The sequence below is a fragment of the Canis lupus genome, chromosome 19 (assembly GCF_011100685.1).
Source record: "Canis lupus familiaris isolate Mischka breed German Shepherd chromosome 19, alternate assembly UU_Cfam_GSD_1.0, whole genome shotgun sequence".
NCBI lineage: Eukaryota > Metazoa > Chordata > Mammalia > Carnivora > Canidae > Canis > Canis lupus.
In genome coordinates, this window is record NC_049240.1 from 28,585,432 (window position 1) to 28,657,520 (window position 72,089).

The 72,089-nt window shown below is 35.4% G+C and overlaps 1 pseudogene; it reads left to right on the top strand.

Annotated features, from left to right (window-relative positions):
- Window positions 1-5,740: 5,740 nt before the first annotated feature.
- LOC119877295 lies at window positions 5,741-45,806 on the top strand (annotated as a pseudogene).
- Window positions 45,807-72,089: the final 26,283 nt, after the last annotated feature.

Here is a 72,089-nt window from a genome sequence, read left to right on the forward strand (position 1 = left end):
GCCCCCTTCCTCAATTAGCTATGAATTACCCGAGGTATTCAACTGTGTCATATTTGTCCCTACCTGTTAAGCACCATGCACACTTCCTGCCATATTTTAGGCTCTTAGTTTGGACTTTCTTTTTGGAATGATAGGTTGAAAAGTATATAATACGTATTGCAATGGCAAGAGATATGTTGTCAATGTCACTGAAATTCTGAAAAGTCAGGTATCTGCAGGGAGGCCTCTCATCAACTGAGAAATGAGTTAAATTTTATCTATCTACCCCTCCATTCATTTATAGATGAAGGAATCCAGACATCTAGGTCCGTGGGCTCCTGAGAGGTAGTTATAGGACAGCTCATCTGACTTATGAGAAAAAATTCTTTCCCCTTCAGTAATGGAACTTCTAAACTTAACTTCATTAGTACACACTCCAGTCAACTAAGCTAGTTTGACTGCCCTTAGATTATCAAGAGTCCATGTTCTTTGGCTTAAAAAACAAACAAACAAACTACAGCAAACAAACAAACAAAAAAACCCTCTTTCTTAATCAAAAGATAATGCAATGAGACGTGGTGAATGAATAAAATATTTGGTTGAAATTGGAGCTCTCTGGTATGTGAGAATGAATATCATTGTCTGGAAATCAAAATCATTAAAAAAACAGTTAAGGACATTGGTGTGAAAGTAAAAGGAATAATTTAAAAATAGCTTCCTAAATAAAACCATTATCCCTCAAAGCAGAGCTATTTAAAGGAAACTGTGAAACACTGCTTGGTTCAAAGATCTGTGTGCACACTGTGCATGACAAACCAAGAATACAAAATAATGTGCATAAAAGCCAATGTTTCCATAAATGGTCATAAAGGATTCATGTTTTTCTCTCTATAAAATTTACAAAAGCAGCCAGCAATGTAACACTAATTATACATAAATAGTCTTATTTTAATCATTATTATTGTGGGAGTATAATTGTAGATTGGAAACCCATTCCAGATACAGAAGACCTATAGTAACAGAAATAACTTGATAGAGTTTTTCTAATGCAGTCGATGGTAAATGTGTATTTTGTTCAATAGGAAAACTATTGAAGTGAAATGTAAAAAGAGTTCATATTATAAATCTGAATAAACATTAGTTTCAAACTGACTGCTAGCTATCTATTGCAATTAACAGGAAGCTAAAAACTCCAGTTCTACTAGTCACTGCAGAGCTAGTCACAGAAAACATAAACCAGACCACTCCGGATTGCCCATTCATAAGCTTTTTAAAAGATCTGGTTAAAACAAAATTTGTACAATTCTTCTCTCAAACATAGAATTATGCAATCAGGAGTTCTGGTCGAGTTATCTTTATTAGGTGTTCAGTTAATACAGTAATACACACAAATCTAAAATTCACTGCTTTGTGAATTCTTACAAATATATGCAGTACAGAGATCAATAAAAGGGGCATTTCTGGCAGCCCAGACATTTCCTCTTTACCTCTATCAGGTAATATTTCCAAAGCCTCCTCCAAAATACTTTCTAATTTCTAACATTATGGGTAAAAATTGTTCTTAAACTTTATATAAATGAAATAATATATATGTTCTCTCTTGTTTTTTGACTTGTTTTTACAATATCATGTCTGTGAGATCCATCTTTATTTTCTCACTCTACTGTTAAAGGGCATTTGGATTGTTTTTATCATTTAGTTATGAAAATTGTTTTAACATGCATTTTTGTACACATTTTTGAGGGTATATATATTCTTTTTTATAGATATGCACCCATACATTTTGAGAAGAAATACTGGATTATAAAATAACATGTTCAGCTTTACTAGGTGATGTATATAATGCCCATCAAGACTGATTTACAGGGCAGCCTGGGTGGCTCAGTGGTTTAGCGCCACCTTAAGCCCAGGGCCTGATCTTGGAGACCCAGGATTGAGTCCCACATCAGCCTCCTTGCATGGAGCCTGCTTCTGCCTCTCTCTGTTTCTTATGGATGGATGAATAAAATCTTAAAAAAAAAAAAAAAGACTCTGAACTACACAATCCTTTGTTCTATAATGCTGATACTTTATTTTTTTTAATATTTTATTTATTTATTCATGAGAGACTGAGACACGGGCAAGAGGGAGAAGCAGGCTCCATGCAAGGAGCCCGGGTCTCCAGGATCATGCCCTGGAGTGAAGGCAAGAGCTAAACCGCTGAGCCACCTGGGCTGCCCCTAATGCTGATAGTTTATGATCACAATTTCACATGTAATTTATTTTGTAGTATTTGATGTATTTAAATTATATATATTTATAAAACATAAAATATGCACATATAAAAAATCTAGTATTCAACATGTATCTACCTTTAAAACTTTAAGTGGAAGAGGATTTTCTTAATCTGCAATCACCTAGAAACACCAGAGAGCTAGTGTTCATATTTTGGCAGGGTGTTTCATCAGTGACCTACACAAAAAATGGAGCTGAAATAATTTCACTTGAAGTCACTGTTTTCGACCTTTTCAAAGAATGATTTGGCTTTTAATCAGAAATTTGTGTTTCATTTTGAACACGGAACACATCATCCAAATGCAGCTATTTCCATACAAATGAACTACTTTCCATATCATAAGATTAATAATGAACAGACTTGCATTTCTACAAATGTATGGAGGAGTTCATGCAGAAGACAACTCTGATCTACTTGAACATGCAATGTATCTGGTGTGCTTGAAAGTTTTGATCTCTCATTACTCTTGAGGGATAAAAGAATAAATACGTGTTGGTGGTTATGAACCTCCATTGAGTCAATCACTCTTGATTTTTAGCAAGGGATAGGTTGAAGTAAGTTCTATGTCCAGTCTCTACCTTATTGTAAATGGAAGAAATAGACAGCTATTTGGGACAAATCTAACATAAGTGGAAAGAGTGAATAAAAAGAAAGATGATGCTATCACTAAGTTTGCATATATATATGAAATTGTGGATTGGAAATGGTTCTCCCATTGAGTAGCTATGCACATTTATACAAATAAGAATTTGTCTAAGCCTCAATTTTCTTATCCGAAATGATGTGCATAATATCTTCTTACAGAAATGTAAGTTTCAATGCCATGAACTAAGTATTTCATAAATGGAATATACTTCTTGCTATAACCATGTTATTATGATGGTGATGATTTATTTTATGCTTCTCTAAGCTCTTTCACATTCATTATTTTATTTTAACAACAAGAATACTTTGAGAATGACTAGAACATGCATTATTATCCCCTTGTTCAGAGAGGAGGCTCTGTCCTCCTTGTACTACGATTGCATGAAAGAAACAGGACAAGTGTTGATCACTCCTTCCTCCTAGTTTGGTTCTTTTTCTCACCCCATCTTTCTGTCTTCCTACATATTGATTCATAAGTGAGTTGTGTTTCATCTCATTGAGTGTGCTTTTGTGTGTCCCTCAAGGATTCTCAAGTCTCCATGTCAATAAGCATAAATTCTATGTAAAAGAAGCTCGCTTCGTCTGGATCTTTCTTCTACTCCATTGATGCTCAACCACTGGCTAACTTTTTCTTTCTGCTTCTTTATTTGAATTATCTCTCTTTCTCACTGTTAGAAAGTATATTTTGGGTTGGATGAGCTGCCGCAGTATATTCACATTCCTTGCCCTACCATTTATCTGCCACTAAAAGGATGGAAGGAAGGAAGGAAGGAAGGACGGGAAGAAAGAAAAGAAAGAAAGAAAGAAAGAAAGAAAGAAAGAAAGAAAGAAAGAAAGAAAGAAAGAAAGAAAGAAGAAAGAAAGAAAGAAAGAAAGAAAGAAAGAAAGAAAGAAAGAAAGAAAGAAAGAAAGAAAGAAAGAAAAAGGGGAAAAGAAAAAAATAGCTAATTTTCCCATTAGCTTTATTTACGAAAGCATGTGTCACAGACCCAATACTCAAAGTAGTTTTTCCTCAGTTTGGAGGTCAGTGATTTCCAGGGTACTTAATTCATAAACCTTCAAGTGTACTACCATATTTTCACCCCACCTACTTAGCTTGTTGGCATGATGTCCAAGTTTGTGTTCTTATGGTTGCATGATTGCTATTACTGTCCCAGTAATCATATCCTCATAAAACCAAGTGCAGGAGCAAGATCAGGAAGAGAAAGTGTCTCCCTCAACTGGCTTTTAAGAGGGACAGGCTACAGTTTTTGTCTTATTGGCCAGAATTTTACCCCAAATCAATTCCAAATCCTTTCACTGCCATGGGGGGTGAGGGGTAGAATTACTATAGTTGTAGTATAGATTAATCAAAGTCTACTTCCTGGGGTCATGCATGGATACAGCCTTACCTGAAGCATATGCATTCTCTCCCCAATACTTGTAAACAATTAAGGTTCTATTTCAAAGGAAGAAGAACTGTTACCCAGGTACCCAACAGTGTCTGCCATGGTCCTGTCATGTCTGGAGTGGTATATGTCACAAAAAAATGATCAATTGACCCCAAGTTCTTCATTCTTCATTGACCTAATTAACTTTCTTGTTTTTTCTTCATCATGAATTGCTGAGGGCATGGTCATGGAGTACTTCACCTTGGCACTCTTGCTGGGAAGAGAGTCTTAGTGTTTCTGTGTATATATAGTAGAGGTATCTTGGACAAATTTTTTACTCTCTATGATCTTTTGTGTCAGCCCCAGAGCTGCTATGAACTCTTGTTATTTGTAGCAATATTTCTCTTCTATTTTCTCTTTCCCTCCCCCATCCATGTTCTGTTGCTCAGTGATGCACATTTTCCATTTTGACTGATTCCTTCTGGGGCACAAAAGCTTCAATTAGCAGCTTTTCATAAACTGTTGCTTCAAGTACTTATTTTTTCTTGGTCTTATTATTAAATTATAAGTCTATTACTATTGGTGTTTTTGAAATCCATCTGCCAGATAATCTATTATAATACTTTGCAAGTTTGTGCTGTGTCCCAGCAGAGATGCTAAAGAGAAATGAGTTTTGATTGTCACAAATTCAGTTTCAGCTTGAGGAAAAACTGACTAGAAAAGTTATTAGCCTCTGAATTAGCTACTAAAAAAGCTTTGAAGTCATCTTCCCCTGAGATCTTACATAAAGGGCTAAGTACGCCTGTGACGATTTGGAAATTTTTAACGGTCTGGAGGGGAGAGTAGAGATAACTCTGAACTTATATGCTACATTATATCCAGATTTTTGCAGACCTCTAGATTTGCCATGTAGCATGCAGATCAACCAGTTTGTAAGTGTGGCCCAAAATCAGGAAACTTAGGGCGCTGGGAAGGGTGATATCAGGATACCCTACCCAACTGCTAGACAATAGCTTACACATGTAAGGCTGTATAAAATGGCCTCTACTGCCCTCTGGCCCCCTGGAAAAGAATGTAATCCAGGAGGCCTGCCTCACTGAGAGAATATGAGTGTTCTGTGCCCTGAAAATGCCATCCGTGGTGATGTGAGTAATGAGAGAGTTTTATCTTCTGCATCGTGGAAATAGTGTTTGCAATGAAGTGTGTCAGAGACTAGTGAGACTTGGATTCAAATTATGGTGTTTGAGGAAATCCCTTTACCTCTCTTAGACTTTTTTTCTCATATACAAAAGGCAATAACACCATAGAGAGTACTGCCAACATTAAATTCTGTCAATGTATGGAACAATCCGTATGCTGTCAATTCTCTATTAAAGTTACTTATTTTAGTTTTTCCATTTCATGTCCCAGTAATGCTGGTAATAGACTAGAAAGTCATAGAGCAGGAGCTGTAGAAAATAGAGCTCGAGGCATGTCCTTCATGCCAAGGCTTCATGAGTCCAGCAATCTCAGGATAGCAGCAGGAGGGAAAATGGGACATGAAGTCGGGGAAGTAAAAAGAACAAATACAAATGCAAAGTGGTTCACAAGCAATTTGGGTACAGCCTTGAGACAACACACACCTTTGCTTGTTTCCATGGCAAGTCCTTCAGACAGGCCCTGTGAATCCACTGAGAGATATAACTGTTTAAAGAGAGGACAGGATCAGGATGCATCTTCAGGCTCCCTCACACCTCCTATCTTTCCTCTGACAACACTCCTTCCCAAGAGACGGATGCCCCACACTGTGAGGGTGGGTCACCCAGACTCTTCAGATACCTTCCAGAAAGTCCACTCCCAAGGCTGTAGTTTTATCGGAGCCACCTGCTTTATCTGATTTCAGGAGTAGAGAGAAGCCAGAACTTCCCTATTTCTGCAATTGCTGAGGTTCTTGCCTCAAATGTAACTTTGGGGAATCTTATTGGGGAAACTGGAGAGGTGTTCTTGTGGGGGCTTGTGAAAAGTCTTCAGACAGCTTCCATTTTGAGATAGGAACAAGGTTGTCAGCTGAGGATGAGAAGGGGGGTGTTTGTGCTAGTTGATTGAAGAAGGGGGAGGCATCAACTCATGGTCTAGAAGAAAGGGCGATGAGCTGACTCTGATGATGTAGTGGGATAACAGCATAATGAAAGTGAGGAATAACAGCAGCCGCCAAGGCTTCTCACTGGGAATCTGGAGTAGTGCATAGACTAGGTTCCTACATAACTTTTTTTTTTCCTGTCACATGCATCAATTTTCCAAATCATGTCAGTAAATATTGATGGATCACTAATACATATCAGTAGATATTAAGAGATGTATAATATAAGGAAGGTTTAATATGACAAAAATACAAATAGCTAATTTCTACTCAAATACCCAAATATCTTAGCTTTGCAGATGAAAATAAAGAGATGGATAATTCAAAGCATAGCATTGGTGGAAATTTACCTGTCCATGTAACAAGTGTGGGAAAAATCTCAGCAGGAGGCAACACTGTGATTTGAATGGTCAAGTAAATGTTGGATCCAACCCAGTCCAGGGACAATAGATAACAGTTCATAAGGAGTGTTGAAGGAAGCAGGGCCACAGAGCCAAAGGTGACATGACATAGGCAAAGGTGAGGCTGTGATGAAGGACACTATGTATTTCTGTTTTCTTATAAACAAATACAGCTGATGAGATGAACTCTTATAATTAATCTATGAGAAATAATTTGGAAAAACAGAACAGTGTTAGATATGAGAATGTTTTGAATGACAGATGCAGGCATTGGGTCCATTTTCTTGCTGAATGTGAAGCCCTGGATAATTCATGAGTTAATATTAAATAACTAAGATTTCTTAAGTTTATATTTTATGCTATTACCATTCTTTATGTTTCACATGTTTTAATTCATTGAATGATGTTAATAACCTCTGCTCTCACACAAGGTGCTATAACTTAAAAGGTCTCAAGATTTTCTGATAAACTTAATCTGTGGGGATAAGTGAGGGATATAGAAAGCACATCTCTCCCAAGACACGTGGGTAAAGCAATAAAAGCAGGGATAGCTTAAACAGACATCCTTCCTGAGTAGACACATTTCAAAATAGAGCCAGAGGCTTAGTTCCCTTTAGATGGTCCCTGACCTACTGACACTATGTGCAATGGTAAAGCAGCCCTCTAATTCCTATGCATCTCATTTTGTCTTCCCCAGCCTTGATTTGATATTGCACTTGATTCTCTCATCCCAGATGTTCTCTTGGTAGTTCTCATCCCTGCTATATTATACATAGACAAAAATATTTGATCTCTAAATACTGAAGTGTTGGTTGGTGTAATGAGTTTCTACCCAGAGAGGGATTCATATGATCTTTATGGATATTCTTTTTCCTATTTCAATACACAAAGAAAGATCATTTGTTAATTGAGATAAGTTTTATATCCTTTTTAAGAAAATATAAAATGTTTGACATTTCTAAGTCCTGAATTGTTTCCCCATTCACCCAGAAATTTCTGTTTAATTACATGAAATCAAATATAACAAAAGCATCAAGTTTTCCAAGCTTTTATCTGATTCTTTTTTTTTTTTTTTACCATTTCATTTATTGGTGTTTAATTTGCCAACATACAGAATAACACCCAGTGCTCATCCCATCAAGTGCCCCCCTCAATGCCCATCACCCATTCATCCCCACCCCCCGCCCTCCTCCCTTTCCACCACCCCTAGTTCGTTTCCCAGAGTTAGGAGTCTTTATGTTCTGTCTCCCTTTCTGATATTTCCCACACATTTCTTCTCCCTTCCCTTATATTCCCTTTCACTGTTATTTATATTCCCCAAATGAATGAGAACATATAATGTTTGTCCTTCTCCGATTGACTTATTTTACTCAGCATAATACCCTCCGGTTCCATCCATGTTGAAGCAAATGGTGGGTATTTGTCATTTCTAATGGCTGAGTAATATTCCATTGTATATGTAGACCACATCTTCTTTATCCATTCATCTTTCGATGGACACCGAGGCTCCTTCCACAGTTTGGCTATTGTGGACATTGCTGCTGATTCTGATATATATCCAATTGTTGAGGTTGGATGTATGGAATACCAAATATCCAGAAGAATATTATCTAAGAGGAAGTGCACTTGGTAAGAAGTCTAAATCCTATGCTCTTGATCACATCTACCATTGGAACAAGGAGAGTCTACCTCCAGCTTTGAACATCCCTTCCCATAGTTACAAATAAAGCTACCTGTGAGTCCTTGCCCACTACAAATATTTGTTGTCAGACTAAAAGCAAAGAGACAACACTTACCCATTAAACCTGTTGAAGGAATCAAGTCAATCATGAGGGATATGCTGAAGTTTCTTCCTCTAGACTAAACCTCTTTTTTAAGCTATTTAATATTCATCAATAATCAGCATGAATTCACATGTATAAGCTCTTGAACTAAAACAAACATATACATCTCCATTGATTAGTTATGTTACTTTAGATTGTGTTAAATAACTTGATATATTTCAGAAAACTTTCACCTGAAAACATAGAATGATCATTTATCACAGTCTTTGAGGATACCCAATGTCAGGCTGTGAATCCATGCTATTTTGGAATCCGATGGATTCCACCAAAGAGTAGAATATAAGTTTACAGGTGATGTCTGTCTCTAGATATTGATTGAAACTTAAAGACCATTTATAATATATTCTAGTATTCATATATTTTAAAAAGAGGAATGCTTTTAGATACATCCAAATTAAATATAGAAAATATATATCATGTGGGGGGAATCAAGACAGAACTCACGTATGTACCTGGTAACTCACCTACCAAACAACTCTTGTCTGCAATTTGCTTATTCCTCTTTAACTCCTTATAGTTGCAATGTAAAACCAACACCTTGACTTTTATTGACGTGACATTCACATAACATAAAAACAATCATTTTAAAGTGAACAACAATTCACTAGTATTTACTACCTTCATATCATTGTGCAAATACCATCTCTCTCTATTTCAAAATATTGCATCACTCATATAAAACTGTGTACCCATTAAGTGGTTACTTTTCATTGCTCTTGTCCCCTAGCCATTGGCAATCACTAAACTGGTTTTTGTCCCTATAGATTTACTTTCTGTGGATATTTCATATAAATAGAACCATGTGATTGATGACCTGTGATATCTGGTTTCTTTCACTTAGCACAATGTTTTGGGGCTCATCCACACTGAAGCATTTATCAGTAATCCCTTCCGTTGTACAGTTTAATAATATGTCATGGTATATATTAGTGTCCTAGGGCTGCCATAACAAAATAACACAAACTAGTTTAAAACAACAGATGTTTGTTCTCTTCTGGAAGCTCAAAGCTCCATATCAAAGTTTCAGAAAGACAATACTCTTTCAGAGAACCCTCAGGGAAGCATCCTATTTTGCCTCTTTCTAGTTTCTGGTGATTGCTGGCCATCCTTAGCATTCTTGGGATTATAGCTGCATCACTACAATTTCTGCATCTACCCTCACCATGCCTGTGTTGTATGTCCTCCCTATATCTACATCTTCATACGGCCTTTTCATAAGAACCAAAGTCATTGGATTTAGGGCTCAACTCTAATATATTATGACCTCACCTTCACTTACCTAATCACACTTTCAAAGACCTCATTTCCAAATAAGTTCACATTCATAGTTACCTGGGGTTAGGACATTTTTTTCCTAGATTTCTGAGTGTTGGATTTTGTCAAGCACCTTTCCTATGCCAATTAAGATGATCATGTAATTGTTTTTTCACTTTCCATTTTATGGATATGGTATATTTCATTGATTGATTTCCTTATTTTGAGTCTTCCTACTTGTTATTCTGCAGAGCCTAATTTTCTCTACTAATCCTTTCTTCACGTCCTAGATTTAGTGCTTTCTCCATGTCCCCAAACACACTCTGTGTATCTTTATCACTACATTTACTGCATTGACTTATAATTGTCTCTACTCTGTGAACCAAGAGGTCACAGAGGCCACATTTGATCCAGCTTATATTCCCCAAACCTGGCACAGTGCCCAGAACATAGTAAGTGTTGATAAATTAAGGTTGAATATCTGAGTGGGGGATGTTAAACACAAATTGCATAACAGTAAATCTCTGTTTTCTGAGACTTAGCCAAACTTCAAGTCACAAATTTAAGAGCCTCCTTATGTGTCAAACATTCCTTTATGACCCTCAATTCTCTCATCTTAATTTCCCTAATACTCTTAGAGTCTAAAACACTTAATCATCACTTAGAGGTGTACATGGAGGCTATGTTCTCACTCATCTTCCCAATCCACTGATTTTAACAAGAAATCTGTACTTGGAACTTGAAATGTTAAAATATACACTGAAAGAAAGACAGAAAATGTAATTGCTTAGAATTCTTTAAGACAGGGATCCCTGGGTGGTGCAGCAGTTTAGCGCCTGCCTTTGGCCCAGGGCGCGATCCTGGAGATCTGGGATCGAATCCCACATCGGGCTCCCGGTGCATGGAGCCTGCTTTTCCCTCTGCCTGTGTCTCTGCCACTCTCTCTCTCACTGTGTGCCTATCATAAATAAATAAAAATTTAAAAAAAAAAGAATTCTTTAAGACATTGAATGGTTTCATCTCTTGGATTGATTAAACATTAATTAATATAGTAATAATATAAAATAGATCAATAGTAGAGGATTGTTTAACCATAGGAACTGTGAAAAAGAGCCACATATGTGAATATTGACCAAATCTATCCAATAAGCTTATAGAAAAATAGTGTCATTGGAAAAATCTCTTTACTAGGTAAATAGATTAATCAGACTATTTTATCTGTGTATCAATAAACATTCTATTTTCTTTATAATTTATATAATTCTAATTCCATGGTCAACATCACTTTTCTTATTACTATTTGGCTGTGTATCTTCAAGGTCACGTAACACAATATTTTTTTCATTGTAAACGAATGTATTGGCACTCTGAATTTATATATTAATCACAGAATCTAAGATATTATTAGCATAATAGAGAAAGGTGCATCTGCACCAGGTGAATGAGCAAAATCAGATTTCTGGGGCTGCATAAATCGTTTTAGGTGAGTGTATTATCTATTTACCATAAAGTATCCCAAGAGAGGCAACATCTTGGTAATTTTAGCCTAAAACTAATTTGCTATGCATGGTGTGAATCATATATAGCATTTAAGTGGTATGACTCTTAAATAGATTCTTTAATCAAAAAGAATGAGTCCAAACCCAGCTCCACCACAGTCTATATGAACTTGACTATTAATTTTTCAAAGCCTCGGGTTCCCCATATAGAAAATGAACATAGTTATAATACTCAAATTCCAGGACTACTATAAGGACTAATAAGATGTCTCCTATAAGTTCTCAAAAGAGGAACTAATATTTGGTTGGTCTTCCCTAGTGCATTTCTAAGATGAGCACAGGACCCAGCTGAGTTGCAGGGACTTACTAAAATGATAATGCAGAGCTTTAGTATGGATTTCTGTACCTTCCTATGTGTTAGCACAGGGACCCATCTTTATTCAATAAGACAGATATCATCATTTATATATTTTCCCCATACATGATGTGATCACTTCTCTCTTTATGGTTTTGCTAAAAGCAAATATTACTGTTCCATAAAAAAGAGAGTCTATTATTACCCCTCATAATAACACTGGTGTCTAGCCATTAGATATGGGAATCCCTGAGGTGTTGTTTTGGCAGATTCTCAGGTCTCATCAAATACCTACCAATGGCCACTTTTGTTACACTAGTCAGAAGTATATGACTGTGCAAGTATAAGTAAGGATGGAATCTCCATTTGTGCTCTCCAGGTGAGAACAGAATCCATCAACAGTCGCTTATTGGTTTGTATTTCCCGTACTTGCAATATACTATAATTCATAATGGCCTCTAGCCATCTATTCATTGGCTAATTTAGATATTAGCTTCTCTGATAACTGTAAAGAAAAAATAAAGGAAGAGTAAAGTCACCTATTGGCTGTACTTTAGCCACATAGAGAACTTTGATATCGATCATTTCCACTGTATCTTTGGCATTATAAATATATATAGTAGTGGAAAGATAAGTTTTATTTATTTATTTGTTTGTTTGTTTGTTTATTTCTTGGCCCAAGAACAAAAGGCCCTGCAACTTGGAGCATGATACACCTTTCCCTGTAAACTTTTTCCTGTTAGTAAAGCTTATTTATTACGTTTGACTTCTTCCCCAAATAGGAGAAAAATATGTACCCTTGATATAATGGTTGTCTTTTGTTTTATATGCTATTTTCATTTTGTGAAAAACATCTACTTTCTTTTGAGTATTGCTTTTGCCACTACTCCAGTCGTTAGGTCTGGGAAGAGTCCTATTTGGATCTATCTGGAGCCATGTCAAATTTGATTCATCAAGAAAGATAGAGAGGTCACCTCACACTCTGTCACTCAGTATTTTTCAAAATGGAGCTCAGAAATAGAGCCACTCACACTAGTAAAGGAAGCTGCAAGACTTTGGGACCCCAGTATTAACATTGGTGTTTCTTTTTTCTCCTTCTTGGGAAAGCCCAGCTTTATCTTTTTTTCCAGTGAAATATAATGAAGCCTGCACCACAAAGAGAAATAACAATTCAAACAATTTTTGGTAACTTTTGGTCTCTGGCTGTAGATATTCCAAAGCACAACTATATCCTTGACTTTTAATTGTTCGAGTTGTTTGATTCTTACTTGAAGGTAATACCAGTTAAGATACAAACAGGTAAAATATCCTTCCTTCAAGGTAGGTAATTGAGGAAATCTTTATCAAGGGGCTATTTACAAAGGGACTAGGGAAAGCACAAGGCATGGAATAGTAAGCAAGGAAAACCATTGCTTCTCTTATTCAGTCCTGAAGGAGCAAAAGGAGGGAAAGATCACCAGAAAGCAGAAAGAAAATTTTATAGAGAAAGCTTTATGGCAGTAGCTATAACCTTTGCACAGGGGAATATAGCCAAAACCAGGTGATGCAAGGAGTACTCTGACCTCACTCTCCTTATCTTTATAATATCCTGCCAGTGTCGAAACAAGAGGCCAAAGAACACGGAGTATCATTGATACAATTCACATGGGTCAGCATCCTAAAGACAGAGCAGATAGAAAAAGGCAGGAATGAACCAAGTGTGGCACATATAAGATGTCCAGCACAGACCCAATGAGCCAGTAAATTCCCCCTTTTGCTTATATTAGTTCAAGTTGGGTTTCTATCACTTGCAAACTAGAACAGCCCTGACTAATGCACTTGGAATTCTCCTTTCTAGTTTTTGTCAAGTGCCTGCCTGGTCCACTTCAATTATCTCTAACCAGGGATTTATGCAAAAAGGGTGATGATAAAAGAAGTAGGATTAGCAGCTGATAGATTACCCAGTCAATTAACCCATGGGACCTACTTTCCTCTTTCCAGAAAACAGGCAGTAAAGATAGCATGTCTTAAAGCATTCTCTAAGCCAGTGAAACACCTGCTCATTTCTGTTCTTTCACTCAATCCTGACAGCAATTAAATCTCTTCAAACTAGTTTTCTCTCTTGACAGGTCTGCCTACCTAAATCACACATGTTTTATTTGACCACATCACAGCAAATCAACCTACTGCTCCACCGTATGAATTGCTAGTGGAAGTCAATCATGTAGCTTCTCCACTCTGAGCTTGAATATACACAGGTATATGCTTGCCAGAAAGTTCTGCATTCAGTTCACCCACTCCTCATCAGTCTTATAGGCAGGCATAGTAGGAGGGTAAAGTTATTCAATATAATTTTTCTCAATGGTTTAAATGAAAAATTTGACCCAACAACTTCTAGATTTGGAACGCTGAAAATCAACCAAGGCAAAAACTGAAAACAGAGGAACATGGACCCATCTGTTCCTATTGTTTCTTCCCTACCCTTTCCTGCCCATGTTGTATTGTTGTTTTGGAAGACTAAGAGAGAACATGTAAGTGGAGAGAAACCTTTTATCCTAAAAGTAACTGGGTGCTGGTGGGCCCTCAGAATAATCCAGCTATGCTATTGAGCACAGCGCTTTCCTGACCTCTGTCTCCTTTCTTAAATAAACTGGGTAGATATCAGTATCCGCCACTGGGCATGGTCAAAAATGAATAATAGAAAAATGGAACGACATTCAGTGGTGAGGCTGTGCCAGTCTAAAGAGAAAATGTGGAAAGCAAGCAAGAAAGAGGGGATTGATGAAATTGGTTTTCTGTTCTTTCTTTTTTTTTTTAAAGTATATAATCCTGATGCATAAAGCACTATTTTATGTGCTTCAAATAATGTTTTCATTAGATCTTGAGAGCACACAAATAAAGCATGTATTCTTTATTTTTGATGACGATAACTTGCACCTAGACCAAAGCAAGTCAAATCAGGGCAAAGTAAAGGCTATGAGGACTGTGGATTTCCAAAATGCATTTGTGGATCATTCTAAAACATTTGCAGAAAGACCACAAAATGAGGGGTCATTAGAAAGTAATGAGAATTTACTATGTGTCAGGTACTCTTTTAAGTACTCTGTATTTTATTCTAACAGCATACTATGATTTAGCTACTTACTGTCATTACCTCAATTGACAGAGAGGGAAACTGAGGCACAAAGAGAGTAAATGTCTTGTTCAGCATCACAGAACTAGGATTAACAGAGCCATGACTCAGACTTGGTCAGACTAGGATATATATATGGAAAATATATATATATACACACAATTGCTTCCGTTTTTCATGAAGAAGTTAACTCAGGTACTAGGATATATAGGTAGTCATATTTAATTAAATGTGTTTTCTAATGGTCAGTGAAATCAGCAATTATGGCCATTGTGTATCTCAAAGGCATATAAGGAACTGATCTTATAGTATTTCATAAAAAAACAAAGTGAAGCAAGAAATTGAGCTCCTAAACAGCTATTTCATGACTTATTCCACAGCATGACTTAAATATAATGCTAATATTATTTTATCTTTTTAGATATTTTTGTCATTTAGCTATATAAAATGATATAAATATCATTTTAGAATTTCAAGGCAGCTCATAGTTATTTCTATCAATCAATCACAGCCTTAAGAATAACGTGGCATGTCAGATATTAATGCACAAGTTTATATTTTCTGTGAAGTCTTAGCTTGACTAAAACTTAAAGCCAAGAACTACCTCCAGCCTACTTCAATGATGAAACATTATTCACATTTTTTACATAAACAGAAACTCATCGGTTGGGTTGAATCATATGTTCAAGATCACAAAGCCAAGATCTGAATCATAATTTATACCCAAATCTACTTGACTCTAAATTCTAATGTCTACAGAGTATATCAGAAAACATGTTTGGGAAACTCTAAAGTCTACTAATCCAGAAATCTTTTAAAATCACATTGACCTCTAATTATTTCTGTCAAAAATAGGGAATGTTCTGAAAATCTATTGGGCAAAATCCAGTTTAGTTTAGGTCACTGATGGTCAACAAAGTATTTATTGGACTCATAAGTGAAGATTTTAATACAGTTGCAGTCAATTGTACAAGACAGAACCAAACCTCTCTTCCCCCCACCCCCCATCCTTGCCATACGTAAAGAACTCATTATTCTCCCACTGGTTGAAATGTCTGAGGACTGGCTTAGCACAGCAAGATATAAGGGTGGATTTCATCAGATAAAGAAGTTCTGCTATGAAACAGTTTAAATATGAAACTCTGTGACAGGAGAATGCATGAGGTGCTGTGGGCACTCAAAAGTGAGATATTTACAACAAACTTGAATAATTAGAGTTCAGTGAAGCTCAGGCAGTACTGTAATATTTGGCTTTTTATGGTGCCCAGCAATCAAACGAGATGCATAAATACTGATCTCAAATGTTCTCTGCTTTGTCATTGGCTCTCCCATGCACTTAGAAAAAGTGTCTGTCCCAGAATTAGTGCTGAAGAAACATTTCTGAATTTAAGGTACAAAGTACATGCATCCCTAAATGCATCTGCTTTTTCTCTGGAGTCTCTCTTAATAGATAGATGAGAAAGAGAGAGAGAGAGACAGACAGAGAGAGAGAGAGAGAGAGAGAGATAACTACAAGGATAAACACCTCATGCCTGTAGAGTCTAAGACACCCAGCACACTATGAAGGACTGGGTTGGCCAAAAATGTCTCCATTTACTGGGTTATTCTACACATATTTAGTGAAAGTCAACTAAATGCCAGGAAGTAAAGCAGATCAGGATAAATTCATTTTGATGTCTCAGCCCGAGAGAGGTCTGTGGATGCTGGTCCTTCTGTGGAACGGCCACATCCAGAGGCCGTTCTTTGTTGTGCAGGACAGTACAATGCATTTAGCAGCTCTGCTCCATGCTTACTAAATGGCAATGGCATTCCCCAATCATTGGGCCAACAAATAATGTATCCTTGAATTTTCACATGCTCCATTAAGGATGCTGACCTGTTTCTGGGTGAGAATCACATTGGACAAAAATAAAACCTAGACCTTAGTCGAATTGAAAGATGAGAGCAGCAGTTACTCAAGTGAAGCAGAGGGAGTGGAGAGGTGTATCAATAAACTCTGCTGCTGCTTCTGCTGCTCCTGCTGCTCCTACTAAAAGCAGTTCATGCCAAAGACAGAACACATAGAACATTTTGCACTTTCAAAAAGTACATGCTATTCAGCTCCTCTGAAGCCTAGATTTTGGAGGGCAGCAGGATCCAGAGGAATAATAGAGGGTGAGGATACATACACACACACACACACACACACACACACACCTCACACAGGTGAGGAGGTGTGTATATATATATATACATACATACTGCTTAATACATATTTAATATAGATAATACATATATCTACACATATGTATTTTTATATATTATTTTTCATGATTGTGGCAAGCACCATTTCTATACTTAACAGATGCTGTGCATATGTAGGGAGGGATAGAGCAATGGAAGATATATGATTCCTTCCTAAGTTCACCATTTCTCTATAAATGTGAAGTGCATCAGTCCTGTGTTGTAACCTTTCCTTGTACCAGAATTTGCATGGTCCAGGCACATGGTAGGTATTACTAACAATACACTGAATTGAATATGTTAGTGTGTTTTGTGAAGGGTCACTAGGATCTTTTAAATTCAGAAGGCTTTATTTGCAATTCAGCCCAGCTAGTGCTATAACTGGGGCTGTATCAATGATGATGTTTGCACATGTTATCACCTACTTTATCCATGATTCAGGGGCCATCAGCTCAGCCACTAAATAAATACCTTTTATTTATTAGGTAAGTATAGGGTCAGCATTAAATTTAAGGGCAGTTGAAAGAACAGTATCCATATCCTTACCTTAAAAAAATCATTGGCTTTTAAAATAGAGAAATAATATTTTCTCTGCTCAGGAATAATAATTTTCAAATTTAGATCTTTCAGCTAACTTAAGTGTGAAAAATGCAGGTGTTTAGAGGATTAGTATCCTCAGCCCAGAGTAGCTGGCTGAGGGGACTGTCAGCCATCCACTGAAATGGGAACGGCAACAGAAATTCATTGGCACTAGTTCTATAAAATTTAATTTTCTTTCCTTTTCCTATGAATGCTCAAATTAGCAGATGGATGAAAGTGTCATTTATTTACATTCATTCAGGGTATTACTTGTAGGAAAATGAATGTGTATTCAGAGGAAAGCTACAGAACGATATTATTCTTTTACATTTCACACATGTAATTTAATATGTTTGTATATACATAGCAGTGTGTGAATTTCTAGGAAGCATTTTTAATTAAGCCATTATTTCTAAGTATTCATATTTATAAATGAATAAATTTGAAATATGTTTTTATATCTTAATTTATGGAATATTCTCTGATTTCCCTTCATTTCTTAATAGCTATTTTAGTTGTAACGGGAGGGTTCTAGTCCAACTCAAATTACATCTTGTCCATAGGGCTTATATTACATCATCTGGTAAAGAATGCACACTCATTTCTGCTCTCCCAATTCATTTTTCCCCCTCATTTGACAATATTTTATATAGCTTGTGAAATATGCCTCCCGACCACACAGCCGAAGTCTTAATGGTAAAGACAGTTAATATATATTAACATTCAAGAAATATGCACTGATTGCCTACTATGAAGGATTTAAGGAAAACATGTCTATTAATGAATTGGCCTCCTTAATGCATATTTATTAATTACACTATTTTATGATTCTCTAATAACATAAAATTTTAAGATAATCCAGGACTTGTTTCTTAAAATTAATTTTTCTTCTGTAAAATATTGGTTTAATAATGGCAATCCTTAGGAAAATATCACACTTGCTTCTCTTTAGGTCTATCATATTTAACCTTAAAGATTTCAGTTAATAGGATAATTTAATGAAGTCTCAGTTTGAAAAAATATTCAGATGAGCTCTTTGATCATTTTCTCCTGTTAACACAATAGTTTCTGAAAGTCCCCTTTCAGATGTAGCGTGCCCTTGTATTTGTCTCTTGTACCCAGTGTAGAGAGGGGTTAGAATTGGCACTTAGTAGCACTGGATTTTATTAATGTCTTTGCTGTCTAGACCTATAGTAAATACGTAACGAAAAGATGAAATATGTATTCTTTTAGAATAAATCATGGGGTTTCATTAACAAACAGTAAGTTAGTGGTTGTATTTCATCACCTTTTTTCCCAAATAGACCTTAGATGATAAAATCAGATTAAATTTTAACTTGGAACAGATGAGTTTTGTCATCTGTAGATTTGGCATCAATTGCTACAAATTGGTATGCATCTTTGCCATGTGGTAACAGTATTTTTAAATCTCCCCAAATTATGATCTTCACAGTTCAAAAGATCCACTTGTCAGGTCTAGCACAGCTTCAGTTAGGTCTGGTTGGAGTGTATTATACCCACAATGCAGGTGTTGATGATCAAAATAAAACATCTTTCTGCTTAAATCTTTACCTCCATCCTGTGAAAGAAAATTGATATTCACCAAACACAGAGCTTTGATGTGGGAACCACATAACAAGATCCCTTCCCATTACCATCTGTGATGCCTGGGGACTGCAGGGGATATTGTCAAGTCATCCCCCCAAAAAACATAAGCAGATATGAAGGAACGACATGAAATTAATACATTTAGTTGTGTGGTAATATTTGTCTTCTTGTAAATTTACATTCTTAAGACATTATTTTTTTAAATCTTTGCACTTTTTTCCCCCTGTGGACAGTTTTTAGATTTATCAGCCAGAAAAGAGATATGGATATTTTTCATGTCTGGCATTCATCACGGATTCCGTCTAGTTCAGTTTCTTTAGCTGCCTTGCTCACTCTGGGGAGCAGTCTCTATAGCTAATCAATCACTCATCTCCGTATTTTGTGGGTGGCTGTCACCTCAGTATGTAAGAGATCAGACTGAGGGCTATGTCTGGAAAACAAAACAGTGAGATAAATTCTTCACTCCTTTTTCAAAGAACTAGCAATTCTTAAAGAGCAAGACTGTCCAAAATGCTGAAATAGACTTTGATCACCACGGTTCCTGTGTGTACATGGGGTGGGTGACTACGTATTAGAACCTGAAGGACATTAAAATGGCAATTTGCCTAAATACCTGTGAACAGTTAATTTGCCACAAAGCTTATCATTCAATTAACTGTACTTTAAAGGTCTCTTAATTGCCAGAGATTAACTTGTGTTTTTTTAAATCACTGAAAGTGAATCCTTTGAGAATTTTTTTGATATAAGATGCTTTATTTCTACTCATTGTTATGAAACATCACACGGAAGCATGAAGGTTCATGATGGTTGTAATGGGGTGGGGGGTGCAGCCTAAAATGTTCCCACTATTCGATGTAAGATAATTATCCTTTTATAGAAGAATAAAATACACTTAAAAGAAAAGCAAACAAGCATAGCTGACATTTTGATAGGTTAGGACACTGGAATTTCCTATTATATATCAACTATACCTCAGCAAGTCAGAAATTTTAGAAAAAAGTAAATTTTTCTTGGAAAGATAATCACTTTAGTTCTACTGGTTTTTCCACTTATTAGGTAGGTAATTTCCACTAATTAGCTAGGTAATTTCCAGTCAGGGAACACTTCTGAGCCTCCTTTTTATTTATTTTTATTTTTTTAAAGATTTTATTTACTTATTCAAGAGAGGCACAGAGAGAAAGAGGCAGAGACATAGGCAGAGGGAGAAGCAGGCTCCATGCAAAGAGCCTGATGTGGGACTTGATCCTGGGACTCCAGGATCACACCCTGGGCTGAAGGCAAGCGTTAAACCACTGAGCCACCCAGGGATCCCCTGAGCTTCCTTTTTAAATGAAGGAGTCAGTTTTAATGATATTTAGTGACCTTTAAAATACTACAATTTAAGGATTTTATACATCCTGCTCAAGAAGACTGAATGACAATGCTTGTATTGGGAATTGTGGTATGGAATGGAAGTGAGGCAGTGTTAGAACTTTAACACTTAATGATATATTTGTTTGCCTTTGTTTTAAGATAAACTCTGATGATGTAAAATGAATGATTCTGTATAACTGAATAAGAGGTAAGGAAATCCTTGTAGGGACAAAAGCTCGGAATTTCCTTTAATCTGTGTTCTACCTATAGTGGACATTCCTGGGGGGAATCTAGCCCCTGGTGCTTCCAGAAGGTAATGGGTTTTGGAAGATGCTGAGAAGAAGCAATAAGGCTAAGAAAGATTTCCCCAATTTACTAGTAATTTCAGGAGAAGCTCTTAGAAGAGGAATCTTACATGTGGATATATCTAAGGTGTTAAGATATTAAGAAAGCCCTGGAAGAATAAGCCTCAAAAAGTATTTGAAAAGCCAATCTCATAGTTAAGAAGATACATCTATAGGTATAAACTCTTTTTTAACCTTCATGAACTTCCCGCAGACAACCAGACCCAGGGCTGCTGATTTCTGATTTTCTAGAATTCTTCAAAATATTTAAAATACAAAACAAGCATTCTCTACAGAAGGTCAGATTTCATTGTAGGGAGAAAATATTGTTTGTGTTGCCCATTAATAAATTATTTCCTACTGAAAAGAATCCATGAGGCATCACTAATTTCAAAGTTACTGAACAGTTATATGCTCTGTAATAGGGCCCTTCAAGATAAAGAAATCTAAAATCCAGAGTTCAAAATCTACAAAGCAGTTTGGCATTTTGTAAGAGTTTGGAAGAACCAATGTTATAGGTCAAATCCAAAAGCAGGCTACTGCCAGAATTTTTTCTTGCTTTAGGAGGGTCAGTCTTTGTTCTATCTAGGGTTTCAACTGATTGGATGAGGCCCACCCACATTGGAGACAGCAATATGCTTGACACAAAATGCCTCAATTTAAACCTTAATCTCGCCTAAAATGCCCTCATGGAAACATTCATAATAGCATTCAACCATATATCTGGATACTGTGGTGCAGCCAAGTTGACACATAAAGATTATCATCACAGGTCCTGTCTGCTGCCAGTTCCATAGATGATGTGACACTAGTGTGGCTAGCACATGGAGTGTGATCTTGGATGTGGTTAGGAGATCCCCTGTATAGAACAGTAGAGGCTACAAGGAGAGAAACTGAGCAATGTCACCTCTGTCTTAGGTTCAGATACCTAGAAGGAGATGCTCAGAAGGACAATCCTTGTGCAAGAGATTTGCTAGTGGAATTTTTGAAGGAGAAACTCTTGGGGGACCAGGAGAGCAGAACAGGGAAGAGAAAGAAGTCAAGCCAGGGTAGATGTTGGTTGATGTGTACAGAGGTAGCTCCAGCTCTTCTATGTGTGACCTGATGTAAGGCATGATCAGTGGGCTTTTTTCTTGCTGCTGATCAGTCATTGGCTAAGGATTGCTCCCCGGGGACATATACTCTTGGTCAGTTTCCAATCTCTGCACACATTGGCAGAGGCCTCCTGAGACAAAAGGCTTCCTTCAAGGAAGAGTTCCAGGTATAAGGACTTTGGAAGTGTTGAAATAAATTTCTAGACTCTAGATGGAAGCCCTCCTGCCCAGGATGCTACATCAGTAAACTGCAACTTATATAATTTTCATGCCCCTATAAATGCTATGCTTGACCTGACACATGGTATATCCCATCAGCCAATCCCTGAAGGCCAAGCTGACTCTCAGCTTCATACTTATTCCCTTGTCCCTTATTTCTTTTCCATTTTTCTCTTCCATGTGTCTTATTCACTTTCTGTTTTTCTTTTCCTTATTCCTTATTCATTTTTTCTAGAAAAGCTTGCCACACAGTTCTATGAGACTGACATTTCATGAAGCATCCATGTTTGTAGTATCTAAATTGTCTTCTTTAATCATTTTGACAAAAGCAAAACATGCAAACTACAGGGAAACATAGATATGGTTCTTTGCGATTCCAGGGCTCTGAAATGTCCTGTCCACCTCCTAAACCCCCTTGCCCTGCACATATATATCTCAGATTTTGAGATGCATCTTTTCTTTAACATTGACAGATTATGTTTTCTATATCTTATCTAACATTCTAATAAAAACTGTTTCAACTCCTACCACCAAAGCCCTACCTCACAACTCCATTCCCCAACACCCAAACCCACACTCCTGCAGAAATTCTGCTTCCACCACTGACCACTGCCACAGTCAGCTCACTAAGTACTTTTGCTAAGATCTGATACAGTTGTATTTTTCTGAACCTTTTAAGGCCAAGAATAAGTCAGTATAGGATAATTTTTCTGCCATTTAAAAAAATTTTTTTTATTTATGTTTTTTGAGAAAGAGAGAAAGAGAGAGAGCAGAGTAAATGAGAACAGGAATACAGAGAGAGAGAGAGAGAGAGAGAGAGCAGAGTGAATGAGAACAGGAGTAGGAGGCAGGGGCAGAGGGAGAAGGAGAAGCAGACTCTCTGTTGAGTAGGTAGCCAGACATGGGGCTCCATCCCAGGACCCTGGGATCCTGACCTGAGCCAAAGGCAAATGCTTAACCGACTGAGCCACCAGGTCCCCATTTTTTCTGTCTTTTGAGTCATGACTTCTACTCTATGAAACCTTGCTGATATCGAAGTGAAGGAGCCATGCAATTCTTCACTAGGTACCATCAGCTTTTCAGCTTGTCTTATTCTCTGACTTTTCTGCCTTCTGTACAGTTATTCCAATTCTGCCTTTTCCCATCTGATTGGTTAAAGAAACTTCTCCCTTTCTGCCTTCTAAATACCAACTTTCTCTACAGAGCAAGATAGGAGACAAGTTAATGGGTTGGTGAGAGTGGGAAGCTATTGTGTATGTTATTGTGTGTGTTGTGTGTGTTGTGTGTTTGCATTTGTGCAAACAATGGAAAGGCATTCACTAAAATCAAATAATGAAAAATGATGGCTGTTATTGCTATGAAACCACTGGAAAACTTAAACACTTAAGAGATATATTAATTAGCAAAATAATTACAATGATAATCTTCATGTGATACTGTGTACGTTCAGAGTGTTTTTCTTTGATTACTAACTCCCTGCTATGGAATGGCTAAGGGAGTGGTATTATTCATTCATGACACATCATACAAAGACTGAATAGAAAGAAATTTGGAGATATTTCCAGGGAACTGTTACTACAGACTTAATAGTGGAGCCAGAACTAATCATGTCTCCAAACAGGTGACCTTTGCAAAACCCATCGCACTTTTTCCTCTTCTTTCTCTCGTGTTTTTGTTCCTAATTTTCTTTCTTCCTAGACCTTTAAGAGATAATTTATAGTGCCTCATTCAGACTTTGAAGATAAATCTTGATAATGTGAGCTTACAATGGCTAAATTGGTTTAAAATAAATTAGATTAAAAACAAATCTCTGGCACATGAGCATATGACCCTTTTCAGACCAGGGCTGATTTTGAAGTAACCACTAGGAAGAGGAGATTTATAGGGGCACCTGCGAAAGCATCTTCATTAGGGAAGCGCTGGAGGGGACTGCAAATTATTTTACAACTCACCATGCATTTTCCGCCTCCAAGATGTCCTCATGGCTCCAGAGCAATTAATTTGCTGTGCTAGATAATAATTAAAGTATTTTAAATGTGTGCTGTTCAACCCATATGCAAGCACATCTGTGAAGAAGCCTCTTTATGACTGCCTTCTGTTTATTCTTGACAAGTCTTTTGTTGTGCCAAAGAAAATGAGTCAACACGCTGCCCAATTGACCCAAGTTGAGTACCTTGTCTGCTATCATTAGTATGCCCAGACAATTAGGACCCATCCCTAGTTTGTCACATTAAGCCAGTCGGGACGGAAATTGCAGGCATGATGTGACACTATCCATGAATGGACACACATATTTGAATGATATTTTGCCTTCTTCGATATCTCCCCGTTCTAGATTAAATCAAATGCAACTGGGATTTATCACAAAATGAGACACCAATGTTGGGCTTTATAAAACTTCTCAAATAAAATGTCCTGGATAGTTTCTATTTTTCAAATAAATTTAATATAAACTTGATAGTATCTAGTCATATAGGAAACTAACCACTGGTTTATCAAGTTTTTATATTCACATGTCCAAGGACCAATAAATTCTAGACCTGTAAAATTTTGTGTTGCCCTTTTTTTTTAAATAATGAAACACTGGATTTATTACTTTGAAAGAACAAGAACAACAAAAAGAGGGGGGCTCCTACTGTTATGTTAAGAAAACAAGCTTGAAACATTGAGACTTTTGATTTAGAGAGTTTCTAATATTTAGGCACATTTCTCCATGCATCCCACTCCTGCCTACTGGGTTCAATTCACTTCTGATTGAAATATATATCTTTTAGTAATTCTTTCAGGAAGAGTCTATCTGAGGTAAACCTACATACAGTCTTTTCCAGAATATGTCTTTATTTACACTTGCTCTTGAATTCTATTTTAATGAAACAGGTGGTATAGGACAAGAGAAATTTATTATTACACAATTCTGGGAGCTCCAAGTCTGAAATCATGGTGGGTCAGGGATGCACTCTCTCTGAAACCTTCAGGGGAAAGATCCTTTGTTGGCTTTTCTGAATTTCTGGTAGTTTGTCTGCAGTCTTTGATGCTCCATGGTTTGTAAAAGAGCCACTCCGACCCTCCAGCTCCACTGTCCTCTTAATGTGTTCTGTCTGTTAGTCAAACTCCCTTTTATAAAGAAACTACTCATATTGGGTTAGATCCTAATACAGTGACCTCCTTTTAACTTTATTATCTCTATAAACACTGTATTTCACAATAAGGCCACATTTTGAGGTACTGAGGTTTCAGATTTCAACGTAATTTGGGGGGAAGTGTGCAATTCAATGTATAACAGGTATTTAGATTGTTTAGCTTTGTAAAAAAACTACCAAACTCCCTTCCAAAGTGGCTGTACCTTTTGCAGTCCCATCAGCAATGATGGGAGTTCCTGTGGCTCCACATCCTCTCAAGCTTTGGTTAGTTCAATGTTTTGGATTTAGGCATCTTAATAGATGAGTAGTCATATCAAGTTTTGTTATAATTTGCGATTTTCTAATGGCATGGACAATTTAGCCTCTTTTTATATTTACTTACAATCTATCCCTCCCCTTTGGTGAAATGGGTGGGTAGATCTTTTGTCCATTTTTTAGTCAGTTTTTCCTATCAGTGTATATTCTAAGAGGTTTTGTGACTGTTTGTTTTGCTATTATAGATAAAGTCTTTATCAGAGGGGAGCCTGGGTGGTTCAGTCAATTAAGCATCTGTCTTCAGCTCAGGTCATGATCTCATGGTCCTGTGGGATTCTCCACTGAGCAGAGTCAGCTTCTCTCTCTCTCTCTCTGCCCCTCTGCCCAGTTCTTTCTCTCTCTCTCAAATAAATAAATATAATCTTTTTAAAAAACCTTTATCAGATATGTATTTTGCATATATTTTACCATGTCTATAACTTGTCTTTTCATTCCATTAGCAGTGACATTTGCAGAGCAGAAGATTTTAACTATAATTAACTCTTACTATTCTTTTCCTTCTGTGGAGAATGTTTTGGTTGCTGTATCTAAAAGTTATACCCAAGTTTTCTTATATGTTGTCTCCAGTATTTTTCTTAGTTTTACATTTTACATTTAGGTTTATGACCCATTTAAATTAATTTTTTGAGAGATTTTAGGTCAGTGCTTAGATCAATTTTTTTTTGTAGAAAAATATCCTAGTATTCTAGAATATCTAAAATATTATACTATTGTTACTTAAAAGTGTTATTTGGGGGGCACCTGGGTGGCCCAATGGTTGAGCACCTGCCTTTGGTTCAGGTCATGATCCCAGGGTCCTGGGATCAAGTCCCACATCAGGCTCCCCACAAGGAGCCTACTTCTCCCTATGCCTAGTCTCTGACTCTTTCTTTGTCTATCATGAGTAAGGAAAAATAAAATCTTTTTTTTTTTTTTAAGGAAGACTATTATTTCTCTATTGAAATTCCTTTGCTCCTTTGTCAAAGATTCATTGAGTATATTTGTGTGGGTCTACTTCTGAGCTTTCCATTCTGTTCTATTGATCGATTTGTTGATTCTTTCACTAGTAACACACTATAATAAGTCTTTAGATTAATTACATCCTTCATTTTTGTTCTGCTTCAATATTATGTTGATTATTCAGGGTTTTTGCATTTATGTATAATGTTTAGATTTAGCTTGTCAATATTCACAAAACTTTCTGGCATTTTGACTAGGATTGTGTTGAATTTATAGCTCAAGCTGGGAGGCCAGACAACTAAACAATTTTGAGCCCCCCTATCACTGAATATGGACTATCTATTTATTTGGTTCTTTGGTTTCTTTTTTCAGATTTTCAGAGTTGTATAGTGTTCATCATATAGTTTTTACACATATTTCATTGGATTTGTACCTAATATTTTACTTTTTGGTGCTAATGTAAATGGTGTATATTTCAATTTCAAATTCCAATTGCATATTGCTAGTAAATATAGGATAACAATAGATTTTTATATATTAACCTTTCATTTTTTAACCTTACTATGATTGGTATTAGTTCCAAGAGTTGTGGTTATTATCATTGATAATTCTTTCAGATTTTCTACATAGACAACCATGTGATCTGTGAACAAAGACCATTTTATTTTTTCCTTCTAAATCTGTATAAATTATATTTTCTTTCTCCTCTTATTACGTTAGCTAACATTCCAGTATGATACAGAATACGGGTTGTGAGAGGGAATAGCTTGCCTTGTTCTTGACCTTTTGAAGAAAAAAAATCTAGTTTTTCACCATTAGATAATATGCTAGCTATACAGATTTTGTAGATTTTTTTTTATCAAGTTGCTGAATTTACACCTTATTTCTAGTTTACTGAGAGCGTTTTTTTGACATGAATCAATGCTTTTGACTTTGTCAAATGCATTTTCCACATTTATTGATATGCTTATATGAATTTTCTTCTTTTTTCTGTTTATTTGATAGATTACATGAATTGATTTTCAAATGTTGAATTTTCATTGTCATTTTAATGTCAATGACATCAGTAGTGGTACCCCTCTATCAATGGCAGTATTGGTAATTTTTGTCTTCTCTCTTTTTCTGTTGGTTAGGCTGATTAGAGATTCACCACTTCTACTGATTTTTTGAGAACTAGTTTTTATTTTGATTCTTTTCTCTATTGTTTATTATTTTAATTTTATTGATTTCATGCCTACTGTGTATTATTTCCTTTCTTCTGCTTACTTTGGATTAAAATATTACTAGCTATTTTGTCTAGCTTCCCAAGGTGAGAGCCGGGATTATTGATTTTAGATCTTCTTCTTTTCTAATATATGTAATTATGCTATAAATTTCCCTCCAAGCCTTATTTCAGTGCATCTCACAGATTTTAGTTCAATCTATTTTCATTTTTATTAAGTTCTATGCATTTTGAAATGATCTTTGAGACTTCTTTCTTGCCCCATTTGTTATCATTTATAAATGTGTTATTTAATTTCTAAATATTTTGGGAATTTCCTGTTATCTTTCTGTTATTAATTTCTAGTTTCATTCCACTGTAGTCTAAGAGTACTTTCATGAATTATTTTCTTTTAGATTTGTTAAGGTCTTGTTGTTGTTATTTTTAATGGCCAGATTATGGTCTATTTTGGTGAGTATGAGAGTGTCAACTGTAGTTAGATAAAATATAATGAATATAAAATAAATTCAATTGATTGAGGATGTCATTCATTTCAGCTATATCTCTTCTGATTTTCTCCTTACTGACTGCTGAATCCCTCTATTAGTGATAGAAGGGTGTTGAAGTCTCTAATCATATTAGATTTGTATACATCATCTTGAAATTCTATCAGTTTTTGTCCCATATGTTTTGATACTGTTGTTTAACACATAGACATCAAAGATGTGTATCTTCATGGAAAATTGACCTTACTATCACGATAATGTCCCTCCTTATCCTTGATATTTTTCCTTGCTCAGAAGTCAGTTTCATCTGAAATAGTAATTCCAATTTTCCTTTAATTAACAGTGTAGTATATCTTTCTACATCAATTTATTTTTAATTTTTCTGTGTCTCTCTCTTTAAAAAAAATATTTTATTTATTTAATCATGAGACACCAAGAGAGAGAGAGGCAGAGACATAGGCAGAGGGAGCCCAATGCAGGACTGGATCCTGCACCGGATGCTGCACCTGGGATCAGACTGTGAGCCAAAGACAGAAGCTCAACCACTGAGACACCCAGATGTCCCTGTGTCTCTATCTTTAAAGTGGAAAAAGTTAAACTTGTATTTTTTTTATATTCACTTTGACTGTTTCTGTCTTTTAATTAATGCATTTAGGCTAGCTACATTCAAGTGATTATTCATAAATAGTGTCTATCATATTTACAACTATTTTTTGTTTGTTGTCCCTGTTCTTCATCTTCCTTTTCCACTTTTTTATGCCATCTATAGTATTAATTGGCCATTTAATATAATTTAATATTCTTCCCTTTCCTGTCATAAAAATTTTTCTCATGTAAGAAAACTATTTGGGACACCTGCGTTGCTCAGTGGTTGAGCATCTGCCTTTGGCTTAGGTTGTAATCCCCGTGTCCTGGGATCAAATCCCACATCAGGCTCCCTGGAGGGAGCCTCCTTCTCCCTCTGCCTATGTCTCTGCCTCTTTCTCCGTGTCTCTCATGAATAAGTGAATAAAACATTTACTCTGCCTCTTTCTCCGTGTCTCTCATGAATAAGTGAATAAAATATTTTTAAAAAGAAAGAAAGAAAAATATTTAGTGGTTGGCATGGATTTTACAATATCTATTTATAACTAACCTAAAACCACTTTCAAATAACACTACACAAATTCGCAGGTAGTGTATACATGTCATGTTATTCCCAATTTCTTTCTCCCATCCTTTATAACACTGCTGTCAAACATTTCACTTGCCCACAAGCTGTAATCACCAAATACATTGTTATAATTGTTATTTGAAAAAACTTTATTTTCATATTAATGAAGAATAAGAAAAATAAGATTTTATTTTACCTTTATTTATTCCTTCTCTAACGCTCCTCCTTTCTGTATGTATATACAAATTTCTCACCTGTATACAATTTCCTTTTCTAAGAAGAACTTCTTTTAATATTTCTTATAAAAGAATTACACTAGTAACAAATTTCCTCAGTTTTTTGGTTAATTTTTAAAGCTATCTTTATGTTTTTTTTAATTTTTTTTTAAAATTTATTTATGATAGTCCAGAGAGAGACAGAGGCAGAGACATAGGTAGAGGGAGAAGCAGGCTCCATGCAGGGAGCCTGACGTGGGATTCGATCCCGGGTCTCCAGGATTGCACTCTGGCCAAAGGCAGGCGCTAAACCGCTGCGCCACCCTATCTTTATGTTTCTTTCACATATGAGGATAACTGCTAAATGTGAAATTCTAGGTTGGTTTTTGTTTCTCAGGTCTCCTTGCTTAAGTAAGTCTTTGGTCTATTTCAAGTTAAATTTTGTGAGTGGTGTGAGAAAGGGATCCAATTTAATTTTTCTGCTTGCATTTCTTCAGTTTTTCTGTGTGTGTCCTGACACTTTACTAAAATATTTTAATTAAATCCAACAGATTTTTGACTGGTTCTTTGGGATTTTTCTATACATTGGATCCAATTATAAGCAAATAGTGATATTTTTATTTCTTCCTTTGCAATTTGGATGCATTTTATTTCTTTGTCTTGCCTAATTGTGCTGACTGGGACTTCCACTATTTGTTGAGTAGGAGTGGTGAGAGTGGGCACCCTTGTCTTGTTCTTGATTGTAAAAAAAATAATAATAATAAAAAAAATAAAAAACAAAAAACGCTTCCTATTTTTCTTCATTAAGTATGTTAGCTGTGTGTTTGTCATATATGACCTTTCTTATGTTGAAATATGTTCCTTCTAAACCAAATCTGTTAAGGGTATTTGGAGACCTGAGGATTCATGCATAATAAAATCATTGTAAATTGGGATTACAAACTTTAATGTAAAATTGCTCGAGATTTCGGTTTCTTATTGATAGCATTTTGTTTTTCTACACAAAGCTCTAGAACAGGGTTAAGATTCCTTGCCAATTCCCTAACTTTAAGATGAGGATTTTGTGGTCCATGAGAACTGAATATTGTTTGAGGTTCCAGCTGCTGAGAAGGCACCTGAGCTTCCTCATGTTAAGTAGTCCATCTGAGATTCTTCTCCCAGGGGTAGGATCCCAGTCTCTCTCCCTGGCCTCATTATGTATTCTGACAACATCCTGAACCTGGGCAGTGTCAGGTATCACTTACTTGCATAGCTGCTAGTTCTTCTGTTCTCTAGTATAGAAAGATTTTGTCTGTCTATATTTCAAGCTCAGAAGCGTAATCATTTCTGACCTTTTAATGTATTCAATATTTCAGTTTTGTGGGGCAGAAAGACATCTATGTTTATTCAGCCTGTCATATGACCCAAAATCATGACTCCATTTTATATATTATTTTGATTTGGCTAATGTTTCCAAAAGGCCATTTATTAAAATTCTATAAGATCTTTATTCTTAGAGCAGCTTCATAGTGAAGTGGAAAGAGCAAGGCCTCTGGAATAAAGCACTCTGGCTTGAATTATCACTTAAGATTTTGCGACTGTAGAAAAACTATTTAAACTTTTTGGATTTGATTTAAAATGGTAAGGCAGAATTACCAGCTTTTTTTTAAATTTATTTTTTATTGCTGTTCAATTTACCAACATACAGAATAACCCCCAGTGCCCGTCACCCATTCACTCCCACCCCTGTCCTCCTCCCCTTCTACCACCCCTAGTTCGTTTCCCAGAGTTAGGAGTCTTTATGTTCTGTCTCCCTTTCTGATATTTCCCACACATTTCTCCTCCCTTCCCTATGTTCCCTTTCACTATTATTTATATTCCCCAAATGAATGAGAACATATAATGTTTGTCCTTCTCCGATTGACTTACTTCACTCAGGATAACACCCTCTAGTTCCATCCACGTTGAAGCAAATGGTGGGTATTTGTCATTTCTAATGGCTGAGTAATATTCCATTGTATACATAAACCACATCTTCTTTATCCATTCATCTTTCGTTGGACACCGAGGCTCCTTCCACAGTTTGGCTATTGTGGCCATTGCTGCTAGAAACATCGGGGTGAAAGTGCCCCAGCGTTTCATTGCATCTGTATCTTTGGGGTAAATCCCCAACAGTGCAATTGCTGGGTCATAGGGCAGGTCTATTTTTAGCTCTTTGAGGAACCTCCACACAGTTTTCCAGAGTGGCTGCACCAGTTCACATTCCCTCTAACAGTGTAAGAGGGTTGGTTCCCTTTTCTCCGCATCCTCTCCAACATTTGTGGTTTCCTGCCTTGTTAATTTTCCCCATTCTCACTGGTGTGAGGTGGGATCTCATTGTGGTTTTGATTTGTATTTCCCTGATGGCAAGTGATGCAGAGCATTTTCTCATGTGCATGTTGGCCATGTCTATGTCTTCCTCTGTGAGATTTCTCTTCATGTCTTTTGCCCATTTCATGATTGGATTGTTTATTTCTTTGGTGTTGAGTTTAATAAGTTCTTTATAGATCTTGGAAACTAGCCCTTTATCTGATACATCATTTGCAAATATCTTCTCCCATTCTGTAGGTTGTCTTTGAGTTTTGTTGACTGTATCCTTTGCTGTGCAAAAGCTTCTTATCTTGATGAAGTCCCAATAGTTCATTTCTGCTTTTGTTTCTTTTGCCTTCGTGGATGTATCTTGCAAGAAGTTACTGTGGCCGAGTTCAAAAAGGGTGTTGCCTGTGTTCTCCTCTAGGATTTTGATGGAATCTTGTCTCACATTTAGATCTTTCATCCATTTTGAGTTTATCTTTGTGTATGGTGCAAGAGAGTGGTCTAGTTTCATTCTTCTGCATGTGGATGTCCAATTTTCCCAGTCTCCCATTATTGAAGAGACTGTCTTTCTTCCAATGGATAGTCTTTCCTCCTTTATTGAATATTAGTTGACCATAAAGTTGAGGGTCCACTTCTGGGTTCTCTATTCTGTTCCATTAATCTATGTGTCTGTTTTTGTGCCAGTACCACACTGTCTTGATGACCACAGCTTTGTAGTACAACCTGAAATCTGGCATTGTGATGCCCCCAGATATGGTTTTCTTTTTTAAAATTCCCCTGGCTATTCGGGGTCTTTTCTGATTCCACACAAATCTTAAAATAATTTGTTCTAACTCTCTGAAGAAAGTCCATGGTATTTTGATAGGGATTGCATTAAACGTGTACATTGCCCTAGGTAACATTGACATTTTCACAATATTAATTCTGCCAATCCATGAGCATGGAATATTTTTCCATCTCTTCCTCAATTTCTTTCAGAGGTGTTCTATAGTTTTTAGGGTATAGATCCTTTACCTATTTGGTTAGGTTTATTCCTAGGTATCTTATGCTTTTGGGTGCAATTGTAAATGGGATTGACTCCTTAATTTCTCTTTCTTCAGTCTCATTGTTAGTGTATAGAAATGCCACTAATTTCTGGGCATTGATTTTGTTTTATCTCCATAATTATCTATAAGAAACAAGAAAGTGGAAAACCAGATTCCTAGCATTCACAAAACGAAGACCTGGGAGTACCCATGAGACATAATATGCAAGTCCAGTTAAATAATTTGTGAGGTCCAGGGCAAGATGAAAATGTGAGACCCTTTTTGAAAATGATTATCCCTGTGATGACAGAATAGCACTAAACCAAACACCAACCCTTTTAAGCTCAGGGACCTGTGCTCTCCGACAGGCACAGTGCCCATGACATCAGCCCTGATGAAATGTTCGGAAGAGTTCTAAATAAAGCAGTATTCAAAGAGGGTTAAGAAAAATCCTGTGGGAGGATCCTACAACTACAAATCACAGAGAAAGTCTATATAATACAGCTTTCCAAACTAAGTGGCACATTAGCAAATTTATAGGGAAATTCTTTCGGTGATTACCTTGTAGCAAAAAGCCTACCTAGAGATTTTAGGCTGGAAGTGCCTGAGTTTCCATCCTAGCACCATCCCTACTGATTGGATGAACGTGGACACATTGTTAATCACTCTGTGCCTTACTTTCCTCATCTGTGAAACAAGGATAATAACAGAGCTTATCATGATGGGTGTTTAGATGAGAGGTCTTAGAAGAGTCTACGGCACATAGTAAGTGATATATAAAAGCTATTACTCTTTTTCTGAACACAATATTATAACACTGTTTAAATTACTGGAGGATATATAGAGAAAAGGAAATGTTTATAAATCAAAAATTTCCCAAGTAGAAATATTTGAATTATTTATTTATTTATTTTTAATAAACTTGGCATGTAGAAAACAGTTCCCATTATGTCATAAAACCCAGGCATAAAATGACAAAATGTATTACACAATAAAAAAGTTTTGCACATCACAAAATAACCACAAAAAAGTTTTAAAAAGTTAAACTGATAATACTTTGTAAAGGGCAAAAAAGTATTTAATAAATATAGTGCTTCCTCAAATAAATAAGCATTATTTTAATGAAGATCATTGACTATGCTTTTTTGGTATTTGCTCCATGTCAATTTCTTTTATTGTAAACTGTTCACATTCTTTGCACATTTTCTATTAAATTAAAAGAGAAATTACAACAAAATACTATATTTTTTATCTATCACTTAATCAAAGGTAAAAGAAAAAAAACTGTAGGAGTGCATAAGTGTCTCAGTTGGTTAAGTGTCCAGCTTTTAATTTCAGCTCAGGTAAATATCTCAGGGTCCTGGGACCCAGCTCTGCATGGGGCTCTGCACTCAGTGGGGAGTCTACTTGAGATTCTCTCCCTCTCCCTCTGCCTCTCCCCTCCACTCACTCTCTCTCTCTCTCTCTCACTCTCTCTCTCTCATTCTTCCTCTCTAAAATCAATAAATAAAAAAAAGAAAAAAGCAGCACTGGATAATACAACATGTAGGCAAGTGTGAGAAAACAGAGAATCTCATACATTGCTTGAAAAAATCAAAATTATATTGAGACCAATTTGGAAACTTTAGCCAAAATTTACAAGACATTGCTTGTTCCAGCACTTCAGCTATATCTTCTATATACATATTCATATAATATGCAATGGCTTATGAGAAAATATTTCCTTTTAGCAATTTCCACAATAACTAGGAATAAAAATTCCTCAGGCTTCCAAGGATATGGTTGATTAAAAAATTATATCTATATATCATGAAATATTAAGCAATCATTAAAAATATGTGGCATTTATCTTACCTAATGTGGAATCCCCAAAACCATCCCCAATAAGTCAAGAAAATGATAAGGATGCACATATTGCCATTACTATTTGACTTTTTCTTGGATGAATTAGAGCAATTAAACCAGAGAAAACAACTGGTGACATTAAAATGTGGAAAGGAGAAGTAAAATGATCTCCACTTGTGAATGATATCAATAATGAAACAATTCAGTTGGATAACAGAACATAAAACTGGGATGCCTGGGTGGCTCAGCAGAGGCACAGGGAGTGACCCTGGAGTCCAAGATGGAGTCCCACATCGGGCTCCCTGTGGGGAGCTTGCTTCTCTCTCAATCTGTATCTCTGCCTCTCCCTCTGTGTGTCTCTCATGAATAAATGAATAAAATCTTAAGAAAAAAAGGAACATAAAATTAACAAAAATCAATACCATTCATATATACAACCAATTAAAGAACATAATGAAACATTAAGTGTCATTTAAGATAGCTACATGAAAAGAAAAAATATATAGTATTGTAGAATAAACTGAACAAGAAGTTTGCTAAATTTATATGAGGAAAACTTTAGAACATTCTCTACTGAAAGACACAAAAGGAGACTTAAATGGAAGGACACTATTTTAATCTTGAATATGATGAGCAAACATTACAGAGATGCCATTTTGTCTAAATTAGGAATAAAATATTTTTTTAATGAGGATTTTTTGTTTGTTTCTAGAGACAAAATGATTCTCCTATTCATTCAGAGGAATAGACTTTTAAAAATAGCTGCAAAAATTCTGAACTTAGAACAAACCAGAGCTCATTAGTCAATGAGAAAAATGAATCTTAAAAATATAAAACATTGCTGAACTTTATTGATAATAGGAGAATTATAAACTGAAACTACAATTTGGCACCCTTTCTCACCAATCAAAACCTTGACCACACATTCTTTTGGCGATTCTGAGTAAAAACCTCTTCCACATTATTGGTGAAGGTACAAAGTGATATAATACATTTGAGAGGATTTGGCAAAACCTAACAACACTTACAAAGGACACTTTGGCCCACCATATCCACTTTTGGGAATTTATCATGATATATCCCCATAAAAATAAAAATAAAAAATCCAAAATATTGGAAACAACCTAAATAGCTATGTAGAGAGACTGGCTGCGTGAACAATGGTGCATTCGTGTGGCTGTAACTGAACCCAAGTTTGTATGCCCAACACAAAGCAAAGCCAGTCACCTCAAATCTGCCTCATCCAAATGAGGTTACAAGTTTTTATGATCATAGGGGTTGAAATTACATACATACTGAATAAAAGGGTGGGGAAGCTTATGACTATTCATGAGGAAAGATGAAGCATGCACATTGAGCAAACATATAGTAACATACATCCCATGCTCACTTTGGGGTGGAGACTTATTATTTTGGGCTCCGACATGAGGAGGTATCTGTAGGACAAGAAAGAAGGCTATGGTATGTTCTGAGAGCTGGTACAAACTGGATGGGGCCTGGGGGTTATCTCAGATAAGGAATGCAGGACCTTGTGTGTTCATAGGCTGGAACCATTATCAGTGACCTTCATCTGTGTTGGTCTAATTTTCTGTGGAGATCACTGATGGATTTGTTAGTGGGATCTGAAGAGAAATAAGAGCTGATTGGGTGCAATAGGTCTCTGAAAATTAAGCTTGCAATGTCTTGTTAGTCTCAACCTCATTAAGCCTATGGGGTGGGAAGCTGGATTAAATTTTGAACTTCCAATAAACTAGCTGTAAAGGACAAGATTGGGAAATTAAAAGTGCTTGAATATGAATTATATATATATGTAATATTTTATCTACATATAAATATCTATTTAAATACAGATAATATTTTACCTAAAATTAAATTTTACTGTGATAGTGTAACTGCAGTTATGTAGATAGCCTTATATTTAGTAGACATACACTGATGTGTTTCATTTTTAAGCATCCTAATGCCTACAACTTACTTCTAATGGTTCAGCAAAGATGAATGGATGAATGAAGTGTGAGCATGTGTATATTTGTGTGTCTGCCTGTGTGTGTATGACAGAGAATATGAGAAAAATGAGCAAATGTTAACAATAAGTCTAATTTTTAAAAATATTTTACATTTTTTAGATAATAGAAGTTGAGAGAACAATTTATTTAAAGTGTGTGTCTTTAATAAAAATAAAAAAGTTTTGGTTTATCCTAGTTTTCAAAGTATCATATTTATATTTCATCAGTTTTCTCTATTTTTTAAATTTCATTACTTTCTGTTATTTTAATATTTTCTTTTCTTTTCTTTTTATGTTCCTTGTATTTAGTTTTTTCTTAGTTTCTTAAGGTGGGAGCTTAAATCATTGATTTAACCTCATTTTTCTTTTCTAAGTAAAGCATTTAATGCTATAAATTTCCTTTTGATCTCTTGTTATGTTCTATGTATTTGAAATAGGAAATTTTCATTTTTGTTCATTCTAAAAAGCTTTATAATTTCTCTTGTGACCTCCATTTCAACCTTGCAGTGATTTAGAAGTGAATTGTTTAATTCCCAAATATTTTGGTACATAGCAGATACCATTTTTTATTGATTTTTACATGAATGTCTTCGTGATTTTATAAAATAATTTACACAGTTTCTAGTTTTTCTAATTTATTAGTCTTTGTTTTATGGTACAGAATATGACTTATATTAGTAAATGTCCCATGTACATTAGATTTTTTTCTTGTATTTTTAGTTCAACTGGTTGACAGTATTAATTTGAAGCTACTGTGTCTCATATTAATATAACCATTCTAGCTTTCTTTTGATTATTATTTATATATCTTTACAATTTTTTTGCTCCTAACCCAGTAAGCCTTTAATTGTAATGGAGTTTCTTTCATACAGCATGTAGTCAAATTATTTTTATTTTTTTAAACATTTTATTTATCAGAGAGAGAGAGAGAGAGAGTGCACACAAGGAAAGGAGCAGAGGGAGAGAAACAAGTAGGCTCCATGCTGAGCAGGGAGCCCAAGGTAGGGCTGGCTCCATCTCACAATGCTGAGATCATGACCAAAGCCAAAACCAAGAGTTGGATGCTTAACCAACTGAGCCACCCTGGTGCCCTAAACTGTTTTTATTCTTTATCAAACCAGATATCTCTCTTTAGACTGCTCTTTAGGTCATTTATATATCATGCAATTATTTATGTAATTGTAGTTAGGTCTATCATTTTATTATTCAATTTCTATTTGTGCTGTCTAGTTTTTATCCCTCTGTTCCCTCTTCTTTTGGATTATATGAATAAGCTTTAGAATTTCATTTCAATTTATATGTTGGCTTTTTGGCTATTTTCTTTGTGTTATCATTTTAGTGGTTGCTCTAGGAATTGCAATTGTATATGCCTTGTCTATTACAGCCTATTTGGTTTAATGTTTATGTACTTCACATTGAACCTAGCTGTCTTTAAAACACCTAAGATTTTACCATCCCCATGCTCCTTTATTTTGTAGTTGTCATATATTAAATTTATATACAACAAAAACCCTCTGACAATGTGGCGATTTTTGTTGTTAATATTCATGTACATGTTAAGGAACCTACAAAAACAATACTCAATTTATATTTATTATATTTATATAATTATTATATGTATATTTATTTATATATTCAATATTATGTAAATTTATATTTACTCAAACCTGTGCCACTCAAGTCATAGAGTTCTATGTCTGAGTCTTACCCTTGGAAATGCCCTGGAGAAGACAGAGAAAACATACATGGATACTTCCTGCCCCTGGGAGTATGCAGCCTTCTTTTTCTGATTCCTATTGCTAGAGAAAACATACATGGATACTTCCTGCCCCTGGGAGTATGCAGCCTTCTTTTTCTGATTCCTATTGCTAGGGGTTTCAGTTGGAGATTAGCTGGGAGCACAACTACAGCTAACATAGGCTCATGACTTGAGGGTTTTTTGTTTTTTTTTTTTCAAGATAAAGCTGCAAGAGAAACAAACAAATGAACAAAATATGAGAATTGTATCCACATCCAGGTTGACTCTCTGAGTTTTCACTCTTCCCTAGAACTTGCTTTGAGGCTCTCAGGTAGTTTATTTTTTGCATTCTGTCTATTTAGCTAATCTTGTCAATTTTGCAAGAGAGATGGCTGAAGAGGGCATACCTGGCTGAAAGGAACATAATTTTGTGACTTTTTCCTGTAGTGATAAGGAAACTCGTGACAAAATGAAAAACTGTGAACTCATGTCCATGCCATGTTTGGTTCCATACAAGACTTTGTACTTATGCAGTAAACTAAATACATAAGCTTTCCATAAATTTAATGTAAAACATGAGATTTAAATTTAAATGCATTGTGCTGGAGAAAATGGAAATCTTTTGGGAAATGATATTATTAGGACACAGATAAACTAGATATTATGAGAATCTATGGAAAAACTTTCTATTTGAACTTTCAGAGTAAATTTTACTATCATAATATTTAAGACATATAACCTTTTTAAATTATCTTTACTAAAAAATACATATGATAAATGAAGGCCATGTTTTAAATAGTATGTTTATTATTTGATAACAACTGATTCTAGACCTTCCACATTTTATCCATTCCACAAATCTATTTTATTATTCATTTGTTTTTTAAATGATGCAGGAAGCATATGCAGTGTAATTCCAGATAGATCAGGGTTTAGGATTAAACTTTCACAGAAAAGAGCTACATCATGCAAATACTCATCATTTATACAAAGAATGATTTGACCCATGTAAACTCTTATTTTCATCAGCTCTAAAAACAATAGCTTTGCTTTTCTGTGAGATGTATTCAGCAAGTTACATACAATAACATTCACAAAACACATAACCATGTTTCTAGTGCATGATCTCAATAAATGGAAATTGATGTCATTATTATATTCTAGGTATTATGTCAGATGCTAGGGAAATAAACTGCAATAAAAGCACTGTACTGACACTCAAGGAACTGAGTAGAAAGACAGTTTAGTGGAAAAATGATATGTAATTACATGATAACCAGGTTATTGAATTATGACACAATAATTGTTAAAACATTAGTATGATAACAGAAACAACTAGTTGTAAAAGAAAGTAAAAGCAATTTCCCTGTGTGTATTATCTTACACTACCTACGTAAATAAAGTTTATCTTAGATATGTACTAAAAAAATAAGACTTTATCATTGTCGTGGTAAGAAAAAACCTTCAAGATACATTGTTTATGAAGTTATAAGAGACACAAATGATCATACTGATTATACTGCTATTTGGGTAAATGAAATACACACTCATAACACACATACATGATTTTTCTGGAAAGTTAGTGAATAGTGAAAAAAATAAACATTGTTTACCCTTGAGGAAGGATACTGAATTGCCAGGGTACATAAATAAAAGGGATATTTGTAAATTTTAAAAAATATTTTCCACCCCTTATAGACATTGTCTATTTAGAATTTTAATAACATATTTAGAGATTGAAAGCATAATGTGGGAAAATGTTACTGACATAATATTTTGGTGTAAAATGTAATATAATAGTAGTAATCCAATCTTTTTTTTTTTTTTTTTTTGAGCAACATAGTTGATCGTTAATACCATTTAGTTAAGGAGGTCTTTCCAAAGATTAGTCAATTAATCTTGTCATCAGCCTTCCAAAATCCTTGGTGAATTTTCAGAACTTTGTAGGGAGGGGCAAGATGGCAGAAGAGTAAGGTCCCCAAATCACCTGTCTCCACCAAATTACCTAGAAAACCTTCAAATTATCCTGAAAATCTATCAATTCGGCCTGAGATTTAAAGAGAGACCAGCTGGAATGCTACAGTGAGAAGAGTTCGCGCTTCTATCAAGGTAGGAAGATGGGGAAAAAGAAATAAAGGAACAAAGGCCTCCAAGGGGGAGGGGCCCCGCGAGGAGCCGGGCTGAGGCCGGGGCGAGTGTCCCCAGGACAGGAGAGCCCCGTCCCGGAGGAACAGGAGCTGCACCGACCTTCCCGGGGGAAAGGGGCTCCAGGGAGGTGGAGCAGGACCCAGGAGGGCGGGGATGCCCTCGGGCTCCCCGGGACAGTAACAGCAACTGCGCGCCCAGGAGAGTGCGCCGAGCTCCCTAAGGGCTGCAGCGGGCACGGCGGGACCCGGAGCAGCTCGGGGGGCTCGGGGGAGGCTCCGCGGAGGGGGCTGCGGGGCGGGAGCTGCTCGGGGGGGCTCGAGCGGAGGAAGAGGCTCCGTGTGGAGGGGGCTGCGGGGCGGGAGCAGCTTGGGGGGCTCGGTGGGGGCTCCGCGGAGGGGGCTGCAGGGCAGGAGCGAATCCAACAGCGCAGGCCCCGGAGCACAGGGCGCCGGGACACAGCCCAGGATCCCGCCTCCCCCGGGACAGGCAGAGGCCGGGAGGGCCCAGGACAGCGAGGACGCTCCTGCCCCAGCTGAGCAGATCAGCGGCCCCGCCCCGGAGCCTCCAGGCCCTGCAGACGGAGTTCCTGCCGGAGCTGAATCCAGGTTTCCAGAGCTGCCCCGCCACTGGGGCTGTTCCTCCTGCGGCCTCACGGGGTAAACACCCCCCACTGAGCCCTGCACCAGGCAGGGGCACAGCAGCTCCCCCAACTGCTAACACCTGAGAATCAGCACAACAGGCCCCTCCCCCAGAACACCAGCTAGACGGACAACTTCCAGGAGAAGCCAAGGGACTTAAAGTACACAGAATCAGAAGATACTCCCCCGTGGTTCCTTTTTTTTTTTTTTTTTTTTGCTTTTTGATTTGTTTCCTTCCCCCACCCCCCTTTTTTCTCCTTTCTTTCTTTTTCTTTCTCTTTTTCTTTTTTTTTCGTTTTTTTTCTTCCTTTTTTTTCTCTTTCTCTTTTCTTTCCTTCTTTCTCTCCTCTTTTTCTCCTTTTCCCAGTACAATTTTCAGAACTTTGTTAGGGTTTCAGAAAAATTTATTGACATAAATCAAGCCAATATATTTATCAAGCTTTCCAACCTTCTGACATTCCCAACATTCTTTAATTTTCCCCCATAGTTTGCTAAGCCCATAGAATGATATCCTCTGCTTCCTTTGTGACTTTTTTGCACCTGAACGAAGTGGGGATTTCTGGGGCTTATCAGGCCAACTGACCTTGCACAGAGCATGTGTATCTCTCCATCTAACTCATCTGGACTCTGGGACTGAGATCATCTGTTGCTTCGATCTCTCTTAGAAGCAACAGGCCTGTTGAACTTCCCCAACATTTTTGGTTTGGCTTCTTCCACATGACAGCATATCATTAACCTGTTTTATATAAGCATATTTAGTCACAAATATATATTTATTTTTTTAATTTCAACTGAAAATTCATTGGGGTCTCCCACAGCACTGATTATCTTAAAATAAGTTGTTAAACAATAGAAATGTATAGCAGACACAGCAGGTTGCCTATTAAAATCTCGTTTTTTCTCTTTGTACTAAGAGAGCCCTAATTCTAATTGGGGCAGCATTATGCTCTGCTAAAAATACATTTTCTTCTAGCCCATCTGGCTGCTAGGTATGGCAGTATTGCACAGTTCTGGACAAGGCCATCTCTCACTTTGTTCAGGGCTCCAGGCAAATTTTTTTTTTCTGGGATCTCTGTCTATATAAATAGTTTGATTAAAAATATATTAGAGACTTCTATTTCTGGTGAGATGCATTGGACATGTTTTTCCCTCTTTCTCCTGGCAAATGCAGCACAAGTCTTGAATAGTATATACACAACAAACTTATAACCTCTAAATGGTGAGAAAAGTAGACAGCCTGGCTAGTAACATTGGTAACTGAAGGATGGCATGGTAGTAAGTATCCTGGGTTTCCCTTTTTGTCTCATATGTCTCAGACTAAATACTGGAGAAGCCAGCAATCCAGATACATCACTGGGCAGAGATACGAGCAAAAATATAAACAAACAAACAAATAAATAAATAACAAACAAAAAGACTGCTTTCTTATCCAAAGGACCAGAAAAGAGGCAGCCTAGCAGGACAGAAATTTCTGGGAATAACCACCCTATTTCAAATACCACAGGAAAGAATTGAGGCCCCACTCTCAATTCCACCAGCAAAAACTAAGTAGAAAGCTGAAATTATACCTTTACCAAGGTGCAACGAGGCCCCCCAAATTCACAATCAGGGTCATGTCAGAGAAGACATAGGAGGGAGCCAGTACTTTCATCACTGATGAGTAGTTAGGTGCCTGCCCCTCTGTCCAGAGAAGTGGATTCCACAAAAGGGTCCTTGATGGTGAACAAGAAGCTTGTGTGCTCAGAGAGATGCTTAGGGTGGTATCAGAGGAGAACTAGTGGAGAGTCCAAATTTTCGCTAACGCTTTATGGGGAAAATGCTACTTTCCCCATGGTATCAATGGAGGCTATACGGGGAGCAATAATGAGGTGTTTCTGCCCTTCCTGGTAAGGATTTTATCAGTGGTGACCTAAAATTGGAAAGTGGTCTACACAAGAATCCCTAAAGAATCTATATTTTTAGAAAAAGACCTCAAGGAATATTAACTGAGTCTGGCAAAAGCCCCAAGTTATAAAATAAATATAGAAATATTAATTATATTGCTATATGCTAGCAATGAACATATGGAATCTAGAAAAAAGATACAATACCAGGGGGGTGCCTGGGTGGCTTAGCGGTTTAGCGCCTGCCTTCGGCCCAGGTCATGATCCTGGAGTCCCCAGGTCAAGTCCCACATCGGGCTCCCTGCATGGAGCCTGCTTCTCCCTCTGCCTGTGTCTCTGGCTCTCACTCTCTCTCTGCCTCTCTCATGAATGAATGAATAAAATCTTAAAAAAAAAAAAAAGAAAATATGCAATACCAGGGCTCATACAGGAGTTAAGAGGACCCAGTTAGCTCTGGGTCGGGTCTGGGGATATCTAAACTGCTGGGGACAAGAGGAGTACCTGGAACTGCTTGAACAAAGAACTCAGAGTCCAGTAATGTCTACAAGGCAACATGGGGAGATGGCAAAGACAACACTCTTAGTAATGTGGTATGTAGCCAGCCAGGTCGAGTGACAAATGGTCAGCTTCAACAAGCAACTACTGGAAAAGCCAACAGCAGATCCATTCAACTTAAAACTAATGATGCCAGAGATGATGAAATAGAAGAGAACCTGACTCAAGTGGGCAGTATCCTAGGACATTGGAAAAATAAGGCTCTGGACATGGGCAATGGGGTTGAGGCTACAGATCCACAAATAGACTGGATCACACAAAAAGGCTGGTATCAACAAAGATCGTATTGACTTTGCCAGTGCCAGAGCAAAGAAATTCATCGATAGCTAAAGCTGCAGCTGTGCTTATCATGTATTCATTTCTCCAGTTGCCCCATCAAAGTCATTATTCTTTCAGAGTTTGATGTTTTGACCTCATGCTCTTTGAACCAGGAGATAATGTGCAAGATGGGCTTGTAGTACACACACCTTATTTTTGTATGTTCTCTTTTCCCTTGAGGATATACTACTGCTCTGCTTTCCTTCTAGTGCTTGTTTTTCTCAGTTTGGACTTTAGAATGGTTTTTGTACATTGTATATAGTGAAATTTTTCACCCTCTTCGTTTTCTTCAGCAGGTTCTTTTGCTCTTTAGAAGTATTGCCAAAGACAGCCATGCAAAAGGGAGCTGGAGGCAGGGGGAGCACAAGGAGGAGAGGCAAGAGATAAGAGGTTGTTCCTTCAAGAAAGCCTATAGGCCACAAAGTAAAATGGGTATTACCACAATAAGGAGCTAAGCTAGTTGGGTTTAGTTTTTAAGTTGCTGTTATTGTCAATTTAGGCTAATACTTGGCCTCAGAGCTGTTATATACAATATTTTTGTTATGTATAACAACTTGGCAACCTCCGCTCTAAATAATAGAATAAATTTTCTTAAAGTGAGCTTAATTGCTGAACTTCTGGTGATTCATGTATGTACATAGATTCTGTGATCCCATTTCATATTGCTCTGACCAGGAACTCTTTGTATAAATGCATGGCTTTTTTCCCCACACAATATTAGTGGTATCCTGGTCCTGTTACATGCCTATTGACCTCATAAATTTGTCATTAATCTTTGAAGAATAATGTGTAAATATGTATGAGTAACATGAGAATTTCAGATTTACCTCAATGCCAAGAATTATGTTTAGATAGGAAAAAAAGAAATTTGTTTTGATCTCAGGTAGAAAAATAGTTAGATTGCTTTGAGTTTTACATAGTGGGGTGGAGGAAGAGTAAAGGGAGAGGGAGAAGCAGGCTTCCTGTCTAGCACGGACTCCAACCCACAGTTCAATCCCAGGACCCTGGGATCATGGCCTGAGCAATACTTAACCAACTGAGCTACCCAGGCTCCCCAAAATAGACTGAACTTTTTTTTTAGACTGAACTTTTGATGCACCTACCAACTTAGCATCTGAAAGACATTGTGATGAGTGAAAAAAAATCCAGTCTCAAAGTGGTCATATACTGCATAATTCAATTTATTTAATAGTCTCAAAACAACAAAATTATAAGATGAAAAACAGATTAGTTGTTGCCAGAGTTGTGGGATGATTTGGGAAGAGATGTGCATATGACAATAAAGAGATAGTTAGAGAAACATTTCTGGTGATAAAATAACTCTGCATATTTGCATAGTGTGGTGGGGGTCATGTGACTATACATCAAATGTAATAAAAAATAGAATTAAGTATATACAATATATAAAAGTCAAATTCCTGTACTTAAAATTGTATTGTAATTATGAAGGATGTAACCCTTGGGAGAGATTGGGTCAAGAGTACATGAGAACTCTCTATACTGTATTTGTAACTTTCTATGAATTTGTCATAATTCGTATAATTTTATGAATATATGTGTGTATACACAAAAACAGTGGGCCCACCTAAAGTACACTGGCTTATCAATAAAGATAGAAGTGTGTAATTAAATATTTGTTTATTGTCCAATCAGTGCATGTAATTCTTCATGATGTCTACATCCTTTTTTAAGGTGCTATGCTATATGGTGTCTACTTTCCACACACACTCATATTTCAGAATCCCAGTCCTTTTTTTCTGAGATTTCTCCTCTTCACTTCTTTTGTGTACAAGAACCTGTATGGGAACTTAATATATAGTCTGTGTCTCTAAATCTCTTCTCAATGCCAACTTCACCTGGCTCCATTCTTGAGATGTGCTGCTTCTCTATGTAGAGTAAGAGTTGTTTTGTTCTGTTTTTTTCTTTTCGTTTGCTGCTATATCTCCTGGGTCTAGAACATATTAAGAAATCAAAATAAAATTTTCATTGACTAGATGAATAAATATGCATCAACTAATTAAGAGATTAGCTAGATATTTTTGATGGTTACCAATGAAGTGTAAGATGCTCCATATTGGGTCCCTGTGGAGGATATCCATGTGTTAAAGTAAAAACAAGGTGAATTATTTAACCACCACCTTTGTTTCTTAATTAAGTAATTCACTGAATGATTAACTGAATCATTGTGCATTTGCTTGATCCCTATAGCAAACATCCAGAGGACAACTAATACTGATTAATCAAACAACAGAATTTGAACATTATAATTCATTACAAAACTATGGTGACATAAATTTCTAACCATGGAATTCAGGAGGAAAAAGTGAGAATGACACAAAAGGAATATAAATATATATTGATATATATATAAATAAATTTATTACATATATACACATATATATGTGTAACATATATACATATATATGTATGTATATATATATTTATGCCATGCCCAGTGTGAAGCCCAATGTAGGGCTTGAACTCATGAGATTAAGACTGGAGTTTGAGATTGAGTTGGAGGCTTAACCTACTGAGATACCCAGGTGCCCCGGGAAAGTATATATTTTTAAAGTAAGAATGTGGAGAAATAGGAAGGAAAGAAAAAAAAAACAAACAAACTACAAGAGATAGAGTGGTGGACACATGGTGTAATGCCTCCCCTCATGGTAGTTGTCTATAATAACTTTTTGCATAATGTAATGCTTTCATGTAATAACATAAAAGATCATCCTGCAGCACATGATTCAGTACAACAAAAGTGAAATGCAGGCAATTAGCTCAATGATTTTCAGGGAGAAAATGATTGCTCTGCACTGTGTTACTTTATGATCTGCCTATTAAAGGACCAGCAAGAAATTGGGAGGAAAGATGCATAAGAAATGAAGTTAATTAAAAATACATGTCACATCCAGGCAAATTGAGTTAAGTCATCCAGGTTATAGAAAAACAATTTCAAACATGCAAGAAAGAACTTGTGAGATATTATATTCATTAACCCATTCTGAGAAATGTAACAGAAGAGGCCTTTCCCATCAGCAGGTGGCCAAGGGAAACTTTAGTTTTATAATATAAGGGGTTCAGTATAACATTAAACATGAGCCTATAAACTTAGATTTTCTAAATACCAAAATAAACACCAGAAAACAAAATAGTCTTTTTTTTTTTTAAGTAATACTTGAAAGATCAACTGAAAAGTAATAAAAATCATTACATTCAGGGACAAGTAGAAACAGGGTGAAAGAGAACTAGACATAAGATTTATCCAATATTACTTTTTATAGCTTTGGGTTTTGAAGCCTGCAAATTATTTATAATTTCAAAATTATAAAACGGGTGGCTCAACGGCTAAGCATCAGCCTTTGGCTCAGGGCTTGTTCCTGGAGTCCTGGTATTGGGTCCTGCATAGGGCTCCCTGCAGGGAGCCTGCTTTTTCCCTCTGCCTGTGTCTTCGCCTCTCTCCCTCTCTCTCTGTCTGTCATGAATAAATAAAATCTTTAAAATAAATAAATAATCATGAAGATGAAAATAATGAATCTTTAGCTAGAATGTACTCTTACATTACAAATGGTGACCTGTATCTGTAAGGCTGGCAAAGAACTACTGAATATAAAAGCAATTCAACCACATTGTCTCCCTGATATTTTAAACACAAAAATTAAAAATAATTTTAGGTATTATAGGAAAGTTGCAAAGCCAGTACTATTTGTCCCCCACTTTCTCTAATGTTACCTAACTATGGTACATGTATAAAGCCCATGAAATTCACAGTAGCCCCAAACTATTTTATATATAAAGCCCATGTAATTCATAGTGGCCCAGCACTATTCACAAATTTGTTCCAATATCATAGGCTTTTCTGCTAATGTCCTTTTTCTCTCAAAATCCAATGCATGATATCATTGCAGATAGTCTTCACAATTCTATATTTATTGGACACTAACATATGGCAGTTTCTTTGTCTTGCCCTGTGTTCCAGGACCCTGTTGGGTTTGAAAGTACCAGTCAGCTCGTCCTTACAATAAGCCTCAATTTAGATTTGTCTGAGATCTTTTCACGATACAACTGGGAGTATGGACTTGGGGAAGAACACCACAAATGTGAAATACCCTTCTCATTGTATCAAACAGGATGTATACATATATACAGTTCCTGTTATTGTTGAATGGTGCTCAGAAATTGGATCTGTGCACTGGGTTTTGCTCACTGATACTGTGGCATCCCTGTTTCTAGTTTATCTGAGCAGAGAGAACTACGAAATATATGCAGGTATCATAACCCGTGTAGATGCTCATCTATATTTATTTCTCTATCTGTATGGATAAAATAAACTGGAGTTCATATTGATGTCTAACTCCAATCCAGTACCACAGTATTTCTTCTAGTCTTTTCCTCCATGCTGATTTGTAACTTCTTTCTATGTAGTAAGAAATCTGCCTCCTTTTTATCTGTAATCTATTTACTTGTGTGTTCTATTCTAGCATCGTGCAAAGTATTTCCAAAATTGCTAAATTAAATCCCTGGGGCAAACTAAGTTATTAATTAAGCAGAGTATGTACAGTTATTTTTACTGTGGGCCTTACAGAATAGACCCAACATGCAGCTTTCCAAAGTCATTAGGCCATCTCCTTTTTACTTATCTCCTTTGGAGCAGAAAAGCTATACATTTGCAAAAGAGTGCATTCTTTTGTCAGAGTTCACATTTCATTCTGGATTTCCACAGCATGCTCCTGTTTTCAAATTATCTGCATACATTTTCTGCACCCTTCCATATATAGTTCTATGGGTTTGGAAAAAACGGTCATGTATCCTCCTCCATGGTATCATAAAAATGGTTCGATCACACTAACATCTCCTTATGTGGCCTCCCTCCTTGTCAGCTGAGCTTCCAGTGTCCCAACCCTGGGTGACAACTGATCTTTGTTTCTGTTGCTTATGGCCTTACCTTTTCAGAACAGGAGATCAAAGGAGTCACACAGTAAACAGCTTTTGGGTCTTGCTCTTTCACCTATTAAAATGCATTTATAATCCATCATGTGGACGAATAAAAATCAATAATGTGTTCCTTTATATTGCTAAGTGGCGTTGCATTGTATGGGTGTATCATAGTTTGTTTACACAACTATCAAAGGACATTTAGGTTGTTTGCAGTTTTTGATCATGAATACTAGAAATATTTTTATATAGGCTTTGGTGTCATGGATTTTAGTTCACTTGGATAAAAATCTACTGACAGTATTACTGAATCCTATGGTAAGTGCATATATGATTATTTTTTTAAGTTGACAGTGACATTTTTCACTGGAATCAGAAATGAATGAGAGTTTTTGATGCCCTGCATTCTTCCCAGCATTTGACATTGTCAGTGTTTTGTTGTTGTTGTTGTTGTCTGCTTTATTTGCTTTTATTTTTGCCATTTAATAGATGTATATGGCATCTTATTGTGGTTTAAATTTGCATTTCTCTAATGACAGATGATGCTGAGAATCATTTAACATACTTATTTTCTGCACCAATATTATTGTTGGTAAGTTGTTTGTTCCAATATTCTATTTCTTATTGAGTTGTTTACTTTCCTATTGGAATGTAAGGGATTAAAAACTATTCCGTTTAATGTCTTTTAGAAGATATGTGATTTGCAAATATTTTCTCCCATTCTGCAGCTTTTCTTTTCAATTAGAGCAATTTCTTTTAAGGAGTAAAAGCTCCTGGGTTTGATAAATCTAGCTTACAATTTTTTTCTTTTACGGATAATGCCTTTAGTGTAATAACTTATTGTCAAACTCAAGATCATCAGACTATTTCTTATAGTTCCTCAGAGAGTTTTAATAGTTGTGTGTCCTGCACTTATGTCTATGATCATTTATGAGTTACATTTTGCACAAGTGTGAGACATAAGCCAATGATATTTGTTTTATTTGTATTAGCTCATTGCCTGTAGATGTTTGATTATTGTATTCTAGTTGGTGAAAATAGTACCTTTTCTTTGTTAAATTGTCTTTGTACCTTTGTCATAAATCCATTCACTATATTTTCATGGGTATATTTCTGGGCTCATTATTCTGTGCCATTTGACCTCTGGGTCTACCCTCTCACCAAAAACATAGTCTTGACAATGGTAGCTTTATATTGAGATCTGTGGCAGGACAGTGTGAGTCCTAAATATTTATATTTCTTTACATAATTATTTGGTAATTGTAGTTTATTTGCCTTTTAAAACAGATACATTTTTAGACTTTAAATAGGAATCTATTAATTCCCTTGATCAAATTGGAGATAATTGACCTAGTAATAATATTGTGTCTCCCATTCCATAGATATGGTACATTTCTCCATTAAAAAAAAAAAAAAAAAAAACCTCTTTGTTATTTTCAAATATTGCATGGAATGTTATTATGTTTTTACATGTTTGGTAGAATTGATAGTGAAACATATGGGCTTGGCTATGTTTTAAACTACAAATCAACTTTTGAAAATAATTATAGGGCGATTCAGGTTACCTGTTTCTTCTTTTTTTTTTGTTTTAAAGAAGATTTTATTTATTCACGAGAGACACAGAGAGGGAGGCAGAGACATAGGCAGAGAGAGAAGCAGGCTCCCTGCAGGGAGCCCGATGTGGGACTTGATCCTGGGACCCCGGGATTATGACCTGAGCCAAAGGCAGACACTCAACCACTGAGCCACCCAGGCTTCCCTACCTGTTTCTTCTTGACTAAGTCTTTTTAGCTCATGTATGTTAAGGACTTGGTCCATTGCATTGAACTTATTGTATTTATGGACATAAGAGTTGTTTCATTATTCACTTCTTATCTTTCCAATGTCTGTGGGTTCAGACATTGGAAAGATAAGATAGCACTTCCTTTCTTCTCTACTATTTGAAATTTATGTCTTTATCTTTTTTCATGGCCAATATTGATAGGAGTTCATACATGGTATTGGTTCTTTCAAAGAATCCATTTTTTAAGTATATTTGACAGAAGATGTTACATTAGTTTCAGGTATACAGCATAGTGATTCAACAACTCTACATTGTGCTATGTTCAACATATGTGTAGCTACCCTCTGTTACCACGCAAGGCTATTACAATACCATGGACTATATTCTCTGTACTGTAACTCTCATTAAGAAGCAGATCTTTGCTTCATTGATTTTATATATAGTTTTGTTTTAAATTTTATTTATTTATGCTTGTCTTTATTTTTTGCTTGCTCTGAGTTTAATTTGTTCTTCTTTCATTTGTTTGTTAAAGACATCGTTTATTTTATTTTTTTTTATAATAACTTAGTGACATTATGTTTCCCAAAGCACTGCTTTTCCTGAAATGCTCGAAATGTTGCATTTTTATTCCTATTCAGTTCAAACTAAGTTTTAGTTCCTAAAAGACATCCCCTTTGATCTAGGAGTTATTTGGGAGTATGGTAACCTAATTTCCAACTATCTTGGCACTTTCCAGAAATATTTCTGTTAACAGATTTCTATTTTAATATTGTTAGGAACTCAGGGCATGATCCTGGGGTCCAGGATCAAGTCCCTCTTTGGGCTCCTGCATGGAGCCTGCTTCTCCCTCTGCCTATGTCTCTGCCTCTCTCTGTGTCTCTCACAAATAAATAAATAAAATATTAAAAAATAATAGTTATGAACTGGAAGGTAATTAATATGACTAATATTCATTTAAAATTTGCTAAGATTTGTTTTATGGCCCACAATATGGGCTATTTGGGTCAATGTTCCTTGTACAAATAAGGAGATTTTATATTCTTCTGTTCTTTGTAGAGTGTTCTATACCTATCAGTTTTGCTAACAGTTTTGTGTGGGTCTCTATAATCTATTGTACATCTCCCTAGATGTTCTGTCAATCACAGAGAAGACTATAGAAATCTCCAACTATAGCTGTGCATATATCTATAACACTTTTAATATCTGTATGTCTCATATATAAAGCTTTGTTGTTAGGTATAAAGAATAACCTAGTATTGTCACCTATTCCTGGAGAATTTACTTCCTTGTCAATGTATCATTTCATTTCATTTCATTTCATTCCATTCTGTGAATTTAAGTGTCTGAACTATATCACATTTCTTCTCATTGTAGAACTTCCTCTGGCATTCTTTGTAGCCTGTTAGCAGAGGACACCTGAAGTCTTTTTTTTTCTTTTTAACTTATAAAATCCTTATTTTTCCTTCATTTTTGAAGGCTAGTTTCTTTGAATATATAATTCCTGATTGACAGTATTTTTCTGCATTTATTTTGTTCCTCTCGCTTGCATGAATTATAACTGTGAGTCATCTCTTATTTCTTTCCTATGAAGCTCATGGGCCCACTCCCATTATCTTTCATGAATCTCTATGTTTTCCAGTAGTTTGAATATGTCTATGTGAAAATAAACAAATAAATAAATAAAACTTTATTTTGTTTGGTGTTTTATTAGCTTACTGAATTTTTGGTTTAAAACCTGTCATTAACTTTTGGGGAAAAAATTGGCCATAATTTCTTTAAATATTTCTTCTTCTCCATTTCCTTTTCTACTTTTGGGATTCCAACACATGCATTCTAAAATGGTTTCTATTGTCCAATAGCTCTTGTGTGTTGTTTTCACCAATGTTACCTTTATTTTTCAAGCTGGGTTATTTCTAAAGACCTACCAAAAGTTCAACAATTCTATTCTTGACTGTCTTGAGTCTACTGAAAACCCTGTCATAGGACCATCACATTATAGGGCTTTGTATATATATACACATATATATACACATATATATACTTTCTTATACTTTTTTATCCCTTCTAATACTATTCCTCTTATAAATTTGATTCTGATGATTGTGCTATTTTTTACATTCTGCTTTCCATTGTTTTTCTTTCCCAATGTTTCTTTATTTCTTTCCTTATTGAAAGCTGGATATGTTGTATAGAGCATTAGATACCTTTATGATTGAAGATGAGCAAGGATTTCTTTCTCTTAGGGCTTTATGTGGGAATTTATATTTATATAATCAGTAGTTGAGCTGAGTATAAAGTTTGAGGTTGGTAACATTACCTTGGGTGCACCACAAGTCAGATTCTGCTTATGCTCACTTTGTGTTTAGTTTCTGGACAATTGGTCTACAAATTTTTATGAAAGTTTTTTCCTTTTTGCCTTTGAGCACCTTAGCTTTGCTTTGGAAACTCAAATTGAAAAAACATTTGAAAAATTATGTAATATAATTTTTCTTTTGTATTTCTTTTCAAATGAAATCTATCCTTTTTTAACCCTCCATGTGGCATTTGCTGTAAATTTTTCTTATTATTCTCTGTATTCCTTGTCCACATAGTGATGTGGCACAGGGAAAACTTCTTTGGTATTTTGATGAAGTCTTAGAATGAAGCAGGCACTTCTTTGTGTTCCATCCCTCCTTTTGTTTGGGGTGCTGGTCTTAACATATATTCCTGTAGCTCCCATGGGTAGAGTTTTTAAAATTTTTATTTCCCTATCCCCCATGCCTTAACTGCAATGGGTTTCCACCAGATTCCAAAGCTACTGTTTTTATTTATTTTCTCGGCAGAGTAAGGCTTTTGCTATGTAGATAAAAAAGAGAAGATTATTTGGGGCTATAATCCTCTCCCAACCCTCATCATGGGAGAAACTTTCTCAACATTTTCACCAATTTTCCCGATGAGGTAAAGCTTAGAGAGTCAGAGTCTTCTGTGTCCAGGGTCTCTAGCCAGCGAATAATAGGCCTTTGGCAACTCATTAAAAATTGCTGCTTAATCTTCTTATTAGCTTATGTAATTCTGCCCCAGCAAAACAAATCCTTAGACCCTATATCTCCCTGCAGGTTAGTGATTCTCCCCAGAATTCATGTTACTGGTTTATACTTCAACCTTAGTTTTCTGATGGATTCTAGAAAGGAAACTGATTTGCATTTTGTCCAGCTTTTTTCTTATTGTAAGTTGAGAGGAATACTTTCACTTATTCTCTCTACATCTCTGGGGTGAAAACATTCTCTCCACTAAAATTTTAAAATAGCAAAATAATTTCATATCTTTAGAGGGATATACTCTAAGGGCAAACACAATTAGAAAGAAATATTAAACTTTAATTTGTTTATTTTTAGAATATTGGTATTATAATTATGAAATTATTTTATGAGCATTATAATGTGAAATAAGTAAGTAAATATTTTAATAGTAGTAGGAACCTAGATTTCCTCTGTAAGAGAAAAGCACTGCAAATATTTTTTTTAAAGTAAAGAAAGAAACTTTCTCAGTGGTAAATCTAAATTGGGAATGTCAACATGAACTCAAATATTTATAAGTATAAATATAAATACATAGTTTTTTTCTAATTCTAAGCAGTGAAACATCTTAGAACAATCATCTAACAGAGATGCTTATTCTGAATACCACTCCCTTTAAAAGTCACTGAACTAAAAAAAAAAAGTCACTGAACTATTACAAAGATAACTTATTTTGAGTCTGGGTTTGGAAAAATACAATATCAGCTGAAAGGACATTGTTTTATGAGAAAGCAAGGAGGTTCTCAAAGACTGATGAAGTTATGCCTAAAAGGAAAACATACTGTCATAAGAAAATCATCATTTTGGTATCACTAAAGTAATATTTTAGCAAGAATCATAATATATGCAAAATCATTTGGTGAAAATAGGGAATAATACACATTGTCTCAAAATGTCACATCACAAATTGCTAACAAATTGTATGATAAAGGGACAATATACTTTTAAAATGAAGGAGATCCCTGGGTGGCTCAGTGGTTTAGTGCCTGCCTTCAGCCCAGGGCATGATCCTGGAGACCCATGATCAAGGCCCACATTGGCCTCCCTGCAAGGAGCCTGCTTCTTCCTCTGCCTGTGTCTCTGCCTCTCTCTCTGTGTGTCCCTCATGAATGAATAAATAAAATCTTTAAAAAAATAAAATAAATAAAACAAAATAAAATGAAGATATTTGGTGTTTACTAAGTTAACTGACATTAAATTTAGCATCATAGTTTTGGGACATTTTCAAATTACATATCTCCGGCACAAAACAAAAAAAGCATTCTTTATCATTGGTATAGTTTTCTGGCCAAAAAATGTTTAATATGAAATGATTTTCTATGAAATTAATATTCATAGAAAACTCAGAAAATGATCAGTTACACAAAATAATGGTCCTAAATACCTTAAAAGAGTCAATATTAAGAGAAAGGTTATAAGGAGAGTTCTAGATTTAATGATATTAAACAGAAAATAAGTACAATATGTAAACCTAACTGGATGAATTTTCGAAATAAAAAAGATAATAAAAGCTCTGAAAGGAGCAATTGAGGGGATTTGAACATGAACTTTCTATTTGGTGATAACAGAATTTTACTGTAATGTCAGAGGTATAATACTATTGTGGTTATGTAGAAAATTATTCCTAAAAGGCACATGAGAAAGTATGAAAGGTGAATTGTAATTATCTATGACTTAGAAAAAGCACCATACACACACACACAAACACCAAAACCAAATTATATGTGTAAAGATGGGGAAGAATTTTTTTTTAAGATTTTATTTATTTATTCATGAGAGACACAGAGAGAGAGGCAGAGGGAGAAGCAGGCTTCATGCAGGAAGCCTGATGTGGGACTTGATCCCAGGACTCCAGGATCATGCCCTGGGCCAAAGGCAGGCACTAAACCACTGAGCCACCCAGGGATCCCAAGAAGGGGAAGAAAATTAAGTGTGGTAAAACTTTACAATTGGTGAATCTAGGTTACTGATAAATGGGTATTTGTTTTTTGTTTTTAAGATTTTATTTATTTATTCATGAGAGACACAGGAAGAGAGAGAGGCAGGTACACAGGCAGAGGGAGAAGCAGGCTCCATGCAGAGACCGGATGTGGGACTCGATCTGGGGTCGCCAGGATCATGCCCTGTGCTGAAGGCGGTACTATACCACTGAGCCACCCGAGCTGCTCTAAATGGGTATTTGTTGTCCTATTCTTTAGAATTTCTATATTAATAAAGATTTCTAAATATTTCTCTATATTAATAAAGGAGCTAAAAATCTTAAAAATGTACATTAGTGAAAATGAAATGACAAGATAAATTGTGATTAAGTGGTAAATACTAATGAACATATCGGTTTTCCACAAAGAAAGTGGTCATAGAACCTCCAAAGTAGGTGAAAATTGGCATAATTATTTATATATGTCTAATGTTTTTGAATGTATCTATTTTTATACTTTTTTAAAGATTTTATTTATTTGAGAGACAGAGACAGTGAGAGAGAGCGTGAGCTAGGGACAAGAGAGAGAAGCAGGGGATCCCTGGGTGGCGCAGCGGTTTGGCGCCTGCCTTTGGCCCAGGGCGCGATCCTGGAGACCCGGGATCGAATCCCACGTCAGGTTCCCGGTGCATGGAGCCTGCTTCTCCCTCCTCCTGTGTCTCTGCCTCTTTCTCTCTCTCTATGTCTATCATGAATAAATAAATAAATCTTAAAAAAAAAAAAGAGAGAGAAGCAGACTCTCCACTAAGCAGGGAGCCCAATGCAGGGCTCGATTCCAGGACCCTGAGCTCATGACTTGAGCCGAAGGCAGTTGCTTAACTGAATGAGCCCCCTCCCCCGACACCCTTATTTTTGTATTTTTATAATCAAAGCAATGCATGCACATGTTTATAAAGCATGTAGAATATCTTCTGATAAGTAGGCACCTCCCCAACCCCATCTTTCCTTGGGATAGTCACACACCAAAGGCAATTTCTATTACCTAATTCTGTTTTAATTTTTTCTCCTGCTTTTTCTACAGTGATCCCCTAGCATGTGAATTTTTATTTGTCCATTTAATGCTCTACATGCTTAAATCAGAGGCTATTAAGTACATTACAACCACTACATTATCAGCACGATTTTGGAAATATGATTATTTTTGTCTGCAGAGGTATGTAGCCAGAGGAGTCAATGTTAGAAGATGCAAGGGAGTTAATGTGCAAGAAAAAACAATACAAAAGCTATTTGACCAGTACAAAATTAGCCCATAACCTGCAGTGAATGTGCTACTAGTGACTTATCAAAGCAGGTTTTCAACAAATATATTTGCTAATTAATTGTTTAAAAGGGACAGCACAAATTTAAGGTGTTTATATAACTACTCATCATATTCATACTAAAATGTTTTTATTTATGACTGCTTCAAACTTTAAGCAGTTCCCCCTAACTTCCTGTCCCATGTAAACTCCATCAAATAAATGTTCAAAGACCTTCCACTCCAGAGCTAAAGCTAATCTTGGTTTCTGAGCTGAGTTTCAACAAAGAAGTTTTATCAGGAATTATCACTTCTCTATGCATTCATTAAGAATTTAATCTCTGCCTTACTAATTGCCACGTATTGTGCTAGGGCTCATGTTCTTAATACATAGTTGCTGAGATGACCTGGGAAATTGTCAGAAATGTCAGTTCCACAGCCCCATCCCAGACCCACTGAATCAGAAACTTTGGAGGTGGGGCTCAGCAACCTATGCTTTAATAATAGGAAAGAGTAGGAAAACAAATGCAAAATAAAATTTTCAAAGTATGAGAAATGTAATGGAATATATACGTACTGTTATCACATTCATTACTCTATATTATAAAATTCATACCTAAGGATTTTCAGTTATGTACATTTTAACTAAGAATAAAAATAATTGTAAAATATTTCTTAAGAAAAATAAAAAGAAATAATCCATTCTAACTAGAAGAAAGATTTCTTCTTGGAAAAATTGATACTTAAGAGCCAAATCACAACCTGAAATTGGCCATGCTTGGAATCTGGTGATCTTTGCAATTTTTGAATATATTCCCATTTACTCAAACATGGACTCCGGGGTTCAGGACTGGCCTTCATATGAGGTAGCATAATTAACTTTTATGGTCAACTTGGTTTCCTGTTGAATCGAAACCTTAGTCAGTGATTGATGGTGGAGCTTTTTACTCTCATTTCTCTTTGCCCATATTCTTTATGTGGGTTTCCACCTGCAGATTATCATGTATGGGTAATGATGACTGAGGTTGACTGCCCAAGATTCACTATGCTGGCACCATCCAACATTACAATTCCTCTAAATGTCCTATTTTGATACAATATTGAAAGGGATGATTTTGCACAAATTGCCAATCCTTCCCACAACATACCCACGATCTGATTACTACTAAATGTTAAATTAGTAATGGAATCTAAACTGTAACTTTCCAAAGTATATGCTCCTCCTCTGCTTTTTCTTGTAACTTCTGACGATGTTTTAGTCAATACCTTTTAATAACTCTTTCTTTATTGTTTTGTCCTCTACAAATAATACATGATCTTCTTTTAATGTTCATTACAGTATGCATAATACACTGTATATATGAATGTGTAACTAAATATCTGTATGTACTTAAATACATATATTTCATTTTAAATGAATCCACACATGTATTAGGGCCTTTCAGAGAAACAGAAAAAATTATATATAATATGAATTATAATATTATAATATAAATTATAATTATATTACATGTATAATTATAGAATCATATTATATTTATTATTAATTATGTCATAAATGTATGATTATATTACAAAATTAAATAATATAATAAATTATTATTATATTTATAGTTTACAAATATTTTTATATCAGGAATTGACTCACGTGAATATGAAAACTGAGAAGTAACAAGATTTGCAATACCACGTTGGAGAACCAAGATAGTTGATGGTATAAATTCCTGTCTGACAGTTGACTGTCTGGAGATCTAACAAGAGAAAAGTCAATGCCTTAGTTCAAATCCAAAGGCAGGAAAGGGCCAATTTTGCAGTTCCAGGAAGTCAGGCAGAAAGAGTTCCTTGCATACTTATCTTTTTTGTTCTATTCAGATGATCTTGATCAAATGAGACTCACTCACATTAAGGAAGGCAATCTCCTTAACTCTATTGGCTCAAAATTTTCATCTCATCCAGAAACACCCTCACAGTCACATCCAACTGTTTGACCAAATGTCTTGGCACCCTGTGGCCCAATCAATTTGACATATAAAATTAACCATCACAACACATAATCAAATACAGTTCATCATGCTATTTGAAAATTCCCCAAGAATATCATTAACTATTTAAAGAAAATCTTTATAAGCAGCTATTACCAGTTGAACTATAAATCTGAATCAGTTGTAGAGAAGAAAATCTCCCACCTCTTGTTTGTATACCAGACTGGCTTAAGATGATTTATTTTACATTATTGCAACTTGAAATATATATATATATATGTATTCTGGAAGTGAGTAATTGGTAAATCAGAAACCATTTTTAAGATTAAACTAATTAAAAGTGTAGGGCTAATCATTGTCTCATATGTCCCCCACCCATTCCAAATAACAAGCTTTACAACTCTTAATGAGTTTGTACATTTTCTTTTATGCTACTTTTTCTATCAAGAAGAAAAATATTTTGTCTTCAAATGTTTTTTTGAGTGTCAGCATTTTTTTCCTACTTGATTAAATGATCTACTTGATACACAAAACTATATTTTATATTAACATGAAAACAATGAAGTCCCTTTTTAAATCAACCTGTGGGACAACTCCAAAACAGTTTCGGACAACTCTGGGAATGTTTTGCTACATATGGATCTGCCACATGGAATTTTTTTTTCTTAAAACTGTCAACTTCATTACTAAGCTACAGAGACTACAGTTTTTCACTGAGCCCAAAGCTCATATTCTTTTTCTTTTCTTGTAGCACTCTTACTGGTCTCAAAGAGGAGATATGAGGAAGAAAAACTTTCTTTTGTTCTTAGAAACTAGAGTAGAGGTGTGCAATCAACAAGAATTCCAGAGTAACAGTGGAATTGAAAAGAAGAGAAAAAATATAAATGAAGAGGTGATAATTTCCCTGAGTTAGAGACATGGCTCTGTTGTTATAAGAAAATCATGGAGTTCAAGGTAGGATTGATGACAAAAGACATATACTTAGACATTGCTGCATAAATATTTTGAGCTTCAAAGAGGAAGAGAAATTCTTGCTATTTCCCAGACAGAAAGTACTAACTCTTCATAAAGAAAAAGGATAAAGAGCCCAGAAATAATCCCTTAGATTCATGGTCAATAGGTTTTTTTACACTGCTGCCAAGGTAATGAAATGAAAGAAAAGATTACTATTTTTAACAAACTGTAATGGAACTATTTTTTAACAAAGTAATGGAACATAGGATATCCATATACAAAATAAAGACTAAATAAATCAGTGAATGAATGAATGGCTATATTCTCACCTAAATATACAAATAATAACTAAAAATATATTGTAGAGCCACATGTAAGAACTACAATCCTGAAGCTACTTAAAGAAAACACAGAATAAATTATTTTTGACCTTGGATTGGTTAAAGATTTCTTAGCTATGAGTTCAAAGCATGACCCAGGGAAAAAAAAAAAAAAAAGAATAAAACTAGGTAAAATGTACTTCATCAAACTTAAAATAGCTTTCTATTCAAAGGTACCATTAAAATTTAAGAACAAGTCACACCCTGGAGAGAAATATTTGCGATACATATTATAGTAATGAGCTTTTTTTCAGCAAATATATAGAACTTGGGACTCCTCAGTGGCTCAGCAGTTGAGCGTTTGCCTTCGGCTCAGGGCATGATCCTGGAGTTCCAGGATGTGTCCCACATCGGGCTTCATGCATGGAGCCTGCTTCTCCCTCTGCCTGTGTTTCTGCCTCTCTCTGTGTCTCTCATGAATAAATAAATAAAATCTTTTAAAAACCCAACAAATATACAGAACTCTTACAACTCAATATTAAGCAGCATAAAAATCCAATAAAAAAATGGACAAAGATTTGAATGTATAGAGGTCACCATGGCAGACATATAAATGTTTAATAAACATATAAAATATGCTTAATATAATAAATTAATATAATTAATATGATTAATTAACAGGGAAATACAGATAAAAATCAAAATAAGATACCACTACTCTCCCAGTGGTATGATTAATCAAAAAGGACAGTAATCCCAATGCTGGCATACATTATTACTTTCAGTAAGGAAAGATTTCCTAAAGGGAGTGCAAAAAACATAAACCTGACCATACAAGAAAAAATATGACAAACTGGACTTAACCAAAATTAAAAACTTTAGCTCATTAGAAAATACTAGTGAAAAAATAAACAGGCAAATGTTAGCATGGGAAAAAATTTATAGACAACTCCTACAACTGGAAAATAAAAAGACAACTGAATAAAAATGAGGGGGAAATTTTTGAAAATATATTTTACTCAAAAAGAACACATTTTTTAAAATAAGAAATGTTAGTTCACATTCCTTTAGTTAATGTAAATTAAAACAACATTCACTGTCATGCCTAAAACCAAAAAGACTGACAATTAAAATTTTGAGAATGTGGAACAACTAGAGTGCATAGATATTGCTGTGGTCACAAACTATGGTGAAACTATTTTGGAGAATTTAAGAAACAAAACCAATGAACATGCAGTAGGAAGGAGAAAGGCAAAGAAACAGATCCTTAACTACAGAGACAAACTGAGGGTTGATGGAGGGAAGGTGGGTGGGAGGATGGGTTAAATGGGTGATGGGCATTAAGGAGGGCACTTGTGATGAGCGCTGGGTGTTATATGCAAGTAATGAATCACTAAATTCTACTCCTGAAACTAATATTACATTGTATATTAATGAACAGGAATTTCAATAAAAATTTGAAAAAGAAAAGAAAAAAAAGCTAATGGATATAGCTGTATGCTTAAGTTATTAAAAGTACACTATATAAAATATACATATAATACACTATATTCATAGATTAATTTAAGACATATAGAATACATATTTTATTTAAAATTAGAAAAACAATTCAAGAACATTCACCATAATGACAGATTAATAGAAAGCTATCTCAATTGATACCAAAACTACTATGCAATATAAGTAAACATTAATTTGTGATTTAAAAAAAGCAAACAGGAATAGAAAGTCTTCTTTAATATTAAAAAGGAGCATTAAAATTATTAGTAAAAAGGGTGCTTAGATAGATCAATCAGCTGAACCACCAACTCTTAATTTTGGCTCAGGTCATGATCTTTGGGTAAAGGGATTGAGCCCCACTTTGGGCTCCATGCTCAGTCGGGGTCTCTTGGATATTTTTTCTCTCTCTCACTCGCTCGCTCTCTCTGTCTCTCACTCTGCCCCTTTACCTGCTTTCTCTCTCTGAAATAAAAAATCTTTATATATATATATACACACACACACACACACACACACACACACACACACACATATATATATACTCATAATAAAAGAAGAATGACCATTACCACTGTGGTAGGCAGAATAGTGTGATTCCAAAGATTTCCATGCCCTAATTATCTGAACCTGAGTATTTTACTTTATATGGCAAAAGGGACTTTACAGAGTTGATTAAGTTTGAGAATATTGATATGGGGAGATTATTCTGGAGTATATGGGTAAACCCAAAGTAATCAGTAATGAATACTTAAAACTGAAAGAGGAAGGCAGAAGAATGGGTGAGTCAGAGATGTAACATGAGGACTGGACCTGCCTTTTCTGGCTTTAAAGATGGAGGAAGGGGGCCTTAGAGAAGGAATGTAGAAAAACTGAAAGCTAAAAGCTGAAAACAGCTCTCATTTTATAGCTTCTAAGAAAAAAATGGAAGCTATTTCTACAACCACAAGAAACTGAATTCTGTCATAGCCCAATATGGATGTCAATTCTCTCTCTAGAAATTTTGAAAAGGAACACAATCTTCCAAAACCATCATTTTAGCCCAGTGAAGTCTGCATAGGACCTTTGACTTACAGAAGTGTAGGATAATAAATTTGTGCTCTTTTAAGCCACCAAATTTGTGACAATTTTTTACAGTAGCAATAGAAAGCTAATACAATCACTAATTCTATTTGCCATCATTGAAAAGTTATATGGTCATATATAAAGAAACTTTGAATGAATTTAAAGATAAGTTACCGGTTTTATTTTGAGAAGGTAACATTTTGCAACATGCAAAATCAGTATTGGCAACTACGGAACTCTGACAGGTAAAGAGGCTGCAAAATATCTCTTACTTCCTCAAAGCCAAAAAAAAAAAAAAAGAAGGGAGGCTACTGAGGATCAACACTTTTACTGAATCTATCAGACAATGGATCATATTCTAAAATCTAAAGAGAAAAACAACTGAGATAGTTTACCTGAAGCAGGAGCCATGATGAAGCACTGGAGATGGAATGTAGATTAGCATGAGAGTGAAAAAATTCCAGGAGTCTAGTCTGAGCAGGGTCCTCACACTTCCGGAATTACTCCTGATTCTTACAGTAAAGTTCTGAGAAAAATTTTTTATCTCATGCAAGGGAAAGAAAAAAATAACCATTCAAAAATAATGTCTGAAATGTTTTCCATAACAATGGCCTGCTTTGCAAAGAAAATACTTTACAAAAGAAGTTCCTTTATCAGAGGTTATATATCTGGGGAAGGGCAATTATCCAGAACTCCCTATTCCCCCAGGTTTCCTATCTCCCCCATGAGGAGAAATGAAGACAGAGGATCACTTCTGAAGGGCACAGGTGAAGAAATCAGACTCGCTGAAAGACCACTTTCCTTCTCTCAACACCTCACTATCATATCAGTAGGGCATTGGTATAATAACAGTAAATTAGAACTAAAAGAGCTACAAAACACAGATTTTATTTAAGAAAGAGTTAAGGAAACCCAAAATAATAGGAGAGAGAGGAGAAAAGACACTACAGGAAAATTAACTCTATTGCACTCATAACTACAGCAAACACCAACCCAGCTTCTAGCTAGATTCATATAAAACTCCATGGTAAAGACCTATTAACTTTATATTCAATTACCCATTTCATCATATCTATATCTAAACAAAGATTATAAGGTGTGCTAAAGGCAAGGAAATATTGAAAGAGACAGAGTAGGCATCAAAGCTAGACTCAGGTGGAGCACAAATATTGGAATTATTAGACAAGATATCTAAAATACTATGACTAATACATAAAAAGTAAAATGGAAAAAGTAGACAACGACAGAAACAGATGGATAGTGTAAGCAGAGAAATGGCAAATAGGAAAGAATCAAATGGAAATGCTAGAAATCAAAATAATGAAAATAAAAAAGGCTATTTGTAGATTCATCAGTAAACTGAACATGGGAAAAAATTAGAAAGCTTGTAGATGTGTCAAGAGAAATGCCACTAACTGAAATGCAAGGAGAAAAAAGAATGAAAATAAAAACTGAACAAAATAGTCCAAAACTGGGATAACTATAAAAGTTGTGATATACATGTAATGGGACTATATGAAGGATAAGAATAAAAAGGAGAAGATATATTTAAAGTAATATTGAAAAAAAAAGTAATATTGCTTGAGAATCTCTGAAATTAATGATGGCACCAGCCATAGATCCAGGAAGCCCAGAGAATATTAAGCAGGATAAATATTTAAGTGTCTACACCTCGGCCTATCATATTCAAACTGCAGAAAATCAAAGACAAACAAAAAATTGTCAGAAAAGCCAGGGTGGAATGGAGGAGAAGCATCATATGTATAGAGGAACAAAAAGAGTTACATTAAGACTTCTTGTCAGTAACCATGCAAACAAAAAAAAATGGAGTAAAGTATTTAAAGTTTGGAGAGAAGTAAAACAAAACAAAAACAGAATTCTATATCCAGCAAAACTACCCTTCGAAAAGTCAAAGAGAAATAAATACTCTCAGAGAGAAAGAAATAGCAACAACATAAACTTCCTATAACTAATAAACAATGATAGCAAAGTTGCAGTTAAGAAGTTAATATATAAAAACTAGTTGCTTTCACATACACCAATAAGGAAAATTTAAAATTTAAAATTTAAAACACATGGGATGCCTGAGTGGCTCAGCAGTTGAGTGTCTGCCTTCAGCTCAAAGTGTGATCCCGGTATTGAGTCCCACATCGGGCTCCCTGTGGGGAGCCTGCTTCTCCCTCTGCCTATGTCTCTGCCCCTCACTCTCTGTGTCCCTCATGAATAAATAAATAGCTCTTTAAAAAATTTAAATTAAATTAAAAACACCATAGTATTTACATTAACACCAGAAGAAGAAAGAAGAAGGAAGGAAGGAAGAAAGGAAGGAAGGAAGGAAGGAAGGAAGGAAGGAAGGAAGGAAGGAAGGAAGGAAGGAAGGAAGGAAGGAAAAAGTAAAAGCAATAAGAAAGAAGACAACAGAAACAAGAACGCTCCCTCCCCCAGCCCAGACCCCGACAAATACAATCCCCAACGCCTTCCTTCCTCCCTCCCTATCCCCTCTTCCTTCCTTCCTTCCTTCCTGTCCTTCCTCCTCCTCTCCCTCCGCCTCCTCCGCCTCCTCACTCCCCTCCTCCCCCCTCACCGCACCCCCCTCCCTACTACAAGCGGTAGTAGAAATCGAAGTATGTACTGATTCTATATGCAGACTCAGAAGGGCAAGCACAATACCGATTAAAACACAATTGGAGGACCAGCATTATCTAACTTTAATACTTACTATAAAGCTACAATCATCAAGACAGGATTCTATTAGTGAAAGAAACACATAGATTAAAGGAATAGAATACAAAAATCCAGAAATAGATTCACAAAAATATTGTTAACTAATCTTAGACAGAGGAGCAAAGGTAATTCAATGAAGAAAGGAGAGGTTTTCTTTCACCAAATAATGCTGGGGAAAAAACATGGACATCCATATTCAAAAGAATGAACTGGAACAAACAACTTACACTTTTCACAAAAATTAACTCAAAATGGATTGTAGGCCTAAATGTAAAATATAAAACTTAAAAGTCCTAGAAGAGAACAGAGAAAATTTAGGTGACTTTAGGTTTGGCAATGCATTTTTAGGTATGATACCAAACTAAGACCAATGAGTAAAGAAATTGATAAGTTGGAATTATTAAAAACTTTTATTAAAAACTTCTATTCCACAAGATAATGATTAAAGAATAAAAAGAAAAATCCAAGTGTGGGAGAAAATCTTTCCAGAACATATAGCTGATAAAATACTGGTACCCAGGGGATCCCTGGGTGGCTCAGTGGTTTAGCACCTGCCTTTGGCCCAAGGTGTGATTCTGGAGTCCCAAGATCAAGTCCCGCATCGGGCTCCCTGCATGGAGCCTGCTTCTCCCACTGCCTGTGTCTCTGCCTCTGTGTGTGTGTGTGTTTCTCATGAATAAATAAATAAAATCTTTAAAAAAAAATACTGGTACCCAAACTATACAATGGAATCCTAAAACCCAATAATAGGAAAACAAGCACCCACTAAAAATAGGAAAATATCAGAGCAGATACCTAAATAAAGAAAATATACAGATGACATATAAGCATATAAAAAACACTCAATGGCATTTGACATTAGGGGATTACAAATTGAAACAATTATGAAATATACTACACAACCATTAGAATGGCTCAAATCCTCAAAACTGACATTGCAAAATTGTGCTGAGAATGAAGAGCAACAGAAGGTATAATCCATTGCTCTTGGTAATGCAAAACATAATATAGCCTGTTAAGAAGACAGTTTGTCAGTTTCCTACAAAGCTATGCATAGTATTAGTATATGATACAACAATCTTGCTCGTAGGTATTTATTCAATTGGTTGGAAATGTATATCTTACTAAAAACCTGCACACAAATGTTCACAGCAGCTTTATTTATAATCACCAAAAAAAATTAGAAGCAACAAAGATGGCCCTCAAGAGGTAAATGAATGATCTATCAAACAATGATCTATCTATATAATGGAGTATTAATCAGCATTAAAATGAAATGAGCTATCAAGCCATGAACAGTCATAGAGTTAAATGCATATTTCTTCATGAAAGAAGTTAGATCAAAAAGACTACACATTGTATAAGTATATACATATACTCATACATACATATTAATTATATATAATACATATTCATTATATATATATTTATACAAAATACAAAACTATAGAGATTAAAAAATTAATGATTGGCTACATTTGGGGAGATGATTTGAGGAAGAATAGATAATGCACAGGGAATATTTAGGGTGGTGAAAAGATTTTATATGATAATGGAAGATGTGATATTACACATTTCATAAATCCCATAGAATTATAAAACAAAATGAGTGAACCTTAATATATGAAAATTTATAATAAATTTATCTCAGAAGTTATAGAATTCTAGTAGAAAATGCAGAATGTGACAGGAAAATATCAACATTATCCACAGATTTATAAAGGGAATAATGGAAAAGAGCTGACCTAAATAACTTTGAAAGTGAGTGGCATCTGCAAGACCAAAGAAAAAAGAAAATGCTAAACACTGTTATCCAGTTTAAAATTACTCTCCATTAGGGTATTGATTAACAATTTGGTCCTGCTATACATATTTAGTGGAGTTGAATAATTAGTAAATATATAATGTTGACCAAAGCCAGATATATCATTCTTGAAAAAGAAAGAGATTAGCAGAGAAAGAAAGCTAAAAATGATCCATATGGTAATAGGTTACAGTTGGTGATATTTATATGAACACACTTTTACTTTAATGTACATACTGTTGCTTACATGAGAAAATATTTATAAATAGGTATATGTACACAAGTTAGTGCACAGACATACATTTTCTTTCTCTGTCAACTGAGTGGGTAGAGAAGAAATGACTTCTCAGTGGGAGCAAGTACCTACTTTCCTAGTTGTTAGTTTCTAAAAACATTCAAAAAGTAACCAGAAGTCCTTAAAAAAATGATTTATTTCCAGACTGAGAAAGGAAATATACAAGATGAACCTCTAGCATCTTGTAGAGCCATGATGGAAGAAAGTACTCTTAAAAAAACCCTACAGGTCTCTATAATGGAGCCATGCCAACAGGACACAGGAGCCAATTTAAAGAGCTCCCAATGGACAAAGCTGTAACAACTTGAGCAAGAAAATAAACTAATATCAATTTATAACCTAAAATGCAAAATAAATACCCATGAGTCCATGTTAATACAAATAAATTATTAAGTAAACAAATAATAATTGGGAGAGAAAAGACAAATCTCTACCCAAAGGGTTCCAAATAGGGCAGCCAGGGTGGCTCAGCGGTTTAGTGCAGCCTTCAGCCCAGGGCCTGGTCCTGAAGTCCCGGCATTGAGTCCCGCGTCAGGCTCCCTGCGTGGAGCCTGCTTCTTCCTCTGCCTGTGTCTCTGTCTCTCTGTCTCTCTCTCTGTCTCTCATGAATAAATAAATAAAATCTAAAAGAAAAAAGAAAGGGTTCCAAATAATTTATATAGATAGTGTGGTCTCAAAGAGGTGGAGCATAACCCCCCACTTCTTGTGCAGGCTATATGTAATTATATACAGTGATTTCCTTCCGAAGAGTCCTATATAAAAAGCAAGGGGAGAGGGGCACAGGGAAGAGTAACCTACAGCAGATAAACCCGACCAACACTACTGGTGATCATGCTATCATGATTTATGTCAACAGCCATAAATTATGTAAACAGTATGTTTCCTTGATCTATGGTGATGAAAATGGCACCTAATCTCTGGCACTCTATTCTCAATAACTGATAACTCTGTATAAAAATGAGAAAAGCCACACACATTGCAGTACAGGGACATCCTACAACATATCTGACAAAGTTTTCTTCACAAATATCAAGGTCATCAAAAACAAGGAGTCTGAAAAAATGTCATAGCCTAAGAAGATATGACAACTAATTGTCATAATGTATCTTAAGTAGGATCTTAAAACAGAAAAAGAGCATTAGGTGAGAACTAAAGAAATCTAAATAAAAACAACTTTAGTTAATAATAATCTACTATTTTTGGTTCATTAACTGTAACAAATGGCTACCATATGTAAATATGGTCAATATGTAAATATTCTAGTATTAATGCTAAGATAAGCCATGGCTCAGGAATACATAGGAACTCTGTACTATCTGCTCACTTTCTCTATAAATCTAAAAGTGTCCTAAAAATTAAAATATATATCATCAAATCAAATATATTTTATCCATTACTTTAAATATATTTATAAAATAAATAATGGTACTTACACTAGCTTCTAAGGCATTAAGATATCTACCAATAGATCTATCAAAAGCTATGCAATGTAGCTACATGTAGAAAATTGAGATTTTTTTTAAAGAAAACATTTATAAGATACTCTATCTATATAATATATAGGTTGGATGACTCAATGTATAAAGATGTTGAGTTCCCCAAATGCATATGAAAACATTTAGTGAAATCGTAGTTTTTAAGAAAAGATGATAGAGGTATGATGTTTTATGTGTGTGTGCAGGTATCACACATGTATGTATATAGGTCTGTGTATTTAATTTAACCAGATGATTCTCTAATTTTTGTGGACAAAGACAAAACAAACTGTGAATATATGCCTTAATATACACAAAATATAATTATTAAGCTATAGCACTTAAAAGAGTAAGATACTGGCACAAGAACAGACACAAAAAAACCTATGAGACAAAACAGGGTATCCAGAAAGAAAGCCCAGAATTTTAACATTGTAGATTAGGGTGAAAAGATAGACATTTCAATGAATCATGCTTGGTATTTGATACTCATATTTAAAAATAAAATACACTTCAACTGCTACCTCACCTCAAAATCCTTACATATAATTTTTCAAATCAATCTAGCTGGATTGTAGACATAACTGTTAACATCAAATTTGAACAATGGCAGAAGAACAATTCCATTGAACCAAAAGGGAAGCAGCACATTTATGGAAGATATTTGCAATATAATAACCAACAGAGGAATAATACTGGAAATACAAAACAGAATTCCTATGAAATGTTCAGAATTGCTACACAACCCCATAAAAGAATAAGTACATAAAATGAGATGGAAAAAACATCAGAGAGGAGCACACATCAATGGTTCATAAACATAAGAGAAGATGTTGACTCTATTAACACGGATTAAGCCCATTATGTTGAGCAAAACATTTAAGTCACATGAGCATACATATAGCACTGTTCTATTTATACAAAATTGATAGTTCAAGTAAACTGGAAATTGTACACCTACACATACATATATATGTAATTTGTTAAAAAAAATATGGGTAGAACAGGGATTGGATATCAATAGGGAGGAATGCACACAACACTTCATTTTCTTGGTCATATTTTATTTATTGTTCTTACATACAGAATCTACTTTATGAAACTAGGTAAATAAAATACTACCAACATGGATTCCAAGGTTAACATCAGCAAATATAAAACAACAGCAACAAAAAATCCATACTGATATATGCTGGAAAGTATTCACTAAAACCCAGTAGATCACACTAAAAAGAAAAAAAAATAGCATAAGATGAAAATATAAGATAAATGCACAAAAAAAGAGACTATTTCATGAAGATCACGACCAATGATTTTCTCGTGTTAGTTAAATCATTAAATCTATTTCAATTAAAAATTAGAAATAAGGGACACCTGAATGGCTCAATTGGTTAACCATTCAACTCTTGATTTCAGCTTAGGTCACGATCTCAGGGTTATGAGATCCAGCCCTGCACTCAGCAGGGAGTCTGCTTAAGGTTCTCTCTCTCCCTCCTTCTCTGACCACCCTCTAGCTCTCACAGTCTCTCTCTTTTTCTAAAATAAGTAAATAAATCTTTAAAAAAATTAGAAATAAGAATATATGAAATTTAAAAAGGTGAAAGTTTAACAATGCATAAAGGGAAGAACATCTCAACTAAAATAAGAGACTGAGAAAAAATGGAATATATATATTTATGAAAAATATAACTCTCCATAGCAAAATTTTTAGAAACATTTTGGTAATACATGTCTATACATTTTGCAGTGTTGCAAATTATTTCAAATAATCAGCTCAATTAGAAAACAATTTTTTAAATAAATGGAAATTTTATAGAAAACACATTTAAATGGCAAAAACATATGAAGGTATGCTAACACCAATAAGCAAATGGTGATTTGTATTCATTCTTATAACCAACCTCATCCTGATCATAAATTCTGTGGTTTCTCTTAATATTTTTGTATCATGTTTAAAATTTTAGGAGTCAAAAATCTTCACCTTAGACCAGATACCACAAATTAGAAAAACTAGTAAAATTATGTTTTGTTTCCATAGACTAAACTGTTTTACCTCTTAATCATATAACACACTTATTAAATAACCCAAACATGGTCAAACTTGAGTGGATTTAACATTACTTTACTTCTCCCATAACTTATCTCTTGTTGAGAGTATTAATCAAGCATTTATTTGTGATCTTAGGGGTTGTAGCCTGGGAGATACAGAGCTGATAGGAATCAAAGTGTGCTCTGAATTGCAGTGGGGAAGGGAGGCTTATAAAGCAAAATCTACAAGGTCATAACTCATTTTGAAAGGATTATGATTGGTGCTAGAAGAGTTTAAACTAACTACCTAATACACAGTTGACTATTTAGCTAACAGTTTATCTTATCTCTATCCAGGGATGGTCCATTGGCAATTCATGAAGTCAAAAGCTCATGGTGTTCTGAGAATTGAAACAGGAAGGATGCATAGGCTCTACTGCCTCAATGTCCTTATGTCCCTGTTTTGAGTAACTCTCTTAGCAGTTGTTACTTGATTTTGAGTCTTCTTTCACAAAAGTGTGAATAAGAAGCAAATTTGTTTTCTAAATCAGTGTTTTAGCATCTGGAAAAAATTACTGTTTTTGAGAAAGTAAGGTGGTATAGAAAATAACTATATATATGTATATATATACATATAAAATATTCTAGTTACATCCTGTCCTGTTAGTAGCTTAGAGTATAGTTAAGAAAATCATATACACAGGTCAGACCTACACAAATATGAAGCA